The 72089-nt window shown below is 39.5% G+C and overlaps 3 protein-coding genes and 1 long non-coding RNA gene across 4 annotated transcripts in view; 2 read left to right on the top strand and 2 right to left on the bottom strand.

Moving 5' to 3' along the window:
* The first annotated feature begins 33409 nt into the window (after positions 1–33409).
* Positions 33410–47913, top strand: LOC102808038 (sialidase-3-like). Its single transcript, XM_085498090.1, has 9 exons — positions 33410–33584; positions 34456–34501; positions 39647–39820; positions 40423–40558; positions 41393–41483; positions 44402–44476; positions 44750–44889; positions 46414–46605; positions 46822–47913. The coding sequence occupies exons 1-9, from the start codon at positions 33440–33442 to the stop codon at positions 47161–47163; spliced, it is 1341 nt and encodes a 446-aa protein (XP_085354216.1). The 5' UTR covers positions 33410–33439; the 3' UTR covers positions 47164–47913.
* Positions 47914–48484: 571 nt separating this feature from the next.
* On the bottom strand, positions 48485–59514 carry LOC144345458 (monocarboxylate transporter 12-B-like). Its single transcript, XM_085498400.1, has 5 exons — positions 59352–59514; positions 59061–59252; positions 50890–51096; positions 49169–49942; positions 48485–48818 (listed from the first exon to the last, which is right to left on the bottom strand). Exons 1-5 carry the CDS (start codon positions 59512–59514, stop codon positions 48604–48606), a joined length of 1551 nt encoding a protein of 516 aa, XP_085354526.1. The 3' UTR covers positions 48485–48603.
* A 9278-nt stretch (positions 59515–68792) lies between these two features.
* LOC144356791 (uncharacterized) lies at positions 68793–69193 on the bottom strand. The gene is made up of 2 exons (XR_013421527.1): positions 68933–69193; positions 68793–68840 (listed from the first exon to the last, which is right to left on the bottom strand). It is a non-coding gene; the product is annotated as an uncharacterized LOC144356791 (long non-coding RNA).
* Positions 69194–69654: 461 nt separating this feature from the next.
* LOC102801909 (monocarboxylate transporter 13-like) overlaps positions 69655–72089 on the top strand; it is a 30113-nt gene continuing 27678 nt past the window's right edge. Inside the window, exon 1 of the mRNA XM_085498089.1 lies at positions 69655–69790. The gene's annotated coding sequence lies outside the window, so the exon portion shown is untranslated. The remainder of the gene's footprint in view (positions 69791–72089) is intronic.

Genomic DNA, 72089 nt, shown 5'->3' with positions numbered 1-72089 from the left:
TGCCATTGTGTGGCCCATTACTGTATTTTGAGGGTTTGTATCCTGGATTGGTGTTACTGTGTGGCCCATTACTGTATTTTGGGGGTTTGTATCTTGGATTGGTATCACGGTGTGGCCCATTGCTGCATTTGGAGTGTTTGTATCTTGGATTAGTACCACTGTGTCGCCCATTACTGTTTTTTGAGGGTTTATATCCTGGATTAGTATCACTGTGTGGCCCATTACTGTATTTTGAGGGTATGTACCTTGGATTAGTACCACTGTGTGGCGCATTACCATATTTTAAGGGTTTGTATCCTGGATTAGTGCCACTGTATGGCACATTACTGTATTTTGAGGGTTTGTATCCTGGATTGGTATCACTGTGTGGCCCATTACTTCATTTTGAAGGTTTGTATCTTGGATTAGTGCCACTGCATGGGTCGTTACTGCAATTGGATGGTGTGTTTCTTGGATTAGTGCCACTGTGTGGCCCATTACTGTATTTTGAGGGTTTGTATCCTGGATTGGTGTCACTGTGTGGCCCATTACTGTATTTGGATTGTTTGTATCTTGGATTAGTAGCACTGTGTGGCCCATTACTGTATTTTGAGGGTTTGTATCCTGGATTGGTATCACTGTGTGGCCCATTACTGCAATTGGAGGGTGTGTATCTTGGATTAGTGCCATTGTGTGGCCCATTGCTGTATTTTGAGGGTTTATATCCTGGATTGGTATCACTGTGTGGCCAATTACTGCAATTGGAGGGTGTGTATCTTGGATTAGTGCCATTGTGTGGCCCATTGATGTATTTTGAGGGTTTGTATCCTGGATTGGTGTCACTGTGTGGCCCATTACTGCATTTGGAGTGTTTGTATCTTGGATTAGCACCACTGTGTGGCCCATTACAGTTTTTTGAGTGTGTGTATCCTGGATTGGTACCACTGTGTGGCCCATTACTGTATTTTGAGGGTTTGTATCCTGGATTGGTGTCACTGTGTGGCATATTACTGTATTTTGAGGGTTTGTATCCTGGATTGATGTCACTGTGTGGCCCATTAATGTTTTTTGAGGGTTTGTATCCTGGATTGGTGTCACTGTATGGCCCATTACATCATTTGGAGGGTTTGTATCCTGGATTGGTGTCTCTGTGTGGCCCATTACTGTATTTTGAGGGTTTGTATCCTGGATTGGTGTCCCTGTGTGGCCCATTACTGCATTTTGAGGCTTTGTATCCTGGATTGGTGTCACTGTGTGGCCCATTACTGTATTTTGAGGGTTTGTATCCTGGATTGGTGTCACTGTGTGGCCCATTACTGCTTTTTGAGGGTTTTTATCCTGGATTGGTGTCACTGTGTGGCCCATTACTGTTTTTTGAGGGTTTGTATCCTTGATTGGTGTCACTGTGTGGCCCATTACTGTTTTTTGAGGGTTTGTAACCTGGATTGGTGTCACTGTGTGGCTCATTACGGTATTTTAAGGGTTTGTATCCTGGATCGGTGTCACTGTGTTGCCCATTACGGTATTTTAAGGGTTTGTGTCCTGGATTGGTGTCACTGTGTGGCCCATTACTGTATTTTAAGGGTTTGTATCCTGGATTGGTGTCACTGTGTGGCTCATTACTGCATTTTGAGGGTTTGTATCCTGGATTGGTGTCACTGTGTGGCCCATTACATCATTTGGAGTGTTTGTAACCTGGATTGGTATCACTGTGTGGCCCATTACTGTTTTTTGAGGGTTTGTATCCTGGATTGGTGTCACTGTGTGGCCCATTACTGTTTTTGAGGGTTTGTATCCTGGATTGGTGTCACTGTGTGGCCCATTACGGTATTTTAAGGGTTTGTATCCTGGATTGGTGTCACTGTGTGGCCCATTACTGTTTTTTGAGGGTTTGTATCTTGGATTGGTATCACGGTGTGGCCCTTTACGGTATTTTAATGGTTTGTATCCTGGATTGGTGTCACTGTGCGGCCCATTACGGTATTTTAAGGGTTTGTATCCTGGATTGGTGTCACTGTGAGGCCCATTACTGTTTTTTTGAGGGTTTGTATCCTGGATTGGTGTCACTGTGTGGCCCATTACTGTTTTTTGAGGGTTTGTATCCTGGATTGGTGTCACTGTGTGGCCCATTACATCATTTGGAGGGTTTGCATTCTGGATTGGTGTCACTGTATGGCCCATTACATCATTTGGAGGGTTTGTATCCTGGATTGGTGTCACTGTGTGGCCCATTACATCATTTGGAGGGTTTGTATCCTTGATTTGTGTCACTGTGTGGCCCATTACGGTATTTTAAGGGTTTGTATCCTGGATTGGTGTCACTGTGTGGCCCATTACTGTATTTTGAGGGTTTGTATCCTGGATTGGTGTCACGGTGTGGCCCATTACATCATTTGGAGGGTTTGTATCCTGGATTGATGTCACTGTGTGGCCCATTACGGAATTTTAACGGTTTGTATCCTGGATTGGTGTCACTGTGTGCCCCATTACTGTATTTTAAGGGTTTGTATCCTGGATTGGTATCACTGTGTGGCCCATTACTGTATTTGGATTGTTTGTATCTTAGATTAGTAGCACTGTGTGGCCCATTACTGTATTTTGAGGGTTTGTATCCTGGATTGGTGTCACTGTGTGGCCCATTACTGTATTTGGATTGTTTGTATCTTGGATTAGTAGCACTGTGTGGCCCATTACTGTATTTTGAGGGTTTGTATCCTGGATTGGTATCACTGTGTGGCCCATTACTGCAATTGGAGGGTGTGTATCTTGGATTAGTGCCACTGTGTAGCCCATTACTGTATTTTGGGGGTTTGTATATTGGATTGGTGTCACTGTGTGGCCCATTACTGTATTTGGAGTGTTTATATCTTGGATTAGTACCACTGTGTGGCCCATTACTGTATTTTGAGGGTTTATATCCTGGATTGGTATCACTGTGTGGCCCGTTACTGCATTTGGAGTGTTTGTATCTTGGATTAGCACCACTGTGTGGCCCATTACAGTTTTTTGTGGGTGTGTATCCTGGATTGGTACTACTGTGTGGCCCATTACTGTATTTTGAGGGTTTGTATCCTGGATTGGTATCACTGTGTGGCCCATTACTGCAATTGGAGGGTGTGTATCTTGGATTAGTGCCACTGTGTAGCCCATTACTGTATTTTGAGGGTTTGTATCCTGGATTGGTGTTACTGTGTGGCCCATTACTGTATTTTGAGGGTTTGTATCTTGGATTGGTATCACGGTGTGGGCCATTCCTGCATTTGGAGTGTTTGTATCTTGGATTATTACCACTGTGTGGCCCATTACTGTTTTTTGAGGGTTTATATCCTGGATTAGTATCACTGTGTGGCCCATTGCTGTATTTTGAGGGTATGTACCTTGGATTAGTACCACTGTGTGGCGCATTACCATATTTTAAGGGTTTGTATCCTGGATTAGTGCCACTGTATGGCACATAACTGTATTTTGAGGGTTTGTATCCTGGATTGGTATCATTGTGTGGCCCATTACTTCATTTTGAAGGTTTGTATCTTGGATTAGTGCCACTGCGTGGGTCGTTACTGCAATTGGAGGGTGTGTTTCTTGGATTAGTGCCACTGTGTGGCCCATTACTGTATTTTGAGGGTTTGTATCCTGGATTGGTGTCACTGTGTGGCCCATTACTGTATTTGGATTGTTTGTATCTTGGATTAGTAGCACTGTGTGGCCCATTACTGTATTTTGAGGGTTTGTATCCTGGATTGGTATCACTGTGTGGCCCATTACTGTATTTGGAGTGTTTATATCTTGGATTAGTACCACTGTGTGGCCCATTGCTGTATTTTGAGGGTTTATATTCTGGATTGGTATCACTGTGTGGCCAATTACTGCAATTGGAGGGTGTGTATCTTGGATTAGTGCCATTGTGTGGCCCATTACTGTATTTTGAGGGTTTGTATCCTGGATTGGTGTCATTGTGTGGCCCATTACTGTATTTTGAGGGTTTGTATCTTGGATTGGTATCACGGTGTGGCCCATTACTGCATTTGGAGTGTTTGTATCTTGGATTAGCACCACTGTGTGGCCCATTACAGTTTTTTGTGGGTGTGTATCCTGGATTGGTACTACTGTGTGGCCCATTACTGTATTTTGAGGGTTTGTATCCTGGATTGGTATCACTGTGTGGCCCATTACTGCAATTGGAGGGTGTGTATCTTGGATTAGTGCCACTGTGTAGCCCATTACTGTATTTTGAGGGTTTGTATCCTGGATTGGTGTCACTGTGTGGCCCATTACTGTATTTGGAGTGTTTATATCTTGGATTAGTACCACTGTGTGGCCCAATGCTGTATTTTGAGGGTTTATATCCTGGATTGGTATCACTGTGTGGCCAATTACTGCAATTGGAGGGTGTGTATCTTGGATTAGTGCCATTGTGTGGCCCATTACTGTATTTTGAGGGTTTGTATCCTGGATTGGTGTCACTGTGTGGCCCATTACTGTATTTTGAGGGTTTGTATCTTGGATTGGTATCACGGTGTGGCCCATTACTGCATTTGGAGTGTTTGTATCTTGGATTAGCACCACTGTGTGGCCCATTACAGTTTTTTGAGGGTGTGTATCCTGGATTGGTACCACTGTGTGGCCCATTACTGTATTTTGAGGGTTTGTATCCTGGATTGGTGTCACTGTGTGGCATATTACTGTATTTTGAGGGTTTGTATCCTGGATTGATGTCACTGTGTGGCCCATTAATGTTTTTTAAGGGTTTGTGTCCTGGATTGGTACCACTGTGTGGCCCATTACTGTATTTTAAGGGTTTGTATCCTGGATTGGTGTCACTGTGTGGCTCATTACTGCATTTTGAGGGTTTGTATCCTGGATTGGTGTCACTGTGTGGCCCATTACATCATTTGGAGTATTTGTAACCTGGATTGGTGTCACTGTGTGGCCCATTACTGTTTTTTGAGGGTTTGTGTCCTGCATTGGTGTCACTGTGTGGCCCATTACGGTATTTTAAGGGTTTGTATTCTGGATTGGTGTCACTGTGTGGCCCATTACTGTTTTTTGAGGGTTTGTATCTTGGATTGGTATCACGGTGTGGCCCTTTACGTTATTTTAAGGGTTTGTATCCTGGATTGGTGTCACTGTGTGGCCCATTACATCATTTGGAGTGTTTGTATCCTGGATTGGTGTCACTGTGTGGCCCATTACGGTATTTTAAGGGTTTGTATCCTGGATTGGTGTCACTGTGTAGCCCATTACTGTTTTTTGAGGGTTTGTATCCTGGATTGGTGTCACTGTGTGGCCCATTACTGTTTTTTGAGGGTTTGTATCCTGGATTGGTGTCACTGTGTGGCCCATTACTGTTTTTTGAGGGTTTGTCTTCTGGACTGGTGTCACTGTATGGCCCATTACATCATTTGGAGGGTTTGTATCCTGGATTGGTGTCACTGTGTGGCCCATTACATCATTTGGAGGGTTTGTATCCTGGATTGGTGTCACTGTGTGGCCCATTACGGTATTTTAAGGGTTTGTATCCTGGATTGGTGTCACTGTGTGGCCCATTACTGTATTTTGAGGGTTTGTATCCTGGATTGGTGTCACGGTGTGGCCCATTACATCATTTGGAAGGTTTGTATCCTGGATTGGTGTCACTGTGTGGCCCATTACGGTATTTTAAGGGTTTGTGTCCTGGATTGGTACCACTGTGTGGCCCATTACTGTATTTTAAGGGTTTGTATCCTGGATTGGTGTCACTGTGTGGCTCATTACTGCATTTTGAGGGTTTGTATCCTGGATTGGTGTCACTGTGTGGCCCATTACATCATTTGGAGTATTTGTAACCTGGATTGGTGTCACTGTGTGGCCCATTACTGTTTTTTGAGGGTTTGTGTCCTGCATTGGTGTCACTGTGTGGCCCATTACGGTATTTTAAGGGTTTGTATTCTGGATTGGTGTCACTGTGTGGCCCATTACTGTTTTTTGAGGGTTTGTATCTTGGATTGGTATCACGGTGTGGCCCTTTACGGTATTTTAAGGGTTTGTATCCTGGATTGGTGTCACTGTGTGGCCCATTACATCATTTGGAGTGTTTGTATCCTGGATTGGTGTCACTGTGTGGCCCATTACTGTATTTTAAGGGTTTGTATCCTAGATTAGTGCCACTGAATGGCACATTACTGTATTTTGAGAGTTTGTATCCTGGATTGGTATCACTGTGTGGCCCATTACTTCATTTTGAAGGTTTGTATATTGGATTAGTGCCACTGCGTGGGTCGTTACTGCAATTGGAGGGTGTGTTTCTTGGATTAGTCCCACTGTGTGGCCCATTACTGTATTTTGAGGGTTTGTATCCTGGATAGGTGTCACTGTGCGACCCATTACTGTATTTGGATTGTTTGTATCTTGGATTAGTAGCACTGTGTGGCCCATTACTGTGTTTTGAGGGTTTGTATCCTGGATTGGTATCACAGTGTGGCCCATTACTGCAATTGGAGGGTGTGTATCTTGGATTAGTGCCACTGTGTAGCCCATTACTGTATTTTGAGGGTTTGTATCCTGGATTGGTGTCACTGTGTGGCCCATTACTGTATTTGGAGTGTCTATATCTTGGATTAGTGCCATTGTGTGGCCCATTACTGTATTTTGAGGGTTTGTATCCTGGATTGGTGTTACTGTGTGGCCCATTACTGTATTTTGGGGGTTTGTATCTTGGATTGGTATCACGGTGTGGCCCATTGCTGCATTTGGAGTGTTTGTATCTTGGATTAGTACCACTGTGTCGCCCATTACTGTTTTTTGAGGGTTTATATCCTGGATTAGTATCACTGTGTGGCCCATTACTGTATTTTGAGGGTATGTACCTTGGATTAGTACCACTGTGTGGCGCATTACCATATTTTAAGGGTTTGTATCCTGGATTAGTGCCACTGTATGGCACATTACTGTATTTTGAGGGTTTGTATCCTGGATTGGTATCACTGTGTGGCCCATTACTTCATTTTGAAGGTTTGTATCTTGGATTAGTGCCACTGCATGGGTCGTTACTGCAATTGGATGGTGTGTTTCTTGGATTAGTGCCACTGTGTGGCCCATTACTGTATTTTGAGGGTTTGTATCCTGGATTGGTGTCACTGTGTGGCCCATTACTGTATTTGGATTGTTTGTATCTTGGATTAGTAGCACTGTGTGGCCCATTACTGTATTTTGAGGGTTTGTATCCTGGATTGGTATCACTGTGTGGCCCATTACTGCAATTGGAGGGTGTGTATCTTGGATTAGTGCCATTGTGTGGCCCATTGCTGTATTTTGAGGGTTTATATCCTGGATTGGAATCACTGTGTGGCCAATTACTGCAATTGGAGGGTGTGTATCTTGGATTAGTGCCATTGTGTGGCCCATTGATGTATTTTGAGGGTTTGTATCCTGGATTGGTGTCACTGTGTGGCCCATTACTGCATTTGGAGTGTTTGTATCTTGGATTAGCACCACTGTGTGGCCCATTACAGTTTTTTGAGTGTGTGTATCCTGGATTGGTACCACTGTGTGGCCCATTACTGTATTTTGAGGGTTTGTATCCTGGATTGGTGTCACTGTGTGGCATATTACTGTATTTTGAGGGTTTGTATCCTGGATTGATGTCACTGTGTGGCCCATTAATGTTTTTTGAGGGTTTGTATCCTGGATTGGTGTCACTGTATGGCCCATTACATCATTTGGAGGGTTTGTATCCTGGATTGGTGTCTCTGTGTGGCCCATTACTGTATTTTGAGGGTTTGTATTCTGGATTGGTGTCCCTGTGTGGCCCATTACTGCATTTTGAGGCTTTGTATCCTGGATTGGTGTCACTGTGTGGCCCATTACTGTATTTTGAGGGTTTGTATCCTGGATTGGTGTCACTGTGTGGCCCATTACTGCTTTTTGAGGGTTTTTATCCTGGATTGGTGTCACTGTGTGGCCCATTACTGTTTTTTGAGGGTTTGTATCCTTGATTGGTGTCACTGTGTGGCCCATTACTGTTTTTTGAGGGTTTGTAACCTGGATTGGTGTCACTGTGTGGCTCATTACGGTATTTTAAGGGTTTGTATCCTGGATCGGTGTCACTGTGTTGCCCATTACGGTATTTTAAGGGTTTGTGTCCTGGATTGGTGTCACTGTGTGGCCCATTACTGTATTTTAAGGGTTTGTATCCTGGATTGGTGTCACTGTGTGGCTCATTACTGCATTTTGAGGGTTTGTATCCTGGATTGGTGTCACTGTGTGGCCCATTACATCATTTGGAGTGTTTGTAACCTGGATTGGTATCACTGTGTGGCCCATTACTGTTTTTTGAGGGTTTGTATCCTGGATTGGTGTCACTGTGTGGCCCATTACTGTTTTTGAGGGTTTGTATCCTGGATTGGTGTCACTGTGTGGCCCATTACGGTATTTTAAGGGTTTGTATCCTGGATTGGTGTCACTGTGTGGCCCATTACTGTTTTTTGAGGGTTTGTATCTTGGATTGGTATCACGGTGTGGCCCTTTACGGTATTTTAATGGTTTGTATCCTGGATTGGTGTCACTGTGCGGCCCATTACGGTATTTTAAGGGTTTGTATCCTGGATTGGTGTCACTGTGAGGCCCATTACTGTTTTTTTGAGGGTTTGTATCCTGGATTGGTGTCACTGTGTGGCCCATTACTGTTTTTTGAGGGTTTGTATCCTGGATTGGTGTCACTGTGTGGCCCATTACATCATTTGGAGGGTTTGCATTCTGGATTGGTGTCACTGTATGGCCCATTACATCATTTGGAGGGTTTGTATCCTGGATTGGTGTCACTGTGTGGCCCATTACATCATTTGGAGGGTTTGTATCCTTGATTTGTGTCACTGTGTGGCCCATTACGGTATTTTAAGGGTTTGTATCCTGGATTGGTGTCACTGTGTGGCCCATTACTGTATTTTGAGGGTTTGTATCCTGGATTGGTGTCACGGTGTGGCCCATTACATCATTTGGAGGGTTTGTATCCTGGATTGATGTCACTGTGTGGCCCATTACGGAATTTTAACGGTTTGTATCCTGGATTGGTGTCACTGTGTGCCCCATTACTGTATTTTAAGGGTTTGTATCCTGGATTGGTATCACTGTGTGGCCCATTACTGTATTTGGATTGTTTGTATCTTGGATTAGTAGCACTGTGTGGCCCATTACTGTATTTTGAGGGTTTGTATCCTGGATTGGTGTCACTGTGTGGCCCATTACTGTATTTGGATTGTTTGTATCTTGGATTAGTAGCACTGTGTGGCCCATTACTGTATTTTGAGGGTTTGTATCCTGGATTGGTATCACTGTGTGGCCCATTACTGCAATTGGAGGGTGTGTATCTTGGATTAGTGCCACTGTGTAGCCCATTACTGTATTTTGGGGGTTTGTATATTGGATTGGTGTCACTGTGTGGCCCATTACTGTATTTGGAGTGTTTATATCTTGGATTAGTACCACTGTGTGGCCCATTACTGTATTTTGAGGGTTTATATCCTGGATTGGTATCACTGTGTGGCCCGTTACTGCATTTGGAGTGTTTGTATCTTGGATTAGCACCACTGTGTGGCCCATTACAGTTTTTTGTGGGTGTGTATCCTGGATTGGTACTACTGTGTGGCCCATTACTGTATTTTGAGGGTTTGTATCCTGGATTGGTATCACTGTGTGGCCCATTACTGCAATTGGAGGGTGTGTATCTTGGATTAGTGCCACTGTGTAGCCCATTACTGTATTTTGAGGGTTTGTATCCTGGATTGGTGTTACTGTGTGGCCCATTACTGTATTTTGAGGGTTTGTATCTTGGATTGGTATCACGGTGTGGGCCATTCCTGCATTTGGAGTGTTTGTATCTTGGATTATTACCACTGTGTGGCCCATTACTGTTTTTTGAGGGTTTATATCCTGGATTAGTATCACTGTGTGGCCCATTGCTGTATTTTGAGGGTATGTACCTTGGATTAGTACCACTGTGTGGCGCATTACCATATTTTAAGGGTTTGTATCCTGGATTAGTGCCACTGTATGGCACATTACTGTATTTTGAGGGTTTGTATCCTGGATTGGTATCATTGTGTGGCCCATTACTTCATTTTGAAGGTTTGTATCTTGGATTAGTGCCACTGCGTGGGTCGTTACTGCAATTGGAGGGTGTGTTTCTTGGATTAGTGCCACTGTGTGGCCCATTACTGTATTTTGAGGGTTTGTATCCTGGATTGGTGTCACTGTGTGGCCCATTACTGTATTTGGATTGTTTGTATCTTGGATTAGTAGCACTGTGTGGCCCATTACTGTATTTTGAGGGTTTGTATCCTGGATTGGTATCACTGTGTGGCCCATTACTGTATTTGGAGTGTTTATATCTTGGATTAGTACCACTGTGTGGCCCATTGCTGTATTTTGAGGGTTTATATTCTGGATTGGTATCACTGTGTGGCCAATTACTGCAATTGGAGGGTGTGTATCTTGGATTAGTGCCATTGTGTGGCCCATTACTGTATTTTGAGGGTTTGTATCCTGGATTGGTGTCATTGTGTGGCCCATTACTGTATTTTGAGGGTTTGTATCTTGGATTGGTATCACGGTGTGGCCCATTACTGCATTTGGAGTGTTTGTATCTTGGATTAGCACCACTGTGTGGCCCATTACAGTTTTTTGTGGGTGTGTATCCTGGATTGGTACTACTGTGTGGCCCATTACTGTATTTTGAGGGTTTGTATCCTGGATTGGTATCACTGTGTGGCCCATTACTGCAATTGGAGGGTGTGTATCTTGGATTAGTGCCACTGTGTAGCCCATTACTGTATTTTGAGGGTTTGTATCCTGGATTGGTGTCACTGTGTGGCCCATTACTGTATTTGGAGTGTTTATATCTTGGATTAGTACCACTGTGTTGCCCAATGCTGTATTTTGAGGGTTTATATCCTGGATTGGTGTCACTGTGTGGCCAATTACTGCAATTGGAGGGTGTGTATCTTGGATTAGTGCCATTGTGTGGCCCATTACTGTATTTTGAGGGTTTGTATCCTGGATTGGTGTCACTGTGTGGCCCATTACTGTATTTTGAGGGTTTGTATCTTGGATTGGTATCACGGTGTGGCCCATTACTGCATTTGGAGTGTTTGTATCTTGGATTAGCACCACTGTGTGGCCCATTACAGTTTTTTGAGGGTGTGTATCCTGGATTGGTACCACTGTGTGGCCCATTACTGTATTTTGAGGGTTTGTATCCTGGATTGGTGTCACTGTGTGGCATATTACTGTATTTTGAGGGTTTGTATCCTGGATTGATGTCACTGTGTGGCCCATTAATGTTTTTTGAGGGTTTGTATCCTGGATTGGTGTCACTGTATGGCCCATTACATCATTTGGAGGGTTTGTATCCTGGATTGGTGTCTCTGTGTGGCCCATTACTGTATTTTGAGGGTTTGTATCCTGGATTGGTGTCCCTGTGTGGCCCATTACTGCATTTTGAGGCTTTGTATCCTGGATTGGTGTCACTGTGTGGCCCATTACTGTATTTTGAGGGTTTGTATCCTGGATTGGTGTCACTGTGTGGCCCATTACTGTTTTTTGAGGGTTTTTATCCTGGATTGGTGTCACTGTGTGGCCCATTACTGTTTTTTGAGGGTTTATATCTTGGATTAGTACCACTGTGTGGCCCATTGCTGTATTTTGAGGGTTTATATTCTGGATTGGTATCACTGTGTGGCCAATTACTGCAATTGGAGGGTGTGTATCTTGGATTAGTGTCATTGTGTGGCCCATTACTGTATTTTGAGGGTTTGTATCCTGGATTGGTGTCATTGTGTGGCCCATTACTGTATTTTGAGGGTTTGTATCTTGGATTGGTATCACGGTGTGGCCCATTACTGCATTTGGAGTGTTTGTATCTTGGATTAGCACCACTGTGTGGCCCATTACAGTTTTTTGTGGGTGTGTATCCTGGATTGGTACTACTGTGTGGCCCATTACTGTATTTTGAGGGTTTGTATCCTGGATTGGTATCACTGTGTGGCCCATTACTGCAATTGGAGGGTGTGTATCTTGGATTAGTGCCACTGTGTAGCCCATTACTGTATTTTGAGGGTTTGTATCCTGGATTGGTGTCACTGTGTGGCCCATTACTGTATTTGGAGTGTTTATATCTTGGATTAGTACCACTGTGTGGCCCAATGCTGTATTTTGAGGGTTTATATCCTGGATTGGTATCACTGTGTGGCCAATTACTGCAATTGGAGGGTGTGTATCTTGGATTAGTGCCATTGTGTGGCCCATTACTGTATTTTGAGGGTTTGTATCCTGGATTGGTGTCACTGTGTGGCCCATTACTGTATTTTGAGGGTTTGTATCTTGGATTGGTATCACGGTGTGGCCCATTACTGCATTTGGAGTGTTTGTATCTTGGATTAGCACCACTGTGTGGCCCATTACAGTTTTTTGAGGGTGTGTATCCTGGATTGGTACCACTGTGTGGCCCATTACTGTATTTTGAGGGTTTGTATCCTGGATTGGTGTCACTGTGTGGCATATTACTGTATTTTGAGGGTTTGTATCCTGGATTGATGTCACTGTGTGGCCCATTAATGTTTTTTGAGGGTTTGTATCCTGGATTGGTGTCACTGTATGGCCCATTACATCATTTGGAGGGTTTGTATCCTGGATTGGTGTCTCTGTGTGGCCCATTACTGTATTTTGAGGGTTTGTATCCTGGATTGGTGTCCCTGTGTGGCCCATTACTGCATTTTGAGGCTTTGTATCCTGGATTGGTGTCACTGTGTGGCCCATTACTGTATTTTGAGGGTTTGTATCCTGGATTGGTGTCACTGTGTGGCCCATTACTGTTTTTTGAGGGTTTATATCCTGGATTGGTGTCACTGTGTGGCCCATTACTGTTTTTTGAGGGTTTGTATCCTTGATTGGTGTCACTGTGTGGCCCATTACTGTTTTTTGAGGGTTTGTAACCTGGATTGGTGTCACTGTGTGGCTCATTACGGTATTTTAAGGGTTTGTATCCTGGATTGGTGTCACTGTGTTGCCCATTACGGTATTTTAAGGGTTTGTGTCCTGGATTGGTGTCACTGTGTGGCCCATTACTGTATTTTAAGGGTTTGTATCCTGGATTGGTGTCACTGTGTGGCTCATTACTGCATTTTGAGGGTTTGTATCCTGGATTGGTGTCACTGTGTGGCCCATTACATCATTTGGAGTGTTTGTAACCTGGATTGGTATCACTGTGTGGCCCATTACTGTTTTTTGAGGGTTTGTATCCTGGATTGGTGTCACTGTGTGGCCAATTACTGTTTTTGAGGGTTTGTATCCTGGATTGGTGTCACTGTGTGTCCCATTACGGTATTTTAAGGGTTTGTATCCTGGATTGGTGTCACTGTGTGGCCCATTACTGTTTTTTGAGGGTTTGTATCTTGGATTGGTATCACGGTGTGGCCCTTTACGGTATTTTAATGGTTTGTATCCTGGATTGGTGTCACTGTGCGGCCCATTACGGTATTTTAAGGGTTTGTATCCTGGATTGGTGTCACTGTGTGGCCCATTACTGTTTTTTTGAGGGTATGTATCCTGGATTGGTGTCACTGTGTGGCCCATTACTGTTTTTTGAGGGTTTGTATCCTGGATTGGTGTCACTGTGTGGCCCATTACATCATTTGGAGGGTTTGCATTCTGGATTGGTGTCACTGTATGGCCCATTACATCATTTGGAGGGTTTGTATCCTGGATTGGTGTCACTGTGTGGCCCATTACATCATTTGGAGGGTTTGTATCCTTGATTTGTGTCACTGTGTGGCCCATTACGGTATTTTAAGGGTTTGTATCCTGGATTGGTGTCACTGTGTGGCCCATTACTGTATTTTGAGGGTTTGTATCCTGGATTGGTGTCACGGTGTGGCCCATTACATCATTTGGAGGGTTTGTATCCTGGATTGATGTCACTGTGTGGCCCATTACGGAATTTTAACGGTTTGTATCCTGGATTGGTGTCACTGTGTGCCCCATTACTGTATTTTAAGGGTTTGTATCCTGGATTGGTATCACTGTGTGGCCCATTACTGTATTTGGATTGTTTGTATCTTGGATTAGTAGCACTGTGTGGCCCATTACTGTATTTTGAGGGTTTGTATCCTGGATTGGTGTCACTGTGTGGCCCATTACTGTATTTGGATTGTTTGTATCTTGGATTAGTAGCACTGTGTGGCCCATTACTGTATTTTGAGGGTTTGTATCCTGGATTGGTATCACTGTGTGGCCCATTACTGCAATTGGAGGGTGTGTATCTTGGATTAGTGCCACTGTGTAGCCCATTACTGTATTTTGAGGGTTTGTATCCTGGATTGGTGTTACTGTGTGGCCCATTACTGTATTTTGAGGGTTTGTATCTTGGATTGGTATCACGGTGTGGGCCATTCCTGCATTTGGAGTGTTTGTATCTTGGATTAGTACCACTGTGTGGCCCATTACTGTTTTTTGAGGGTTTATATCCTGGATTAGTATCACTGTGTGGCCCATTGCTGTATTTTGAGGGTATGTACCTTGGATTAGTACCACTGTGTGGCGCATTACCATATTTTAAGGGTTTGTATCCTGGATTAGTGCCACTGTATGGCACATTACTGTATTTTGAGGGTTTGTATCCTGGATTGGTATCATTGTGTGGCCCATTACTTCATTTTGAAGGTTTGTATCTTGGATTAGTGCCACTGCGTGGGTCGTTACTGCAATTGGAGGGTGTGTTTCTTGGATTAGTGCCACTGTGTGGCCCATTACTGTATTTTGAGGGTTTGTATCCTGGATTGGTGTCACTGTGTGGCCCATTACTGTATTTGGATTGTTTGTATCTTGGATTAGTAGCACTGTGTGGCCCATTACTGTATTTTGAGGGTTTGTATCCTGGATTGGTATCACTGTGTGGCCCATTACTGTATTTGGAATGTTTATATCTTGGATTAGTACCACTGTGTGGCCCATTGCTGTATTTTGAGGGTTTATATCCTGGATTGGTATCACTGTGTGGCCAATTACTGCAATTGGAGGGTGTGTATCTTGGATTAGTGCCATTGTGTGGCCCATTACTGTATTTTGAGGGTTTGTATCCTGGATTGGTGTCATTGTGTGGCCCATTACTGTATTTTGAGGGTTTGTATCTTGGATTGGTATCACGGTGTGGCCCATTACTGCATTTGGAGTGTTTGTATCTTGGATTAGCACCACTGTGTGGCCCATTACACTTTTTTGTGGGTGTGTATCCTGGATTGGTACTACTGTGTGGCCCATTACTGTATTTTGAGGGTTTGTATCCTGGATTGGTATCACTGTGTGGCCCATTACTGCAATTAGAGGGTGTGTATCTTGGATTAGTGCCACTGTGTAGCCCATTACTGTATTTTGAGGGTTTGTATCCTGGATTGGTGTCACTGTTTGGCCCATTACTGTATTTGGAGTGTTTATATCTTGGATTAGTACCACTGTGTGGCCCAATGCTGTATTTTGAGGATTTATATCCTGGATTGGTATCACTGTGTGGCCAATTACTGCAATTGGAGGGTGTGTATCTTGGATTAGTGCCATTGTGTGGCCCATTACTGTATTTTGAGGGTTTGTATCCTGGATTGGTGTCACTGTGTGGCCCATTACTGTATTTTGGGGGTTTGTATCTTGGATTGGTATCACGGTGTGGCCCATTACTGCATTTGGAGTGTTTGTATTTTGGATTAGCACCACTGTGTGGCCCATTACAGTTTTTTGAGGGTGTGTATCCTGGATTGGTACCACTGTGTGGCCCATTACTGTATTTTGAGGGTTTGTATCCTGGATTGGTGTCACTGTGTGGCCCATTACTGCATTTTGAGGGTTTGTATCCTGGATTGGTGTCACTGTGTGGCCCATTACTGTATTTTGAGGGTTTGTATCCTGGATTGGTGTCACTGTGTGGCCCATTACTGCATTTTGAGGGTTTGTATCCTGGATTGGTGTCACTGTGTGGCCCATTACGGTATTTTAAGGGTTTGTATCCTGGATTGGTGTCACTGTGTGGCCCATTACTGTTTTTTGAGGGTTTGTATCCTGGATTGGTGTCACTGTGTGGCCCATTACTGTTTTTTGAGGGTTTGTATCCTGGATTGGTGTCACTGTGTGGCCCATTACATCATTTGGAGGGTTTGCATTCTGGATTGGTGTCACTGTATGGCCCATTACATCATTTGGAGGGTTTGTATCCTGGATTGGTGTCACTGTGTGGCCCATTACATCATTTGGAGGGTTTGTATCCTTGATTTGTGTCACTGTGTGGCCCATTACTGTATTTTAAGGGTTTGTATCCTGGATTGGTGTCACTGTGTGGCCCATTACTGTATTTTGAGGGTTTGATCCTGGATTGGTGTCACGGTGTGGCCCATTACATCATTTGGAGGGTTTGTATCCTGGATTGATGTCACTGTGTGGCCCATTACGGAATTTTAACGGTTTGTATCCTGGATTGGTGTCACTGTGTGCCCCATTACTGTATTTTAAGGGTTTGTATCCTGGATTGGTATCACTGTGTGGCCCATTACTGTATTTGGATTGTTTGTATCTTGGATTAGTAGCACTGTGTGGCCCATTACTGTATTTTGAGGGTTTGTATCCTGGATTGGTGTCACTGTGTGGCCCATTACTGTATTTTAAGGGTGTGTATCCTGGATTGGTACTACTGTGTGGCCCATTACTGTATTTTGAGGGTTTGTATCCTGGATTGGTATCACTGTGTGGCCCATTACTGCAATTAGAGGGTGTGTATCTTGGATTAGTGCCACTGTGTAGCCCATTACTGTATTTTGAGGGTTTGTATCCTGGATTGGTGTCACTGTGTGGCCCATTACTGTATTTGGAGTGTTTATATCTTGGATTAGTACCACTGTGTGGCCCAATGCTGTATTTTGAGGGTTTATATCCTGGATTGGTATCACTGTGTGGCCAATTACTGCAATTGGAGGGTGTGTATCTTGGATTAGTGCCATTGTGTGGCCCATTACTGTATTTTGAGGGTTTGTATCCTGGATTGGTGTCACTGTGTGGCCCATTACTGTATTTTGGGGGTTTGTATCTTGGATTGGTATCACGGTGTGGCCCATTACTGCATTTGGAGTGTTTGTATTTTGGATTAGCACCACTGTGTGGCCCATTACAGTTTTTTGAGGGTGTGTATCCTGGATTGGTACCACTGTGTGGCCCATTACTGTATTTTGAGGGTTTGTATCCTGGATTGGTGTCACTGTGTGGCCCATTACTGCATTTTGAGGGTTTGTATCCTGGATTGGTGTCACTGTGTGGCCCATTACTGTATTTTGAGGGTTTGTATCCTGGATTGGTGTCACTGTGTGGCCCATTACTGCATTTTGAGGGTTTGTATCCTGGATTGGTGTCACTGTGTGGCCCATTACGGTATTTTAAGGGTTTGTATCCTGGATTGGTGTCACTGTGTGGCCCATTACTGTTTTTTGAGGGTTTGTATCCTGGATTGGTGTCACTGTGTGGCCCATTACTGTTTTTTGAGGGTTTGTATCCTGGATTGGTGTCACTGTGTGGCCCATTACATCATTTGGAGGGTTTGCATTCTGGATTGGTGTCACTGTATGGCCCATTACATCATTTGGAGGGTTTGTATCCTGGATTGGTGTCACTGTGTGGCCCATTACATCATTTGGAGGGTTTGTATCCTTGATTTGTGTCACTGTGTGGCCCATTACTGTATTTTAAGGGTTTGTATCCTGGATTGGTGTCACTGTGTGGCCCATTACTGTATTTTGAGGGTTTGATCCTGGATTGGTGTCACGGTGTGGCCCATTACATCATTTGGAGGGTTTGTATCCTGGATTGATGTCACTGTGTGGCCCATTACGGAATTTTAACGGTTTGTATCCTGGATTGGTGTCACTGTGTGCCCCATTACTGTATTTTAAGGGTTTGTATCCTGGATTGGTATCACTGTGTGGCCCATTACTGTATTTGGATTGTTTGTATCTTGGATTAGTAGCACTGTGTGGCCCATTACTGTATTTTGAGGGTTTGTATCCTGGATTGGTGTCACTGTGTGGCCCATTACTGTATTTGGATTGTTTGTATCTTGGATTAGTAGCACTGTGTGGCCCATTACTGTATTTTGAGGGTTTGTATCCTGGATTGGTATCACTGTGTGGCCCATTACTGCAATTGGAGGGTGTGTATCTTGGATTAGTGCCACTGTGTAGCCCATTACTGTATTTTGGGGGTTTGTATATTGGATTGGTGTCACTGTGTGGCCCATTACTGTATTTGGAGTGTTTATATCTTGGATTAGTACCACTGTGTGGCCCATTACTGTATTTTGAGGGTTTATATCCTGGATTGGTATCACTGTGTGGCCCGTTACTGCATTTGGAGTGTTTGTATCTTGGATTAGCACCACTGTGTGGCCCATTACAGTTTTTTGTGGGTGTGTATCCTGGATTGGTACTACTGTGTGGCCCATTACTGTATTTTGAGGGTTTGTATCCTGGATTGGTATCACTGTGTGGCCCATTACTGCAATTGGAGGGTGTGTATCTTGGATTAGTGCCACTGTGTAGCCCATTACTGTATTTTGAGGGTTTGTATCCTGGATTGGTGTTACTGTGTGGCCCATTACTGTATTTTGAGGGTTTGTATCTTGGATTGGTATCACGGTGTGGGCCATTCCTGCATTTGGAGTGTTTGTATCTTGGATTAGTACCACTGTGTGGCCCATTACTGTTTTTTGAGGGTTTATATCCTGGATTAGTATCACTGTGTGGCCCATTGCTGTATTTTGAGGGTATGTACCTTGGATTAGTACCACTGTGTGGCCCATTACTGTATTTTGAGGGTTTGTATCCTGGATTGGTGTCACTGTGTGGCCCATTACTGTATTTTGGGGGTTTGTATCTTGGATTGGTATCACGGTGTGGCCCATTACTGCATTTGGAGTGTTTGTATTTTGGATTAGCACCACTGTGTGGCCCATTACAGTTTTTTGAGGGTGTGTATCCTGGATTGGTACCACTGTGTGGCCCATTACTGTATTTTGAGGGTTTGTATCCTGGATTGGTGTCACTGTGTGGCCCATTACTGCATTTTGAGGGTTTGTATCCTGGATTGGTGTCACTGTGTGGCCCATTACTGTATTTTGAGGGTTTGTATCCTGGATTGGTGTCACTGTGTGGCCCATTACTGCATTTTGAGGGTTTGTATCCTGGATTGGTGTCACTGTGTGGCCCATTACGGTATTTTAAGGGTTTGTATCCTGGATTGGTGTCACTGTGTGGCCCATTACTGTTTTTTGAGGGTTTGTATCCTGGATTGGTGTCACTGTGTGGCCCATTACTGTTTTTTGAGGGTTTGTATCCTGGATTGGTGTCACTGTGTGGCCCATTACATCATTTGGAGGGTTTGCATTCTGGATTGGTGTCACTGTATGGCCCATTACATCATTTGGAGGGTTTGTATCCTGGATTGGTGTCACTGTGTGGCCCATTACATCATTTGGAGGGTTTGTATCCTTGATTTGTGTCACTGTGTGGCCCATTACTGTATTTTAAGGGTTTGTATCCTGGATTGGTGTCACTGTGTGGCCCATTACTGTATTTTGAGGGTTTGATCCTGGATTGGTGTCACGGTGTGGCCCATTACATCATTTGGAGGGTTTGTATCCTGGATTGATGTCACTGTGTGGCCCATTACGGAATTTTAACGGTTTGTATCCTGGATTGGTGTCACTGTGTGCCCCATTACTGTATTTTAAGGGTTTGTATCCTGGATTGGTATCACTGTGTGGCCCATTACTGTATTTGGATTGTTTGTATCTTGGATTAGTAGCACTGTGTGGCCCATTACTGTATTTTGAGGGTTTGTATCCTGGATTGGTGTCACTGTGTGGCCCATTACTGTATTTGGATTGTTTGTATCTTGGATTAGTAGCACTGTGTGGCCCATTACTGTATTTTGAGGGTTTGTATCCTGGATTGGTATCACTGTGTGGCCCATTACTGCAATTGGAGGGTGTGTATCTTGGATTAGTGCCACTGTGTAGCCCATTACTGTATTTTGGGGGTTTCTATATTGGATTGGTGTCACTGTGTGGCCCATTACTGTATTTGGAGTGTTTATATCTTGGATTAGTACCACTGTGTGGCCCATTACTGTATTTTGAGGGTTTATATCCTGGATTGGTATCACTGTGTGGCCCGTTACTGCATTTGGAGTGTTTGTATCTTGGATTAGCACCACTGTGTGGCCCATTACAGTTTTTTGTGGGTGTGTATCCTGGATTGGTACTACTGTGTGGCCCATTACTGTATTTTGAGGGTTTGTATCCTGGATTGGTATTACTGTGTGGCCCATTACTGCAATTGGAGGGTGTGTATCTTGGATTAGTGCCACTGTGTAGCCCATTACTGTATTTTGAGGGTTTGTATCCTGGATTGGTGTTACTGTGTGGCCCATTACTGTATTTTGAGGGTTTGTATCTTGGATTGGTATCACGGTGTGGGCCATTCCTGCATTTGGAGTGTTTGTATCTTGGATTAGTACCACTGTGTGGCCCATTACTGTTTTTGAGGGTTTATATCCTGGATTAGTATCACTGTGTGGCCCATTGCTGTATTTTGAGGGTATGTACCTTGGATTAGTACCACTGTGTGGCGCATTACCATATTTTAAGGGTTTGTATCCTGGATTAGTGCCACTGTATGGCACATTACTGTATTTTGAGGGTTTGTATCCTGGATTGGTATCATTGTGTGGCCCATTACTTCATTTTGAAGGTTTGTATCTTGGATTAGTGCCACTGCGTGGGTCGTTACTGCAATTGAAGGGTGTGTTTCTTGGATTAGTGCCACTGTGTGGCCCATTACTGTATTTTGAGGGTTTGTATCCTGGATTGGTGTCACTGTGTGGCCCATTACTGTATTTGGATTGTTTGTATCTTGGATTAGTAGCACTGTGTGGCCCATTACTGTATTTTGAGGGTTTGTATCCTGGATTGGTATCACTGTGTGGCCCATTACTGTATTTGGAGTGTTTATATCTTGGATTAGTACCACTGTGTGGCCCATTGCTGTATTTTGAGGGTTTATATCCTGGATTGGTATCACTGTGTGGCCAATTACTGCAATTGGAGGGTGTGTATCTTGGATTAGTGCCATTGTGTGGCCCATTACTGTATTTTGAGGGTTTGTATCCTGGATTGGTGTCATTGTGTGGCCCATTACTGTATTTTGAGGGTTTGTATCTTGGATTGGTATCACGGTGTGGCCCATTACTGCATTTGGAGTGTTTGTATCTTGGATTAGCACCACTGTGTGGCCCATTACAGTTTTTTGTGGGTGTGTATCTTGGATTGGTACTACTGTGTGGCCCATTACTGTATTTTGAGGGTTTGTATCCTGGATTGGTATCACTGTGTGGCCCATTACTGCAATTGGAGGGTGTGTATCTTGGATTAGTGCCACTGTGTAGCCCATTACTGTATTTTGAGGGTTTGTATCCTGGATTGGTGTCACTGTGTGGCCCATTACTGTATTTGGAGTGTTTATATCTTGGATTAGAACCACTGTGTGGCCCAATGCTGTATTTTGAGGGTTTATATCCTGGATTGGTATCACTGTGTGGCCAATTACTGCAATTGGAGGGTGTGTATCTTGGATTAGTGCCATTGTGTGGCCCATTACTGTATTTTGAGGGTTTGTATCCTGGATTGGTGTCACTGTGTGGCCCATTACTGTATTTTGAGGGTTTGTATCTTGGATTGGTATCACGGTGTGGCCCATTACTGCATTTGGAGTGTTTGTATCTTGGATTAGCACCACTGTGTGGCCCATTACAGTTTTTTGAGGGTGTGTATCCTGGATTGGTACCACTGTGTGGCCCATTACTGTATTTTGAGGGTTTGTATCCTGGATTGGTGTCACTGTGTGGCCCATTACTGCATTTTGAGGGTTTGTATCCTGGATTGGTGTCACTGTGTGGCCCATTACTGTATTTTGAGGGTTTGTATCCTGGATTGGTGTCACTGTGTGGCCCATTACTGTTTTTGAGGGTTTGTATCCTGGATTGGTGTCACTGTGTGGCCCATTACTGTATTTGGAGGGTCTGTATCCTGGATTGGTGTCACTGTGTGGCCCATTACTGTATTTTGAGGGTTTGTAATCCTGGATTGGTGTCACGGTGTGGCCCATTACTGTTTTTTGAGGGTTTGTATCCAGGATTGGTGTCACTGTGTGGCCCATTACTGTTTTTTGAGGGTTTGTATCCTGGATTGGTGTCACTGTGTGGCCCATTACTGTTTTTTGAGGGTTTGTATCCTGGATTGGTGTCACTGTGTGGCCCATTACTGTTTTTTGAGGGTTTGTATCCTGGATTGGTGTCACTGTGTGGCTCATTACGGTATTTTAAGGGTTTGTATCCTGGATTGGTGTCACTGTGTGGCCCATTACGGTATTTTAAGGGTTTGTGTGCTGGATTGGTGTCACTGTGTGGCCCATTACTGTATTTTAAGGGTTTATATCCTGGATTGGTGTAACTGTGTGGCCCATTACGGTATTTTAAGGGTTTGTATCCTGGATTGGTGTCACTGTGTGGCTCATTACGGTATTTTAAGGATTTGTATCCTGGATTGGTGTCACTGTGTGGCCCATTACTGTTTTTGAGTGTTTGTATCCTGGATTGGTGTCACTGTGTGGCCTATTACTGTTTTTTGAGGGTTTGTATCCTGGATTTGTGTCACTGTGTGGCCTATTACATCATTTGGAGGGTTTGTATCCTGGATTGGTGTCACTGTGTGGCCCATTACTGTTTTTTGAGGGTTTGTATCCTGGATTGGTGTCACTGTGTGGCCCATTACATCATTTGGAGGGTTTGTATCCTGGATTGGTGTCACTGTGTGGCCCATTACTGTATTTTAAGGGTTTGTATCCAGGATTGGTGTCACTGTGTGGCTCATTACTGCATTTTGAGGGTTTGTATCCTGGATTGGTGTCACTGTGTGGCCCATTACATCATTTGGAGTGTTTGTATCCTGGATTGGTATCACTGTGTGGCCCATTACGGTATTTTAAGGGTTTGTATACTGGATTGGTGTCACTGTGTGGCCCATTACTGTTTTTTGAGGGTTTGTATCCTGGATTGGTGTCACTGTGTGGCCTATTACGGTATTTTAAGGGTTTGTATCCTGGATTAGTAACACTGTGTGGCCCATTACTGTATATTGTTGGATTGTATCCTGAATTAGTACCACTGTGTGGCCCATTACATCATTTGGAGTGTTTATATCTTGGATTAGTACCACTGTGTGGCCCAATGCTGTATTTTGAGGGTTTATATCCTGGATTGGTATCACTGTGTGGCCATTTACTGCAATTGGAGGGTGTGTATCTTGGATTAGTGCCATTGTGTGGCCCATTACTGTATTTTGAGGGTTTGTATCCTGGATTGGTGTCACTGTGTGGCCCATTACTGTATTTTGAGGGTTTGTATCTTGGATTGGTATCACGGTGTGGCCCATTACTGCATTTGGAGTGTCTGTATCTTGGATTAGCACCACTGTGTGGCCCATTACAGTTTTTTGAGGGTGTGTATCCTGGATTGGTACCACTGTGTGGCCCATTACTGTATTTTGAGGGTTTGTATCCTGGATTGGTGTCACTGTGTGGCCCATTACTGCATTTTGAGGGTTTGTATCCTGGATTGGTGTCACTGTGTGGCCCATTACTGTATTTTGAGGGTTTGTATCCTGGATTGGTATCACTGTGTGGCCCATTACTGTTTTTGAGGGTTTGTATCCTGGATTGGTGTCACTGTGTGGCCCATTACTGTATTTGGAGGGTCTGTATCCTGGATTGGTGTCACTGTGTGGCCCATTACTGTATTTTGAGGGTTTGTAATCCTGGATTGGTGTCACGGTGTGGCCCATTACTGTTTTTTGAGGGTTTGTATCCAGGATTGGTGTCACTGTGTGGCCCATTACTGTTTTTTGAGGGTTTGTATCCTGGATTGGTGTCACTGTGTGGCCCATTACTGTTTTTTGAGGGTTTGTATCCTGGATTGGTGTCACTGTGTGGCCCATTACTGTTTTTTTGAGGGTTTGTATCCTGGATTGGTGTCACTGTGTGGCTCATTACGGTATTTTAAGGGTTTGTATCCTGGATTGGTGTCACTGTGTGGCCCATTACGGTATTTTAAGGGTTTGTGTGCTGGATTGGTGTCACTGTGTGGCCCATTACTGTATTTTAAGGGTTTATATCCTGGATTGGTGTAACTGTGTGGCCCATTACGGTATTTTAAGGGTTTGTATCCTGGATTGGTGTCACTGTGTGGCTCATTACGGTATTTTAAGGATTTGTATCCTGGATTGGTGTCACTGTGTGGCCCATTACTGTTTTTGAGTGTTTGTATCCTGGATTGGTGTCACTGTGTGGCCTATTACTGTTTTTTGAGGGTTTGTATCCTGGATTTGTGTCACTGTGTGGCCTATTACATCATTTGGAGGGTTTGTATCCTGGATTGGTGTCACTGTGTGGCCCATTACTGTTTTTTGAGGGTTTGTATCCTGGATTGGTGTCACTGTGTGGCCCATTACATCATTTGGAGGGTTTGTATCCTGGATTGGTGTCACTGTGTGGCCCATTACTGTATTTTAAGGGTTTGTATCCAGGATTGGTGTCACTGTGTGGCTCATTACTGCATTTTGAGGGTTTGTATCCTGGATTGGTGTCACTGTGTGGCCCATTACATCATTTGGAGTGTTTGTATCCTGGATTGGTATCACTGTGTGGCCCATTACGGTATTTTAAGGGTTTGTATACTGGATTGGTGTCACTGTGTGGCCCATTACTGTTTTTTGAGGGTTTGTATCCTGGATTGGTGTCACTGTGTGGGCTATTACGGTATTTTAAGGGTTTGTATCCTGGATTAGTAACACTGTGTGGCCCATTACTGTATATTGTTGGATTGTATCCTGAATTAGTACCACTGTGTGGCCCATTACATCATTTGGAGGGTTTTTATCCTGGATTAGTGTAACTGTGTGACCCATTACATTATTTGGAGTGTTTGTACCTTGGATTGGTATCACTGTGTGGCCCATTACATCATTTGGAGGGTTTGTATCCTGGATTGGTGTCACTGTGTGGCCCATTACATCATTTGGAGGGTTTGTATCCTGGATTGGTGTCACTGTGTGGCCCATTACTGTTTTTTGAGGGTTTGTATCCTAGATTGGTGTCACTGTGTGGCTCATTACAATATTTTAAGGGTTTGTATCCTGGATTGGTGTCACTGTGTAGCCCATTACGGTATTTTAAGTGTTTGTGTCCTGGATTGGTGTCACTGTGTCGCCTATTACTGTATTTTAAGGGTTTGTATCGTGGATTGGTGCCACTGTGTGGCCCATTACGGTATTTTAAGGGTTTGTATCCTGGATTTGTGTCACTGTGTGGCTCATTACGGTATTTTAAGGATTTGTATCCTGGATTGGTGTCACTGTGTGGCCCACTACGGTATTTTAAGGGTTTGTATCCTGGATTGGTGTCACTGTGTGGCCCATTACTGTTTTTTGAGGGTTTGTATCCTGGATTGGTGTCACTGTGTGGCCTATTACTGTTTTTTGAGGGTTTGTATCCTGGATTGGTGTCACTGTGTGGCCCATTACTGTTTTTTGAGGGTTTGTATTCTGGATTGGTGTCACTGTGTGGCCCATTACATCATTTGGAGGGTTTGTATCCTGGATTGGTGTCACTGTGTGGCCCATTACATCATTTGGAGGGTTTGTATCCTGGATTGGTGTCACTGTGTGGCCCATTACTGTTTTTTGAGGGTTTGTATCCAGGATTGGTGTCACTGTGTGGCCCATTACTGTTTTTTGAGGGTTTGTATCCTGGATTGGTGTCACTGTGTGGCCCATTACTGTTTTTTGAGGGTTTGTATCCTGGATTGGTGTCACTGTGTGGCCCATTACTGTTTTTTTGAGGGTTTGTATCCTGGATTGGTGTCACTGTGTGGCTCATTACGGTATTTTAAGGGTTTGTATCCTGGATTGGTGTCACTGTGTGGCCCATTACGGTATTTTAAGGGTTTGTGTGCTGGATTGGTGTCACTGTGTGGCCCATTACTGTATTTTAAGGGTTTATATCCTGGATTGGTGTAACTGTGTGGCCCATTACGGTATTTTAAGGGTTTGTATCCTGGATTGGTGTCACTGTGTGGCTCATTACGGTATTTTAAGGATTTGTATCCTGGATTGGTGTCACTGTGTGGCCCATTACTGTTTTTGAGTGTTTGTATCCTGGATTGGTGTCACTGTGTGGCCTATTACTGTTTTTTGAGGGTTTGTATCCTGGATTTGTGTCACTGTGTGGCCTATTACATCATTTGGAGGGTTTGTATCCTGGATTGGTGTCACTGTGTGGCCCATTACTGTTTTTTGAGGGTTTGTATCCTGGATTGGTGTCACTGTGTGGCCCATTACATCATTTGGAGGGTTTGTATCCTGGATTGGTGTCACTGTGTGGCCCATTACTGTATTTTAAGGGTTTGTATCCAGGATTGGTGTCACTGTGTGGCTCATTACTGCATTTTGAGGGTTTGTATCCTGGATTGGTGTCACTGTGTGGCCCATTACATCATTTGGAGTGTTTGTATCCTGGATTGGTATCACTGTGTGGCCCATTACGGTATTTTAAGGGTTTGTATACTGGATTGGTGTCACTGTGTGGCCCATTACTGTTTTTTGAGGGTTTGTATCCTGGATTGGTGTCACTGTGTGGGCTATTACGGTATTTTAAGGGTTTGTATCCTGGATTAGTAACACTGTGTGGCCCATTACTGTATATTGTTGGATTGTATCCTGAATTAGTACCACTGTGTGGCCCATTACATCATTTGGAGGGTTTTTATCCTGGATTAGTGTAACTGTGTGACCCATTACATTATTTGGAGTGTTTGTACCTTGGATTGGTATCACTGTGTGGCCCATTACATCATTTGGAGGGTTTGTATCCTGGATTGGTGTCACTGTGTGGCCCATTACATCATTTGGAGGGTTTGTATCCTGGATTGGTGTCACTGTGTGGCCCATTACTGTTTTTTGAGGGTTTGTATCCTAGATTGGTGTCACTGTGTGGCTCATTACGGTATTTTAAGGGTTTGTATCCTGGATTGGTGTCACTGTGTAGCCCATTACGGTATTTTAAGTGTTTGTGTCCTGGATTGGTGTCACTGTGTCGCCTATTACTGTATTTTAAGGGTTTGTATCGTGGATTGGTGCCACTGTGTGGCCCATTACGGTATTTTAAGGGTTTGTATCCTGGATTTGTGTCACTGTGTGGCTCATTACGGTATTTTAAGGATTTGTATCCTGGATTGGTGTCACTGTGTGGCCCACTACGGTATTTTAAGGGTTTGTATCCTGGATTGGTGTCACTGTGTGGCCCATTACTGTTTTTTGAGGGTTTGTATCCTGGATTGGTGTCACTGTGTGGCCTATTACTGTTTTTTGAGGGTTTGTATCCTGGATTGGTGTCACTGTGTGGCCCATTACTGTTTTTTGAGGGTTTGTATTCTGGATTGGTGTCACTGTGTGGCCCATTACATCATTTGGAGGGTTTGTATCCTGGATTGGTGTCACTGTGTGGCCCATTACATCATTTGGAGGGTTTGTATCCTGGATTGGTGTCACTGTGTGGCCCATTACGGTATTTTAAGGGTTTGTATCCTGGATTGGTGTCACTGTGTGGCCCATTACTGTATTTTGAGGGTTTGTATCCTGGATTGGTGTCACGGTGTGGCCCATTACATCATTTGGATGGTTTGTATCCTAGATTGCTGTCACTGTGTGGCCCGTTACGGTATTTTAAGGGTTTGTATCCTGGATTGGTGTCACAGTGTGGCCCATTACTGTATTTTGAGGGTTTGTATCCTGAATTGGTGTCACGGTGTGGCCCATTACATCATTTGGAGGGTTTGTATCCTGGATTGGTATCACTGTGTGGCCCATTACTCCATTTTGACGGTTTGTACCTTGGATTGGTATCACTGTGTGGCCCCTTACTGTAATTTGAGATTTTGTATCTTGGTTAGTACCACTGTGTGGACCATTACATCATTTGGAAGGTTTGTATCCTGGATTGGTATCACTGTGTGGTCCATTACTGTAATTTGAGGTTTTTGTATCTTGGATTAGTACCACTGTGTGGCCCATTACATCATTTTGACGGTTTGTATCCTGGATTGGTATCACTGTGTGGCCCATTACTCCATTTTGACGGTTTGTACCTTGGATTGGTATCACTGTGTGGCCCCTTACTGTAATTTGAGGTTTTTGTATCTTGGATTAGTACCACTGTGTGGCCCATTACATCATTTGGAAGGTTTGTATCCTGGATTGGTATCACTGTGTGGTCCATTACTGTATTTTAAGGGTTTGTATCAGGGATTAGTATCACTGTGCGGCCTATTACTGTATTTTGAAAGTTTTTATCCTGGATTGGTGTCACTGTGTGGCCCATTACTGTTTTTTGAAGGTTTGTATCCTGGATTGGTGTCACTGTGTAGCCCATTACATCATTTTGACGGTTTGTATCCTGGATTGGTATCACTGTGTGGCTCATTACTCCATTTTGACGGTTTGTACCTTGGATTGGTGTCACTGTGTGGCCCATTACTGTATTTTGAGGGTTTGTATCCTGGATTGGTATCACGGTGTGGCCCATTACTGCATTTGGAGGGGGTTAGCATCTTGGATTAGTACCACTGTGTGGCCCATTACTGTATTTTAAGGGTTTCTATCCTGGATTGGTATCACGGTGTGGCCAATTACTGCATTTGGAGGGGGTTAGCATCTTGGATTAGTACCACTGTGTGGCCCATTACTGTATTTTAAGGGTTTGTTTCAGGGATTGGTATCACTGTGTGGCCCATTACTCCATTTTGTGGGTTTGTATCCTGAATTAGTACCACTGTGTGGCTCATTACTTCATTTCGAGGGTTTGTATCTTGGATTGGCATCACTGTGTGGACCATTACTGTATTTTGAGGGTTTGTATCCAGGATTGGTGTCACTGTGTGGCTCATTACTGCATTTTGAGGGTTTGTATCCTGGATTGGTGTCACTGTGTGGCCCATTACATCATTTGGAGGGTTTGTATCCTGGATTGGTGTCACTGTGTGGCCCATTACTATATTTTGAGGGTTTGTATTTTGGATTGGTATCATTATGTGGCCCATTACATCATTTGGAGGGTTTGTATCCTGGATTAGTACCACTGTGTGGCCCATTACTGTATTTTTAGGGTTTGTATCCTGGATTGGTGTCACTGTGTGGCCCATTACTATATTTTGAGGGTTTGTATTCTGGATTGGTATCACTGTGTGGCCCATTACATCATTTGGAGGGTTTGTATCCTGGATTGGTACCACTGTGTGGCCCATTACTGTATTTTGAGTGTTTGTATCTTGGATTGGTGTCACTGTGTGGCCCATTACTGTATTTTGTTGGTTTGTATCTTGGATTAGTACCACTGTGTGGCCCATTACATCATTTGGAGGGTTTGTATCCTGGATTGGTACCACTGTGTGGCCCATTACTGTATTTTTAGGGTTTGTATCCTGGATTGGTGTCACTGTGTGGCCCATTACTGTTTTTTGAAGGTTTGTATCCTGGATTGGTGTCACTGTGTAGCCCATTACATCATTTTGACGGTTTGTATCCTGGATTGGTATCACTGTGTGGCTCATTACTCCATTTTGACGGTTTGTACCTTGGATTGGTGTCACTGTGTGGCCCATTACTGTATTTTGAGGGTTTGTATCCTGGATTGGTATCACGGTGTGGCCCATTACTGCATTTGGAGGGGGTTAGCATCTTGGATTAGTACCACTGTGTGGCCCATTACTGTATTTTAAGGGTTTCTATCCTGGATTGGTATCACGGTGTGGCCAATTACTGCATTTGGAGGGGGTTAGCATCTTGGATTAGTACCACTGTGTGGCCCATTACTGTATTTTAAGGGTTTGTTTCAGGGATTGGTATCACTGTGTGGCCCATTACTCCATTTTGTGGGTTTGTATCCTGAATTAGTACCACTGTGTGGCTCATTACTTCATTTCGAGGGTTTGTATCTTGGATTGGCATCACTGTGTGGACCATTACTGTATTTTGAGGGTTTGTATCCAGGATTGGTGTCACTGTGTGGCTCATTACTGCATTTTGAGGGTTTGTATCCTGGATTGGTGTCACTGTGTGGCCCATTACATCATTTGGAGGGTTTGTATCCTGGATTGGTGTCACTGTGTGGCCCATTACTATATTTTGAGGGTTTGTATTTTGGATTGGTATCATTATGTGGCCCATTACATCATTTGGAGGGTTTGTATCCTGGATTAGTACCACTGTGTGGCCCATTACTGTATTTTTAGGGTTTGTATCCTGGATTGGTGTCACTGTGTGGCCCATTACTATATTTTGAGGGTTTGTATTCTGGATTGGTATCACTGTGTGGCCCATTACATCATTTGGAGGGTTTGTATCCTGGATTGGTACCACTGTGTGGCCCATTACTGTATTTTGAGTGTTTGTATCTTGGATTGGTGTCACTGTGTGGCCCATTACTGTATTTTGTTGGTTTGTATCTTGGATTAGTACCACTGTGTGGCCCATTACATCATTTGGAGGGTTTGTATCCTGGATTGGTATCACTGTGTGGCCCATTACTGTATTTTGAGGGTTTGTATTCTGGATTGGTACCACTGTGTGGCCCATTACATCATTTGGAGGGTTTGTATCCTGGATTGGTATCACGGTGTGGCCCATTACTGTATTTTGAGGGTTTGTATTCTGGATTGGTATCACGGTGTGGCTCATTACTGTATTTTGAGGGTTTGTATTCTGGATTGATATCACTGTGTGGCCCATTACTGTATTTTGAGGGTTTGTATTCTGGATTGGTATCACTGTGTGGCCCATTACTGTATTTTGAGGGTTTGTATTCTGGATTGGTATCACTGTGTGGCCCATTACTGTATTTTGAGGGTGTGTATTCTGGATTGGTATCACTGTGTGGCCCATTACTGTATTTTGAGGGTTTGTATTCTGGATTGGTATCACTGTGTGGTTCATGAAATGTTACCTCTCACGTGTTTACCATACGTGAAATATGAAATGACGCCCCTCATGTGTTAACCATACTCTGAATGTTTCAGTGTTGCTGTTTAGTTCACATGAGGGGCGTCATTTCATGGGTGAATTACGGTACACATATGGGAAGTATTATTCCATTGCTGATAGTATACTCATGGCGGCTATTATTTAATTTCACACACACGGGGGTATCATTTCATGGTTGTATGGTACATACATGATGGATACAATTTCATGGCTGTATGGTACATACATGATGGTTGTAATTTTATGGCTGCATTGTACATACATGATGGTTATTAATTTTATTGCTGTATTTTACATTAATGATGGGTATAATTTCATGGTTGTATGGTACATACATGATGGGTATAATTTCATGGTTGTATGGTACATACATGATGGGTATAATTTCATGGTTGTATGGTACATACATGATGGGTATAATGTTATGGTTGTATGGTACATACATGATTGGTATAATGTTATGGTTGTATGGTACATACATGATGGGTATAATTTTATGGTTGTATGGTACATACATGATGGGTATAATGTTATGGTTGTATGGTACATACATGATGGGTATAATTTCATGGTTGTATGGTACATACATGATGGGTATAATTTTATGGTTGTATGGTACATACATGATGGGTATAATTTCATGGTTGTATGGTACATACATGATGGGTATAATGTTATGGTTGTATGGTACATACATGATTGGTATAATGTTATGGTTGTATGGTACATACATGATGGGAATAATTTTATGGTTGTATGGTACATACATGATGGGTATAATGTTATGGTTGTATGGTACATACATGATGGGTATAATTTTATGGTTGTATGGTACATACATGATGGGTATAATTTCATGGTTGTATGGTACATTAATGATGGGTATAATTTCATGGCAGTATGGTACATACATGATGGGTATAATTTTATGGCTGTATGGTACATACATGATGGGTATAATTTTATGGCTGTATGGTACATACATGATGGGTATCATTTCATGGTGGTATGATACATACATGATGGGTATAATTGTATGGCTGTATGGTACATACATGGTGGGTATATATTTTATGGCTGTATGGTACATACATGATGGGTATAATTTCATGGTTGTATGGTACATACATGATGGGTATAATGTTATGGTTGTATGGTACATACATGATGGGTATAATGTTATGGTTGTATCGTACATACATGATGGGTATAATGTTATGGTTGTGTGGTACATACATGATGGGTATAATTTCATGGTTGTATGGTACATTAATGATGGGTATAATTTCATGGCAGTATGGTACATAAATGATGGGTATAATTTTATGGTTGTATGATACATACATGATGGGTATAAGTTTAATGGCTGTATGGTACATTAATGATGGGTACAATTTCATTGTTGTAAGGTACATACATGATGGGTATAATTTCATTGTTGTAAGGTACATACATGATGGGTATAATTTCATGGTTGTATGGTACATACATGATGGGTATAATTTCATGGTTGTATGGTACATACATGATGGGTATAATTTCATGGTTGTATGGTACATACATGATGGGTATAATTTCATTGTTGTAAGGTACATACATGATGGGTATAATTTCATGGTTGTATGGTACATTCATGATGGGTATAATTTCATTGTTGTAAGGTACATACATGATGGGTCTAATTTCATGGTTGTATGGTACATTCATGATGGTGTATAATTTCATTGTTGTAAGGTACATACATGATGGGTATAATTTCATTGTTGTAAGGTACATACATGATGGGTATAATTTCATGGTTGTAAGGTACATACTTGATGGGTATAATTTCATGGTTGTATGGTACATATATGATGGGTATAATTTCATTGTTGTATGGTACATACATGATGGGTATAATTTCATGGCTGCTCTGACAGTAGCATCTGATGAGTACAAATAGTTGCGCTCGTCTAATAGCACTTTACATTTACCCCTATAATTAAACAATTGTTTGGATCAGGGAAGTGGATAGAAGATGTATAATTTATATTTCTGTACAGCCATACCCTATTCCGGTTATGAAATTTGTTGTCCTTAGCATTATAGTAGTTGTTAATTTTGAACCCAGGTAAAACATATGTAGGCATTGATGCGTACAGTTCTATACAGTTGATAGTACTCGGCTCTCTGTTGGCGATTGTGTAGATTAGGCAGCACATCTGTGACTGCTGTAAATATCGCTTTTTTTACATTTAGCATAGAGTATATCGACGAAAGATGACCTCTATTCTCGACTCCCACTTAATCAGGTTGAAATTCCTCGGTACGATGTGTGTAGGAAGTTGTTTTATATACTGGGTACATGTTTGGGTGTTCAAAGCTGGATACATAATTAATGTAGGTGGCCGTAGTGGAAGCCAAGGTTAGTATCTAATATATACATACATATACAATTGTTATACTGAGGTCAACAAGGCAGACAGGAGGTGAACATTTTTGCGAGATCCCACATGGTGGGCCATGATACCAAAAATAATAGAATATACTACTGGATTTATGAGAGCCACATCTAGACTGGCTTATTGAACTGTCCACGTAAACCTCTTCTCCAAATTGCGGTTGGTGCATATTCTGATTTAGACAGATTATCTAAATTATTATACATGTATTTGTTATATTCACATATTTAGGTATTTTATTTTATAATTTGTTTACACCACAATTAAAATATGACCGATTATAGGAAACGTTTACTATGGAATGTCCTAAACAGGCGCTATATTCTTTCAATCATTGTTTTGTCTGTTCACAAACCAACAATGGACGATCGTGTTTCATGTTAGGCAGCTGTCTCGTATGTAATCCCTATGTATACGATAGAAATTCCGGCGGGAAATAAACAGAGGCAAAATAGAGGCGACAACTGTTCAACAGCTGCCTTCCTTTGTAAATTAATTTGGATTTAAGTTGGGCACAGTAAGTAGGAAAAATTATATTAAAATAAAAATACAAAGTATATTTTTTATTGACCCCCTCCTGTATTTTGCCACTGACCTTCGCCGCCTAATTACGAAATGGAATGCTCCGCTTATCAATAACCTTCATAAATGATATGAGGTTATTACAGGATACCGAAATATATACACGAAGACAGTACAGTGGGAGTATCGACTGATGCGCAGTGGAAATCGATGCGACCGCGTAATGTTTATTCGTACACAAAAATAGCAGAATAAAAATCTTCGGTTCCGTTAATTACATATTTCATAATAACTTGTTTTTTTCTCTTTCAGAAGTACTTATATTTTCTAAAGGGATGTTAGGATACAACACAGCTAGGTAAGTCGCTTTCTTTATTCACTTCTTGATTTACGGTCAGGAACATTAAACGATACTATTTCTTGTTTATATAGAACACTTACTCACAACCACTGCCACTATAGATATTTGCCTTTTGGGTAAGCGCCATAGAGGATGCTCCAATTAAGGTCGCCGTCTTTTATTGTGATTGGAGTGATGTAGCATCTTTAAAGACGTGTTTGATGTCGGGAGAAAGTGAGAGTAAAATGTGCCATATTGTACTCACTGTGAGTTGTAGTTGGGAAAATACTGTGACATGAATTTGTAAATTTCATCCTTCTCAAATTTGTAAAGGGGAATATTTGTCACCGTGTCTATAGCACAACTCAATATATTAGTACAGGAACCTAGTGTCGCCCCTACCAGAATAAATTCAGGAAAAGTTAATGGAAATTAATAATAATCCGTTTAGTTGGACAAGTACACGTGCAAGTATGAAGAATTTTGAACGCAATTAGTAAGTTGATTACTATTGTGCGCCCTATATATATATTTTTCGGTCGGCGCTTTTTTTTTAAAACATTGTATTTTTGGCTAATGCAGCAATGCATATAGTAATAGTGTGAGAATTTACGCGTTTGCAAACGAGCCGAAGGTGTGACATTAGTAGACGAAAGCCGTAAAATCAGAATACAAAAGTTGGGATGGACATTCTCTCTATACCGTCATACCACAGATTCGCCGAACAACTGTCCTCATTTATAAAAGTACAACAGGGATTTAAAGACAAGTGCCGAAAATTAAACCTGGCACAGTACTAACACTTTTAAAAAGCCAGATTCCGGACTAGGCCATGATTACCGCGTCAAACGTCAGGTAAGTGTTTCAAATGATTTATGAGTCTGTATAACGTGATGTAGAGACCATATAGTTATGTAAGAGATCGCAATGCCGTTACGGGAAAACCGAAGCGTAGGTCATAAAGGAAATTACGCAGGATTCTTACGTTGGTAATTGTTTATTGTCGCTGTCTAGAGATGCTGAATTGTTCGAGTTACGGACATCGAGTTACAAAAATGACCACACCCATATTTCTGAAATCACGCCCTTTTTTGCGAAACCACCCCGAAATTGTTACTCGATGTTCAATTATCAGTTAACCGAACTTCGAGTTACGAGCAACATAGTTTTTTTGTTTGTTTAACGTTGTGTGTTTCCTGTAATTCTTTCTCTGTTACTAAATATGTTTTCGTATCTCGATGTCCGTAACTCGAACGATCTGTAGAATAAAGACTTAATACTTCTGTCGTGATCTATCCTTGCAATTTGATCTGCGTAAGTGAACTGTCAGTTATTACAAGTATTTTTTAATGTGATGTCGTAATTATGACAATCGCGCTAATTTAAATTTTTTGCTATATTTCGCTGTCAATCAATTTTGATAAACTTGGAAAACATCGACATAGACATCATGATGGTGGAAAGTTCCATGGCAATAGATGTCGGCACTTCAACCAACTTTATCGACCACCATAGAAGTGACTGTAATTGTGCAGTACGCCGGCGACTATCTGCGCCAGAAGAAACATATTTCGTATCTCACTCAATCCTGTACGATAAACTTATATACATATATTAGTTATACCGTTTAAAAAAGCATCACACGTGTCATTTATTAGTTATATCGTTTATAAAGTGTCACACGTGATTTTATTAGTTTTATCGCTTACAAAGCGTCACACGTGTCATTTATAAGTTATATCATTTACAATAAATCACACATGTTATTTATATCATTTACAAAGCATCACACGTGTCATTTATCAGTTATATCATTTACAAAGCATCACACGTGTCATTTATTAGTTATATCATTTACAAAGCATCACACGTGTCATTTATATCATTTACAAAGCATCACACGTGTCATTTATATCATTTACAAAGCATCACACGTGTCATTTATCAGTTATATCGTTTACAAAGCATCACACGAGTCATTTATCAGTTATATCATTTACAAAGCATCACACGTGTCATTTATCAGTTATATCGTTTACAAAGCGTCACACGTGTCATTTATCAGTTATATCATTTACAAAGCATCGCACGTGTCATTTATATCATTTACAAAGCATCACACGTGTCATTTATCAGTTATATCGTTTACAAAGCATCACACGTGTCATTTATATCACTTACAAAGCATCACACGTGTCATTTATCAGTTATATCATTCACAAAGCATCACACGTGTCATTTATCAGTTATATCGTTTACAAAGCGTTACACGTGTCATTTATCAGTTATATCATTTACAAAGTGTCATACGCGTCATTTATCAGTTATATCATTTACAAAATGTCACACGCGTCATTTATCAGTTATATCATTTACAAAGTGTCACACATGCCTTTTATCAGTTATATCATTTACAAAGTGTCACACGTTACATTTATCAGTTATATCGTTTACAAAGTGTCACACGTTACATTTATAAGTTATATCGTTTACAGAGCGTCACACATGTCATTTATCAGTTATATCGTTTACAAAGTGTCACATGTGTCATTTATTAGTTATATTTTTTACAATAAATCACACGTGTCATTTATAAGTTATATCGTTTACAGAGCGTCACACATGTCATTTATCAGTTATATCGTTTACAAAGTGTCACACGTGTCATTTATTAGTTATATTTTTTACAATAAATCACACGTGTCATTTATAAGTTATATCGTTTACAAAGCATCACACGTGTCATTTATATCACTTACAAAGCATCACACGTGTCATTTATCAGTTATATCATTCACAAAGCATCACACGTCATTTATCAGTTATATCGTTTACAAAGCGTCACACGCGTCATATATCAGTTATATCATTTACAAAGTGTCACACATGTCATTTATCAGTTATATCGTTCACAAAGCGTTACACGTGTCATTTATTAGTTATATCATTTACAAAGCATCACACGTGCCTTTTATCAGTTATATCATTTACAAAGTGTCACACGTTACATTTATCAGTTATATCGTTTACAAAGTGTCACACGTTACATTTATAAGTTATATCGTTTACAGAGCGTCACACATGTCATTTATCAGTTATATCGTTTACAAAGTGTCACACGTGTCATTTATTAGTTATATTTTTTACAATAAATCACACGTGTCATTTATAAGTTATATCGTTTACAGAGCGTCACACATGTCATTTATAAGTTATATTGTTTACAGAGCGTCACACATGTCATTTATCAGTTATATCGTTTACAAAGTGTCACACGTGTCATTTATTAGTTATATCTTTTACAATAAATCACACATGTCATTTATAGGTTATATCGTTTACAGGGCATCACACATGTAATTTATCAGTTATATCGTTTACAAAGTGTCACACGTGTCATTTATTAGTTATATCTTTTACAATAAATCACACGTGTCATTTATAAGTTATATCGTTTACAGAGCGTCACACATGTCATTTATCAGTTATATCGTTTACAAAGTGTCACACGTGTCATTTATTAGTTATATCTTTTACAATAAATCACACATGTCATTTATAAGTTATATCGTTTACAAAGTGTCACACATGTCATTTATCAGTTATATCGTTTACAAAGTGTCACACGTGTCATTTATTAGTTATATCTTTTACAATTAATCAGACGTGTCATTTATAAGTTATATCGTTTACAGAGCGTCACACATGTCATTTATCAGTTATATCGTTTACAAAGTGTCACACGTGTCATTTATTAGTTATATCTTTTACAATTAATCACACGTGTCATTTATAAGTTATATCGTTTACAGAGCGTCATGCATGTCATTTATCAGTTATATCGTTTACAAAGTGTCACACGTGTCATTTATTAGTTTTATTTTTTACAATAAATCACACGTGTCATTTATAAGTTATATCGTTTACAGAGCGTCATGCATGTCATTTATCAGTTATATCGTTTACAAAGTGTCACACGTGTCATTTATTAGTTATATCTTTTACAATAAATCACACATGTCATTTATCAGTTATATCGTTTACAAAGTGTCACACGTGTCATTTATTAGTTATATCTTTTACAATAAATCACACATGTCATTTATAAGTTATATCGTTTACAGGGCATCACACATGTCATTTATCAGTTATATCGTTTACAAAGTGTCACACGTGTCATTTATTAGTTATATCTTTTACAATAAATCACACATGTCATTTATTAGTTATATCTTTTACAGAGCGTCACACATGTCATTTATCAGTTATATCGTTTACAAAGTGTCACACGTGTTATTTATTAGTTATATCTTTTACAATAAATCACACATGTCATTTATAGGTTATATCGTTTACAGAGCGTCACACATGTCATTTATCAGTTATATCGTTTACAAAGTGTCACACGTGTCATTTATTAGTTATATCTTTTACAATAAATCACACGTGTCATTTATCAGTTATATCATTTAAAAAGTATCACACGTGTCGTTTATAAGTTATATCATTTACAATAAATCACACGTGTCATTTATCAGTTATATCGTTTATAGAGCGTCACACATGTCATTAATAAATTATATCATTTACAAAGTATCACACGTGTCATTTATCAGTTATATCGTTTACAAAGTATCACACGTGTCATTTATCAGTTATATCATTTACAAAGTATCACACGTGTCATTTATTAGTTATATCTTTTACAATAAATCACACGTGTCATTTATATGTTATATCGTTTACAGAGCGTCACACATGTCATTAATAAATTATATCATTTACAAAGTATCACACGTGTCATTTATCAGTTATATCGTTTACAAAGTATCACACGTGTCATTTATCAGTTATATCATTTACAAAGTATCACACGTGTCATTTATTAGTTATATCTTTTACAATAAATCACACGTGTCATTTATCAGTTATATCATTTACAAAGTGTCACACGTGTCATTTATAAGTTATATCATTTACAGAGCGTCACACATGTCATTCAGCTTAAGATTGTGTAAAGTAAAAATAAAAATGAAGTCTTTGTACTATGAAATCATGTTATTGTGTTTTCGAATCTATGGCTCGCTCACGTTCTTGTATGAAATCTCGTCTCATCAAATATGGTTTTGGGAGTAAATATTAAATGTAAACATTTTTTTTCAGAATACCTGCGCTTATACATCACAATAAAATGTTCTTTGCATTTTGTGAAGCTCACAAAAATACCGTTACCTCGGCGGGCATTACAGACATCATATTAAAAAAAGGTCGGCATGTCTCGGTAAACACCATAGAGTGGGACGAACCCGAAGTTATTGTTCATATTCCTGGGAGGAGGTTTGTATTCCCTTCTCTTACCTATATCTTTTGGCCATAATTGTATATGTGGTGATTGGAATGTATGAAGTAGAATTCAATTTAAATTGCATCTTCTGTGACGTAAATGATGACATAGGATGTACATATTGTTCTGATCTGTAGTCACTAAACGTTTGAAATTTACTATATATTCAAAATAACGAAACTAAACACAGTTGTGTCTTTGAAAAAAAAAATACTTTCATCTACGCCACTATGACGTAACAGAAGTGCCATGTAAGACAATGCACATAACAATAAATAAGGGACAACAGACTGGCACCAGTTTTATACCAGTTTTATTTGTATGTAGGAAATATTCACATCAAGATGTTTGCATGAGTTTATGTTTTTGTGTGTGTATGAAATTGGGAAATTTCAAAGCATTGGTTTTATCGTTTATATTATGAGTGTCGGTATTTGGGTTATGGTGTTAATAATTAAATCACGAATTTTTCTATGGAATAGTATTTGGTTTTATCATTTTTTACTTTCTTGGACTGACAGTTCTCTAATATAAGACACGTAAAATTAAAACCTTTTGCGAATCCCTTCTTTGTTAGATTTTTTTTTCATTACAGTTGTACGAATCCGACGCCAATCGTAGACCACGAAAGAAACTGCATTATTTTGGTATTCCGAACAACTGATTCTCGTACAGATGAAGAGGGAATTCTAATTTCGGCAGTTTTTAATCAGACCGATATGATGATCGAGGTAAGACGTATTAATTTAGGAAGCCGGGTAATTGGATAGAAGTCATGTAGAATAAACTCTCAAGAAAAGCAATGTTTCAAAAATAACATCATTACACCATAATATAATATTAACATTGTTTGGTCTTCTATCGTTCCATCATGTCGTACAATGCCTTCAAAATTTCACTGGTTACAATTTGCAATAGTGCTTTATATAATACAGTTATGCATATTAATGAGACAGGTTAATTTCCATATAAGGAAATCTCTTGTCAAATGCTTCAATATCGTATTGGTTACGATTTCATATCTACAGCAGTCACTGGTTTATTACAGTTATGCATATTTAATGAGATCACATGATCATATAAGATCATCCGGTATGTTAGTCACATGTCTTGTCCAATTGTCTGTAACAGTGCTTGAGATATTACAGTTATGTATATTAATGAGTTACATGACCTTATATGGAAATGGCTTATCGCCTGCAATTTTGAAATTACATACTGTGTCGGTTAATTTTTTCAAAAATACCACCAGAAATTGAGACGTTCCGAAAGCTGTGCAATTGGTCATTGAATAGGCCAAGATTGTGGTCTGTTCATGTGAAGCAATAGCCTGAACTCTCATCCACCTTTATCATTAGGGCAAATATGAAGCTGATCGGTACAACAGCGTTGACAAAAAGCTTGACGAGAAAATGGCGGAAAAACAATAATAAGCGGAACAATTACAAAAGGGTTTCCATCAATTTGGGACTAAAACCCTAATAATAATTAGATATTGGTGTTCGCTACTGTCATGTTATTACTATTTTTTCGAACACTATTATTATTATTTTTTATCTACAAAGAGTTACGATGACGGGGTTACATGGAGTGAACCTGTCAGTATCACAGAGAGCATTTTGAAATCCGAGCCGCGGCCGGTGATGTTTGTACCAGGTAAGTGCGAACTCATTAGATGGGGCGAAAAGTTATCGTTAGATTACACTCTATGTATAAATTCTACGTAAATATACAAGCAATGAACAGTATATATATATATAACATGAGAAATTCACAGTTCACGAGAAACAGTTAAAATAAAATTAAGCTTTTACATGCTGAGGTGAATTATTGTCTAGGCTCATGGACCTTAGTTTATTAAATGTTTTTTACCTTGCCCGTACCATCAAAGATGGAAGGGTAAGGTATATTAAGGGAAAAATTTTGTCCGGCGTTGTCGTTGTTGTCGTTAATAATTGTTATTGTGTGCATAATAACTTTACTAATTCTATTCCAAACTTTATCAAACTTGGTCACTTTATTCATCAGTATAAAGTCTTCCCTGAGTTTGAACAACAGATGTCCTGTATGAAAATATCATGCAAAAATTGAGAAAATCTGATAAAATATTTTGACTGTTTCTACTTGACTGATCACTGGTGATACACATCAAAGGTCACTGATCTCAGTGGAAATATGCATTGTTGTATGTGTTCAATGAAGCAAATAATTTATCTTGTAATAATATCCTTGGTAATGTATCTCAGAATCCCATACTGGGTTTCAAAACCAACTCATGGAGAGATTGCACAGTCTGATACACATTTGCAAACCTACCAATAAAATCTTTACAGAAAACAAGATGTCAGAAAATCAATATAAGCACTCCTATGAACTGGGTGCCTAACTTTGATCAAGATCTGAAGCTAATAGAAAATCTGTTTAGTTCAAAGTTATCAAATCAAAAACAATACATAAAAAATACATTAAAAGCAAAACATTTCATCCATATTTTAAAAAGAAAATTATTCTAAAATATATGTATTCAGTATATGACAAACAGTTCATTCGACAAATGAAAACTCACAGGAATATGTTTCAGCTATTAGAACAGAATGATAGAGTTTTTGTAATACTAGTTTAAAAACTCACTTCAGAGATTGCAGTGTTTGAAGATGTAGATTCTCAGGAGGCAACAGTACTGTTGACTTCTCCCTCCACTGGACACCAACTATTTAAGTTGATTTGCATACAAAACAGAGTTTGCAACATGATAGCTATTCATAAAGGGTGTTTTTTTTTTTACTTTTCATATAATACAGTAGTCACACAATGAGGCAGTTCATATTTGTCTCAGTGAATCATTCATTTTTGACAGACACCTGTACAAAATACTTGGACTAAAGCCAGCTAAATTTTTCTGTTATCTTGCATGTTTTACGAATCTATTCACATCTAAATGCAGCACTTTTTTTTTGCAATGAGACATTTGTTTTTATTCTAAAATATCTCAATTACTTTCAATAAAGCTGGAAATTATGTTCCTTAAAATAATTAAACAAATAAGGCACCAATGTTTTTGTAAGATATTTACATCTTTTAAGGACATTCGGTAGATTGATCCCCACTGTTGGTTCAACCCCAGAACTTGTTTGTATTCAAAATTAATTATGACAATGCATATTTATATTGAAACAAACTATGATAAAGGGAATTATATTATATAACAAAGGGCAAGGTCACCAGAGTTCAATTATGTTTTAAATTAATTTCTTACTTTTAGAGGGAGTTGAAAAAGGTATTAATGCACCCAATCAAATGTTTTTTCGTTATTTATTAAGTTTAAACACATAGTAAAATTAACAATCCACAAGGTGTAAGTTGTCATACTATTATACAATTTACCTACAATTTACGTTGTATATAAAATTCGCGTGTTCATAGGCATGATCGATGACAATATAGTTTAGAAAATCATGTTTGTCATTTTCAGTAAAATACGAATTACTTTAAATGGCTGGTTACCTTAAATTATATCGTTATATAAATATATAAAGAAATTTCCTCACATTGTTTCCGATTATATTTGTGTTATTATTGTGCTATAATTTTGAAAACCATATTTAAAATAAATTATTTCGTTATAGTGAACGTTGTTAATGAGCAAAACGTGAATACAAATGAAGTTAAAATAACTGTAGACCGATTTTGATGATTTTCGTCGTAACTTGATTAATTACAGCAATATTCATCATTGAAGAATTTGGAATAATCACAAAAATGTTACTTTTCAAATTAAAATGAACATCATATTATACAACCTAAAATGGATCATTGAATTGCCGTGTGCTAGTACATATTAAACATATGACACTTTACCTTGAACTTGCATTCCCGCTATTCAAATGTGTTAATTATATATTCCATCAAATATTGAATAATGAGGAATTAACTATAGAATATGAATTTAAGCGAGCCTCCTTAATTGAGCTGACATTAAACACTCAATCAGGAGGCATAGTTGACCCAAATGTGCGAATCACACATTGGATCTGTGCGGGGTGTGACGTCAGCACATGGTTGTACCTGTAAACCAACACACATACTGACAGTGAATCATATTTTCATGTCTTGTTATAATTGTAAAAGAAACAGAAAGAAAATAACTAATTCAAATTAATGTCGAACCATGTACCAATGTTTCATGGTCTGAATTCGAATTCGAAATTCTCTGTGACACAGTGACAGGCGGACCTGTTGCGCCTTTGATGGGAATGAGGATAATCCTAGTGAGGTTAAATTATTTTAGTATGCCAATATAATATCAAACAGTTAAAAATCGTCGTTACCGGTCTGCTTGTATTAATTCTTGCCAACTTTAACAACCGTTTCCACTGAATTTCATTGGACTGTTGTGCGAACATTCATTCATTGTTATGGGTTGTTGAGGAATTAGTCGACTTAAAGTAGATCACAATATTTTGGTGAAAAGTTAACGTTGTATCCCATGGAAAATTAATTAGTGTTTTATTTTGCATTTGCTGTATAAAATCTTGTTGAACTTTTCAATGTCACATACACGGGTTTGTTACTAGGACCAGGCCATGGGATACAACTACATTCAGGTCGATTAATTGTTCCTGGTCATGTATTTGTGAAGACGGATGGAGGTAAGTGTACTGTTCTTTAAAGAGGTTTCTGTCATTTGTCGTAATCTCTACATATTAAGGCTTCCTGTCCAGCTACCGAATCGTCTAAGCTGAAGAGCCACATTTATATATCATTTAACGACATATATTATCGAATCATCATCGTATAGTTGAAATCAAAAGGGTGATAACTTCAAACGTTACCTCTCTACATGATATATATCATCAACTCGTCTTCTAATAGTCACGCCGTCTTTGAATGGCTGTCAATTAATATTGTTTCTAAATTTCAAGGCTCTAAACATTACCACAATTGTTCTGACCAGTCAACTGTATTACTTAGCAATGATGGAGGTAAAAACTGGAGTCTTGGCGGGAGAGTACCTTGTGTACAGGATAAACTAGAGCAGTACATAGCTACCAATGATGCTCAGGTATGTGTTGAATTTCTCTTTTTGACTTTAGTGTCTGCAGTTAGTGCATATGTATGTGTGTGGGTGTGTGTGTGTGTGTGGGGGTGTCTGTCTGTCCGTCCGTCCGTTCCACTGATATCTCAAAAACCACTCGTTGGATTTTGATGAAACTTGGTACATAGATGTTCTGGACTGGACTGGATTTGACTAGTTTCGTTAGCAATTCCATGCATAATAATAATTTTACACTAATAGCTAAATATCTAAGTTCTAATTATTCCATTTCAATGAAACTTGGCACAAATATACTCCAGGACAAAAATCTGTTCATATTATTGCTTATTTAGTTAATTATTATGCATCATAATTTGTTGGTTCTAATCACATGTCAATAAGACTTGCTACATGGATGGTCTGTCCATATATACATTTGGTTCTAATCACATGTCAATAAGACTTGCTACATGGATGGTCTGTCCATATATACATTTGGTTCTAATCACATGTCAATAAGACTTGCTACATAGATGGTCTGTCCATATATACATTTGGTTCTATTTACATCCATAATAATTAGTATGCATAATAATTTACTTTATATCTTTCTATTTTTTCAATATTACTCATCATATTATAATGAAACTATGTATATGAATGCCCTGTAACAATGCATAGACATATATCTATGCATAATAATTTCTTAATTCGAATAATTCATTTGATTCATTTGGGTAATAGAGACATGATTAGTTTAATACATATGAATTATCTAATTATTATTAGCACATTTCTTATTTATCAAAAATCAGATTTAAATGGAATTTGTCACCGAGGTGCTCTGGAATTAATTAGACTGAACACCACAGATGTAAAGTGTAGAACACATTGTTTTCATATTGTACATTTCAATAGCAGACAAACATTAGTTGATAAGCTTCTTGTTTGAAAATCTAATTTTGGATTAATTTTAATGCGTCTCCAATACTCTCAGCGCATGGGGGTTATTTCTAACCTTTCTTTGATTTGTTATTGGTAATCAGTAATATCAACTAGTTTTTCATTCCTGGATTCTCGTACAATTTACCTGAAAGACAGCAATAGCAAATGCACTTTTGTTCTGAATTTTTGTATGCACTTTAAATTCAAGTTTGATGTTTGAGACCATATTCTATTTACAATTCGGTAATTCTAAAAACAGCTCCTCATTCTGTGCATGCTCTTCTGCAATACATATTGTTTGATTTTGAGAAACACAGTTGCTTTGATTTCTCAATTCATGGTCTTACCAATGTCACAAATAACTTGGTGTTGACTTGTAGAGAGGGCATTGACCTATTGCATATCATTACTGAGTTGTTAACGATTTCTAATGTCATACAAGGCAATTTACGGCCAGCTACAATCTTTCTGACATTGTTGGAGTGCATTATCGCTTTCAATATTCACTTACCCGCTATAGAAATACCAACGAAATATCTAGTTTTTCATTCCTGGATATATTACCATTTGACCTTAATATTAAGCTTTGTTATACGACCATGACAGGCGCTAGAATTGACAGAAGACAAAGTGTGCCTAAATAGTCGTACATTAAGTGCATACCAATCACGTGCTATATCTTGTAGTGATGACGGAGGTCTTACATTCGATAAACCTTCACTAAAAGAAGCATTGATTGAACCTGGATTATACATGCGATCTGGGATTCTAAGGCAAGCGCATTTTGCTGGTTGTCAGGTGAGTCGATATTTTGAAATTAAAAAGCAAACTGTTTATATCGCACACTGGTATAAACAAGCTCATTAAAAACTATGACTATTTTGAATGTGAACATTTGGGTACCATAAATGTACCAATTTTAATGATTAATCAAATTTTCTCAACACCTTTGAAGAGTTAATTTGTTCAATGACAAACATACTGTTCTTGTATGTTTCTATTTACCAAATACAGGGAAGTATAGTAGGATTCCCAGCACCCCGAGAAGCCAGTCAAAGTAAATATAATCATGACACGTGGGCACTCTTCTCCAACCCAGCCAGTTTGCACGAGAGAAAATACATGTCAATACGTCTCAGTAGAAACGGTTTGTGGACATGGAGTGGGTCATGGATCATACATAAAGGACCCAGTGGATATTCGGACATGGCATATTTTGAGACGAAAGGGATTCCTGGAGCTAGCACAATTAAAACATTTGCGATTTTGTATGAAAAGGGTCGACGTAATCCATATGAGACTATTGTGTTCAAGACATTCACATTGGATGATGTATTGCATAATATAGCTCTGTAGACTATTTATGCACATAATGGCAATATTTATGCACATAGTGGCAATATTTATGCACATAGTGGCAATATTTATGCATAGTGGCAATATTTAGGCACATAGTGGCAATATTTATGCACATAATGGCAATATTTATACACATAGTGGCAATATTTATACACATAGTGGCAATATTTATACACATAGTGGCAATATTTATACACATAGTGGCAATATTTATGCACATAGTGGCAATATTTATGCACATAGTGGCAATATTTATGCACATAGTGGCAATATTTATGCACATAGTGGCAATATTTATACACATAGTGGCAATATTTATACACATAATGGCAATATTTATACACATAATGGCAATATTTATACACATAATGGCAATATTTATACACATAATGGCAACCTTGTGTGTATAGATTATTTCCTATATTGTTCAATGACAATCATGAGCCCATATGTTGGGATATATTCAAATGAACTGATACATGTGTGCATATATGGTACTCGCACTTGATTAAACCTACCCTGACCTAGTTTAAGGCAGTGAGTATGAAGCTCCCAAAAATCCCCAAATTGTCTGTACAACTGACATGCCTTGCAATCTCTGCACTGATCCAATCTTTGAGTGTCTGAGATGCACGATAGTCCTATCTATATGACAAATGAGCGCTTGAGATGCGAGACAACCCAATCTATAATGACTTGTGCTATCTTCAATAAACATGAATCTATAAGCTCTCCTCCAATATATAATGGATATGAGTGTTTTAGATTCGTGGCAGTTTTATCTGTATACTTCCAGTCAATCTTCAAGTGATATGACCGGAACGCACGACTAGGTTAGACTGTACAATACACAGGGCAGTAACAACAAAGTATTAAAGCAGGGTTTAGATGAGATGCTGATATGTATTCAGTGTACAACGGACGCCACACATCTGCAACACAGAAACACGGTCTACAACACAGAAACACGGTCTACAACACAGAAACACGGTCTACAACACAGAAACACGGTCGACAACACAACACAGAAACACGGTCTACAAAACAGAAACGCGCTCTACAAAACAGAAACACGGTCTACAGCACAGAAACACGGACTACAACACAGAAACACGGTCTACAACACAGAAACACGCTCTACAAAACAGAAACACGGTCTACAAAACAGAAACATGGTCTACAACACAGAAACATGGTCTGCAACACAGCAACACGGTCTACAACACAGCAACACGGTCTACAACACAGCAACACGGTCTACAACACAGCAACACGGTCTACAACACAGAAATACGGTCTACAAAACAGAAACACGGTCTACAACAAAGACACACGGTCTACAACAAAGACACACGCTCTACAACACAGAAACACGCTCTACAAAACAGAAACATGGTCTACAACACAGAAACACGGACTACAACACAGAAACACGCTCTACAACACAGAAACACGCTCTACAATACACAGACGTTCTTCATGAAACTGTCCACTGTCATATTTCCCAATGTACTTGTCAAACGTTTTCTTCTTGTTCACACAGTATTCCTGACACGCATGCGTGACAAGGAGACTAATGGTACCCATAATTGCAAACACTCCAGCAATATAGAACACAGCTCCTGACGAACTAGACATCTCGTACAATTTACCTGAAAGACAGCAATAGGAAATGCACTTTTGTTCTGAATTTTTGTATCAAGTTTGATGTTTACTTTGAGACCGTATTCTATTTACAATTATGAAAATAGCTCCTCATTCTGTGCATGCTCTTCTGCAATACATATTGTTTGATTTTGAGAAACACAGTTGCTATGATTTCTCAATTCATGGTCTTACCAATGTCACAAATAACTTGGTGTTGACTTGTAGAGAGGGCATTGACCTATTGTATATCATTACTGAGTTGTTAATGGTTTTTAATGTCATACAAGGCAATTTACGGCCAGCTACAATCTTTCGGACATTGTTGGAGTGCATTATCGCATCAATATTCACTTACCCGCTATAGAAATACCAACGAAATATCCAAGACCCATACATGACAGATCAAGTCCAATGGCGCTGGGGTAGTGTTCGGCAGAAACGATATCTTTGACCGCAATATAATGAAGCGAGTTGTACATACCACTTGCACATCCAAACAGTAAACAGTAAAAAAATAACCATGTATAGCCAACAATTAGAGGGAAAGTGAGATTTAAGAGTCCACATAGAAGAGTGCTTCCTGCCAGCATTACAATTGGTGATATAAATCTACGATCGACAATCCAGCCATGTCCAATACGTACTACAAGAGAACTGCCACCTAACACAGTCATGAGGTATGAAGCATTCATATATCCAACACCGAGGTCCACGCCATGTTGCATTAAAAATGTGATTAGAATGCCATTTGCGCCACCAATACACATCACGCCTAGATACAGTCCTGCAATATGAGGACGTATACGTAACACATGGCAACCAAATAACCGGAAAGCAGATAAACATACATTTGTCTTGACAACTTGTCTTTCAGCTTTGGGAATGCCAATATAATGTCTTGATACAGGACGTAGTAGACTTGCTGCTATACAGAGGTGAGCACTTAAGCCGCTCAGAATCACCAGTGTAGCTCTCCAACCATAAATTGTGATCAACCACTGGCAAAAAGGTGGCAGTCCCATCGTTCCAGCTCCAAATCCAGCAGTAGCCAGGCCATTCGCAAGTGCGTGTTTCTTCTCGAAATACTGACCCAGTAATGCGAATGCTGGTAGAAAAGAGAGCGATAATCCTAGAACTGAGAAACGATCACTGAATTATTTTTTTTAATTTGTGGAAACTTTCTTAAGATTCATACTGATGACTGCTGGTCATAGTGAAATGAAGCGATAACAAAATCATTGTCTTTTAAAGTGACGACTGTGTTTGGCTATGTAGTTGTTTGTCATTTAGAATATAGTAAATCTCTCAAAACATAACAATATCAACGATGTGAATGGTTTTCCTTCTGCAGAAGTGGTTTGTCGCTAAGGGGCGCGCCTTGGAAAACGTGTTAGCAAATACGTTGAAGGTTCAGTTATCACATGACAGTGTGTGTTAAATATGACAAGTTGACTTACACGTCATTAATCCATAGGTGAGACAGAGCATTGTGACGTCATTTATAAAGGCACTGATAAAAACACTGATTGTACAAAGTATAGAACCAATTACAGCAATTACTCGAAAACCAAACTTTGCACTTAATGCTGACGAAATTGTGGCTGAAATAAATAAATAAACAAAGCTATAGTAATATCCTCGCTATGAAACTCTATTTATTCGTTGCATAGAAAATAGTTTCCTCATTAGAATCTTTGTACTTATTTGTTTCCTATTTGCAATCCATCTTAGCATATATTTTAATGTTAACGGGCGAATAATTTTGTCGAATTATCATTTATATTAACAGCCAAAACACCAATGCAGTCAATATAATAATATATTATAAATAATAATAAAGTTGGCAATGTATTACGCTCGCCATTTTCTATATGTACTATCAATGATGACGCATAAGCATATAGTATGACTACTCGTATAGGGGCGTCAACAACGTTAAATCTAGGGTCTCAGCATTCAGCCTCAAGTATTCTGTATATGGAATTTCGCAAACTGAGAAATCGAAAATTACATTTCATTTATATTTTGGCATCATATTAACTACGCACAATTAAGAACATTTAGAAATGCACTTACTGGAAAAGTGGAATGTAATTTGACCTATCGATGCAATCATTGATATTTTACTAGCTCCTACGCCAAAATAGTCCTTCCATGTGATCAGTAGTACGGCCACTGATGCTGACAGTGCATCATACATTATCTCATTGATGTGAGCACTCAACACGATAAACCACCCCCATCCACCGTCAGGGGCCATTATTCCATTAACTGTATACAAGTCTACAAAAAAAAATGGAAAAACCTTGCCTGTATAGGACAACGAGATTATTCATTCCAAAAATGCAGTTTTATGTTTCTACAAGAGTTATATTGTATTTATTTTCTGTTTTTTATTCAGAATGTGCAAAAACATGTCTGGGTTAAGATACATGTATTCTCGTACCATTTAATTTTTGGACATACTTGCAACTTATATTTTGAACTACTCAGTACAGTCGATCTTGAAAATAAACACGAAATTATTTGATTTGCACGTACTGTTGGTTGGCGATAAGTTTGAATTATATTGTTACAACGACCAACATCACAGTGAGGCTGGTAAAAACCAGAATTTACCGTGAAATTGAATTGTTAGTCATTCAGACGAAGCCCTTAAAGGGGATTACTAAATTTTCATCTACCTTTCAAGATATCTGTCCAATGTTCTTCGAATATCAAAATGTGCATCTTCAAGGATTTCTAAAAAATTCTCGAGCAGATCTCAATTACACGATGATGAAAAGTAATGTGGTGAAGTGATTTTCTTCAGAGCAGAGTATCAGATTTTCACTGTTAATCGTCCCGAAAACCAATTAAGAAACAACTATACGTGCGCAATTCAGTACACTTCCTAATGTGCATAGTTGTGACCATTTGGCAAAGCAGCTCAGTTGGATATAGATGTGTTTTGTTCCCATTTAAATGACAAACATGCAGATACGATACAGTTTGAAAATCCATATTGTCCAAAATTTATTTGATCATTTTTCGCACGTTAATTAAAAAAACGTAGCTTTTCTTTGAAATGTCAATTATATAATAAGTAAATCATATCTCTTTTGCAATACAATTATTATAGCACAGATATCGTGCATCTAGCTTCAAGACTGCTTGAAATATTACAGTTATAAATATTGACGAGGTTATAACTTATATAATTAATATGCATGTTTTCATTTTGGACGAATTACTTAAGTAATTACTCGGTACAAAATGCAACGCCAAGCTAAATATACAGAGCACATGTGTACCAAGTTTCCGTGACATGTAATGAGTGTTTGAGATATCAGTGGAAAAGTTGAAAATTAACTATTTCCACCCAAATCTAATCAGGGATGAACTTCTATCTACCATGTTTCATTGAAGTGTTAGTTCTTGAGATGTCAGTAAAAATTAATATGCACGGCATTCAATTCAAGCCTGGCCAATCCATTATTTATTCACATTTATTTGTTTACTAAGAATGGCGGGCAGGCTACAATGATGTCAATTTTTAGCAGGAAAAATGATTTATACAACACTCGCTCTGAGTAACATATCTCAAAGAGTCACATAGTAGTACCATATGTTCCAAAGTTAAACCAATGCAGGTTTTGAAGACACATATCACCAATATACATATTTGCTAGATATTAAAATGCACAAGATGTGCGTTCAAAAATGATTTGAGCAAAATTACTTAGGTTAACCTGGACATGGAGGTAGAATGGGTTCTTAAATCTATATATTGTAAGCGACACAAACATAAGCGTTACAATCACTGCCTTTCTGTTGCACCGGCTTACAGTGCTGTGTGTAAAATATAGGTGAGGTCTAAAATGATGATCTAAACTTTTGCCTGTAAATAATTTATTTTCGACGATGATTTTATTTCATTCACTCATTATAGTAACATAATAGTACGTATTTGTATGATATAATCGTGTGTGTATAGTGGTAACAGTCTCAGTAGCTGTGTATAGTGGTAACAGTCTCAGTAGCTGTGTATAGTGGTAACAGTCTCAGTAGCTGTGTATAGTGATAACAGTCTCAGTAGCTGTGTATAGTGGTAACAGTCTCAGTAGCTGTGTATAGAGGTAACAGTCTCAGTAGCTGTGTATAGTGGTAACAGTCTCAGTAGCTGTGTATAGTGGCAACAGTCTGAGTAGCTGTGTATAGTGGTAACAGTCTCAGTAGCTGTGTATAGTGGTAACAGTCTCAGTAGCTGTGTATAGTGGTAACAGTCTCAGTAGCTGTGTATAGTGGTAACAGTCTCAGTAGAAGTGTATAGTGGTAACAGTCTCAGTAGCTGTGTATAGTGGTAACAGTCTCAGTAGCTGTGTATAGTGATAACAGTCTCAGTAGCTGGGTATAGTGGTAACAGTCTCAGTAGCTGTGTATAGTGGTAACAGTCTCAGTAGCTGTGTATAGTGGTAACAGTCTCAGTAGCTGTGTATAGTGGTAACAGTCTCAGTAGCTGTGTATAGTGGTAACAGTCTCAGTAGCTGTGTATAGTGGTAACAGTCTCAGTAGCTGTGTATAGTGGTAACAGTCTCAGTAGCTGTGTATAGTGGTAACAGTCTCAGTAGCTGTGTATAGTGGTAACAGTCTCAGTAGATGTGTATAGTGATAACAGTCTCAATAGATGTGTATAGTGATAACAGTCTCAGTAGATGTGTATAGTGATAACAGTCTCAGTAGCTGTGTATAGTGGTAACAGTCTCAGTAGCTGTGTATAGTGGTAACAGTCTCAGTAGCTGTGTATAGTGGTAACAGTCTCAGTAGCTGTGTATAGTGGTAACAGTCTCAGTAGATGTGTATAGTGATAACAGTCTCAGTATCTGTGTATAGTGATAACAGTCTCAGTAGCTGTGTATAGTGGTAACAGTCTCAGTATCTGTGTATAGTGGTAACAGTCTCAGTATCTGTGTATAGTGGTAACAGTCTCAGTAGCTGTGTATAGTGGTAACAGTCTCAGTAGCTGTGTATAGTGGTAACAGTCTCAGTAGCTGTGTATAGTGGTAACAGTCTCAGTAGCTGTGTATAGTGGTAACAGTCTCAGTAGCTGTGTATAGAGGTAACAGTCTCAGTAGCTGTGTATAGTGGTAACAGTCTCAGTAGCTGTGTATAGTGGTAACAGTCTCAGTAGCTGTGTATAGTGGTAACAGTCTCAGTAGCTGTGTATAGTGGTAACAGTCTCAGTAGCTGTGTATAGTGGTAACAGTCTCAGTAGTTGTGTATAGTGGTAACAGTCTCAGTAGCTGTGTATAGTGGTAACAGTCTCAGTAGCTGTGTATAGTGGTAACAGTCTCAGTAGCTGTGTATAGTGGTAACAGTCTCAGTAGCTGTGTATAGTGGTAACAGTCTCAGTAGCTGTGTATAGTGGTAACAGTCTCAGTAGCTGTGTATAGTGGTAACAGTCTCAGTAGATGTGTATAGTGGTAACAGTCTCAGTAGCTGTGTATAGTGGTAACAGTCTCAGTAGCTGTGTATAGTGATAACAGTCTCAGTAGCTGTGTATAGTGGTAACAGTCTCAGTAGATGTGTATAGTGGTAACAGTCTCAGTAGCTGTGTATAGTGGTAACAGTCTCAGTAGCTGTGTATAGTGGTAACAGTCTCAGTAGCTGTGTATAGTGGTAACAGTCTCAGTAGCTGTGTATAGTGGTAACAGTCTCAGTAGCTGTGTATAGTGATAACAGTCTCAGTAGATGTGTATAGAGGTAACAGTCTCAGTAGATGTGTATAGAGGTAACAGTCTCAGTATCTGTGTATAGTGGTAACAGTCTCAGTAGCTGTGTATAGTGGTAACAGTCTCAGTAGCTGTGTATAGTGGTAACAGTCTCAGTAGCTGTGTATAGTGGTAACAGTCTCAGTAGCTGTGTATAGTGGTAACAGTCTCAGTAGATGTGTATAGTGGTAACAGCCTCAGTAGCTGTGTATAGTGGTAACAGTCTCAGTAGCTGTGTATAGTGGTAACAGTCTCAGTAGCTGTGTATAGTGGTAACAGTCTCAGTAGCTGTGTATAGTGGTAACAGTCTCAGTAGCTGTGTATAGAGGTAACAGTCTCAGTAGCTGTGTATAGTGGCAACAGTCTCAGTAGCTGTGTATAGTGGTAACAGTCTCAGTAGATGTGTATAGTGGTAACAGTCTCAGTAGCTGTGTATAGTGGTAACAGTCTCAGTATCTGTGTATAGTGGTAACAGTCTCAGTAGCTGTGTATAGTGATAACAGTCTCAGTAGCTGTGTATAGTGGTAACAGTCTCAGTAGCTGTGTATAGTGGTAACAGTCTCAGTATCTGTGTATAGTGGTAACAGTCTCAGTAGCTGTGTATAGTGGTAACAGTCTCAGTAGCTGTGTATAGTGATAACAGTCTCAGTAGCTGTGTATAGTGGTAACAGTCTCAGTATCTGTGTATAGTGATAACAGTCTCAGTATCTGTGTATAGTGATAACAGTCTCAGTATCTGTGTATAGTGGTAACAGTCTCAGTAGCTGTGTATAGTGGTAACAGTCTCAGTAGCTGTGTATAGTGGTAACAGTCTCAGTAGCTGTGTATAGTGGTAATAATCTCAGTAGCTGTGTATAGTGGTAACAGTCTCAGTAGCTGTGTATAGTGGTAACAGTCTCAGTGAATGACCACGGTGACCCCAGCTTTCAATGTTGACGTGACCTATACGCATAAAAAAGACACCCGTTGTGAACTAAAAAAGGAGTGTTGTCTCGCTGAAACTGTTTCAATCTCTCCATAGTATTTTCATCTCAATAATATTTCTTCCCACAGTAATTTCGTTCCGATACTGTTTCTCCTCAGCTTTGTTTTGTCTCGATGCGTTGTGTGTCCCCAGTTACATTGTGTATGGAGTGGTAGGGTCGGGTGTCATATATTTTTTTCATTTCCAACTCTTATGAAGTCACATAGAATTTCACTTAATTTATTTTCGCTGAAACGTTTTCAAGCATTACATGTGAATCGAATTTTCACTGTGCTGTGTCAAGTCTCAATAGAGTATGAGGATTTGTTTTAATATATTCGCACCAAATGTATCTCATCCTATATTTCTATGATTAAAAAGCACTGACATAGCTCATTCTACTCAGCTTGAGTATGAGCATAAATTTACTGTTTTTTTATGTCTATTTTCATTACAGAGAAAATTAACCTGAAAGTTCGGGTAACTTTTCACCAGCAACGGCTTTTAACTCCTCTGTGATTTTTTTTTGCTTGGCCAATTACAATCACTTGACAGGCAGGTCGTAGTACCTTCACTAATTGAAAAAAAACTTGGCCCACCTCTGCCATGGCAACAGCCAAAAACGGATTTTTGAATTTTTTCGCCCCAAATTTATTACCTCCTACCAGTCTTGGTACACCGGTATGAGATCACGCGACGACATTGTTACACTGTATCAACGTAATCCCAACGGAACTTTGAATGAACTGTAAATGCTGCCTTCAATCTCAGACTAGTAATACAATTGTATTACTAGTCTGAGCTTCAATCTAGAAAATACTATCACAAAACGGTTGGACATAATACCTTTAATTGCAGAATATGTCCTAGCAATAAAATAAAGTGACTTCTAAAGCCTGAATGTTATTTTACGAACTTCGTATATGGTGCCTGGTTTTAGTTATAAACCGACGACGTTAGCTTCACGTTTATGTCCTACCATGGCAACAGCCGAAAACAAATTGGTTGTTTTTTGAGCGAACGGATCGCCAACCAGCCTACCGGCTTGTTTTCATTTGCAACCGAACTATTTTTATTTTGTAAACAAATTTCGTCTGGTATTTTTATGCAGTTCAAATCGTTCAGCAACAATGTCGGCACATTAGGTGTACATCACATGGAATACTACGATTGAGAGAACTTGATGTATGTTGACTGAGTTTTATAAACTCTGAAGGGCTCTTGGAAGATCCACCCACAGTAAAATTAGCGATTTCCGTGTACCAGGAGATTTCTTCTGGCGACGCTGCGACCTTACCCAGTTCCAAATAAAGATTACCAATGCCAAATGAGCAACATTTTAACCGGTAATCAAGATTCATTCAATCCACGGCTAACAAGCAACATCACAAGCGAAGTAACGTGCAGCTCAGCGACGACCGCTGTTGACTAAAGTCATCCCATCAGTGGAGTACGGCAGTTGCACGGTATGTTTGCCAATGTATTCTGTGGAAGAACTTTTAACTTCAACATAAATTTAAACTACTACGTATGACTGATTCGGAACGTTCCATCAAGATCGGACGGCTACCTATCGTGCCAATAATCTTCACCATTGTATTCAAACGAATCACGTGGTGTGCTTTTACATTCTCCTTCAAACCCGGGATTCAACCATTCGGGGCGTTTCAGTAAAAAAAAACAACGCAAATCGTGCAAATTCAACATTTTCATATAAGTATACTAAAACAAAAATGCTCAGCGATGCAAAAGAAGGATATATATTACTTTTCAGTATGCACGTCTCTGTTGATACTATCCCTCACATATTCTACTCCCAATTAAAATGGAATAGCCTCTTTCCATGTTGACATTTTGAGTAAAATCACGTGATAGGCTGTCAAAATTGGCTGTTACATACTCTTTCGCCGGTCTGGAAAATGTGTTTAATTAGCTCTCATTCAAGCAACAATGCTGATTTCCCAGTGGGAGTGAAACTAGTTCGACTCTGCCCTTAAAATATAGGGGCGTTTTCAGCAAAACCCGAATAACCCTGGAGTGCACACAACACACTGAATTTCGGAACAAATCTTGCAGTAGTTACAGCAGCAGAATACCACAGAAATATATTTATATACAATGTAAATATAAACACTATATATTGTATTTCGGCCTGAACTCTCTATATTGCAATTCAAGGAATTACCCCCATATGTGCATCCATTTTTCACCTTGGTATCATCCACTCCTGAAGCGTTTGGTAATAATTTAGAACACGCTACAAACATCCACACTTAATGAGTTTGATAATACAAGACCGAAGCGGGCTGCCGATGAAATGGCTCCTCAAAGAATGGTCTAAATTGTTGTAACGATAATATATTATTATTATCTTTTATTTCATGACAAGCCCATATAACATTTAAAAAAAAATATATATATAAATATTAATAAATTACACAGTATGCATTAAATAAAATCAACCACGCCACATTTGCCATATACGTGATTTAAAAAAAAATATCACTAGATAATAAATTGATTAAAACAGAGTTCTTACTCAACAAAATACGTTGCGAAAAACTGCACATTTTTCTATCACAATAAAATGAAAGCAAATCGTCACGATGACTAGCAACATGGCAATTAGCATTTTTACAGCTAATAGACTCAATGGGTATAGTCACTTATTTTAGTAATCTGTCCGACTTTTCACAATAGTTATTAAGTTGACTGGAGGATATCTTATCTCAATTCACAGATACATTGTCAGAATTGCAAGCTACACCACACAGTCAACGAGTTTCCATTGTAGGAAGTTTGTCAATGATCAGACGAACAGTCAAAGGGAAGTGATCAGATGAGATGACGTCATGAGAAATATTTATTTACGAAATACCGTCGTGTGCATTTATAATATTGTGGATACGCAATGATCCAACCACGAAGTAGTACCATGGGATTCACTGTAATATGTAAATGGTTCTCCATTTGTATACAAATGAATATATTCGGACAACACAAGGTTATTTTCGTTGCAGAAATTAATTAACTCACGCCGGAATGGAGAAGTTACATTGGCATTCCAATCACCTATTATTAATGAATTACACGTGTTTGAATTATGTACAATTGATTTAACTTTTTCAAGGTAGTTGAGATATTCTATGAAGTTGTCTGGATTGTCTGTGGGCATGTAAATACAAATAATTAAAATAGACGTATTATTATACTCAATAGAGATGCCAATAACCCGAGGATCATCGAAACGCTTTATAGACACCAGGATGTTGGCTGCACTCTCAGACTAGTAATATTACTAGTCTGAGCTGCACTATAGATGACACCGTCATTGTCACGTGAAATCATAATCACAAAAGAAGCATAGGTATCAAATTTACTTCTAACTTTCTCACATTTAGTGTCAATATTCACAGTATTTTTAATATGCTTCACAATAGAAGATTATGTGGTATCCGGTGCAATTCTCGTAACAAATATCTTAGCAGGAAGCTGAGATCGAACAAGGGCGTGTAGATCAGAATTACAATTACCTTCACATATTGTAAACACCGGGGGTTTCTTTTTATGTCTCCCAGTAACAGTGGTAAATCCATATTCATCCAGTAAACCAGGAGATTTGATTGGCTGTCGAGTAGGACCACCAGGTTGCGACTCCAAGATCGTCCAATGAGAAATTGCATTTAGTGATTTACGACGAAATTGAGCCTGCTTAACATTTTCACCTGTTGGAGGTGTTATAACTTCATTTGCATACGACTGCGCGTTTTCCCAATCAGTACATTGTCAATCAAACCATGGAACTAATAGTTCCATGATCAAACCATCAGCAATGCCCGGGTCACCTGCCATCTCTGTTTCAGGCGAAACTTTGTGAGATACACATCCATTATCTTCAAACAATGACATATCATGTGATTTAGATACAGTGCTGAAACATGTGTCATAACGAGAAAGACTCATCGCATTGAAATGTGTGTCCGTCATGTTGAATGATGTAACGTTTATCTCCTTTTTTTCATTACATTTATATTATATATTTTGTACCATTATTTTATTCTAATAGTGTGTATTTCATTTAGACAACTTGTGTTGCCATGCACACGCAGGTACAAGAATTGAAATGTACATGACAGATTAACATTCTTCAAGTAGACCGGTCACTGATGGCATAGTGGTTGTCGCATCAGACTTATGATCGGTAGACCCAAGTGAAAATCCTATTTTAGGCTGACCATGGAGAGTAGACACCGTGGCGGATAACTATTTGTACAGTCTGATTGGTGGCGGTCGTTCAAAGGGGCGGTGAGGATGAGAAGTATAAATACCTGGCGAGGTGTCAACCGGGGTATTGTAAATGGAGATAGAAAAAAAAAACACAAAACTAAACGTAACTATACAAATAGGGGATCGGTTTTATGGGGCGGGACAGCTGTTGAGCAGCGGTGTTTTTGGACGCACGTCTAGTAATTGGCAGGAGTAAATAAAACGAAAAACCGCGAGGATGTTGTTGAAAAGTTATATAATCGAAAGGGGGCCGTCGGAAACGCGGATAAGGGGAGAAAAAAGTCGAAAATGAAAACGAAAGACTGGTTCGGGAGCGGGCGCGAACCGTCCAACAATGAATGATAAAGTGGCATAGGACGATTGGGACGAGCCGCTTGGGAGGGCTGGAAATGACTGGAGTTGAAAAGTATAAGTACGGGATTTTTTTAGAGGGAGGGAGGGAGATAATTTGGCGGGAGTTTTGTAGCGCGGGGAGCGCTGATTTTGGTTGTAGCGTAAGTTCGAAATTGAAAAAGGTTTGAATTAATAAGGGGACAATTTATTTACGTGAGTCGAAAAGTGTAACTACGGGAATTTTTTAGAGGGCGGGAGGTAATTTAGCGGGAGTTTATTAGCGCGGGGAGCGCTGATTTTGGTTGTAGTGTAAGTTCGAAATTTAGAAAAAGGTTGGAATTAAATCTCTTTTTACCTCCATGGGCTGACCATCAAAGGGTCGACCCCTACCCTGGGTGAGTGTGCCACAGACTCAATGGGAAAACCAATTCCAATGGCCGAGAATCATTCACTAACGAATGCGACTTTGGGGGAACCTTGACTGGGTATGTAATTGCGTCCGCATCGTTGCCAACTCTAAATTATTGCGTTTTCTGTTGACACTGGCTAACAAATCTTATAGTTACAATTTAATTATTTTCTCCGACAGAATGAAAATGTTGACCGCCCTGCTACGTCTGTGACTGTGGGACAGAATGCAAGAGCGCCGAGGAGGAGGTCGGGTAAACGAAACCTGACTTCGAAGACGTATATTTGGCGTGCGAATATTTGGAACAGATTGATGCAGCAAATGTTTTAGACAAAACAAGTAAAACATAAACGATGTAAAGATAATTTTAAATAAAAAATACATGTACAGTTAATATAACAGAGTAGTCCATTGTTTTATTGTGTCAGCCATTTTGCGGAAGCAATGGCAACAATTACCATGTTGTTTTGATCTGTTCAAGTTAGAAGTGGTGAATGAAAGTTTCGGTCATCATTTACCACCCCGACTTTTCGGCAACGGATTTTTGCCAAAAGTTTACTTATAACTATTTAATCATGATCCGCACGTTGCATGTTCGATGTATCTATATTGATTTACTCATAACTTTGCCTATTTAGATTTTTAATAATAACTGGCTTGTTGCAACTACGTACTCATTATATTTATAAATAAACCCACGGCAACATAGCACAGTACGTTGTATGAATACGTCGCACTCGTAACGTACGTGTGAATGAATAAATACATTGTACAAGTAACCTGTAGAATACTGTGTGGGTAATATTTTTTATATTGATTTTTGTTGCATTTGCAGCAAATAGTTACCAAACAATGAGAAATCTATAGGATTGAATATACCCCACAGCTGGCTTCACATGCATTGTTCATAGTTCATATGGTGCTTACACCAGGATTTAATTACAGCACCTAGGCGGTATGTGGTTACAGCTTAATGTTCGAGTAATCGCAAGAAATTGACATGACAATAGAAATTCATTAAAGACTGCCACTCCCATGCAATTAACAGCGAGTGAAATTCCTGGGATTGAAACATATATTTTGAAGTCACTGATGTAGACAACGAATAACTGCAAGTTGACATAAAGACGAGGTAGTTTATTTAATCAGTGGTAAACTAGAGGCTGAAATTATAATTAATTTGTTTATTTCAATTTCTCCTGACGTCAAATAGAATACACTGGTGAAACACGGTAGTAACTGTGGGTGAAAGGATGTTTTGGGGTGTAGTTTACATTGTATATGGAGTGGTAGGGTCGGGTGTAATGTGTTCATTTCCAACTATTATGAAGTCACGTAGAATTTCACTTAATTTATTTTTGCTGACATGTTTTCAAGCATTACATGTGAATCTAATTTTCACTGCGCTGTGTCTCAATATAGTATGAGGGAAATGGCATATTCACTGGAATTTATTTCAGGGGAAAAACGTTTTCAGTGATAATGAAGTATTATGACAGATACCCTCCCCGTGGCTTTCATTGCGTATGGAAGTTATTTTCACGAGTGATGCGGTGTATCCTGCTGCCGTACTTTCACGAGCGAAGCCACGGGGAGGGTGTGGGGTTCTGTTATTATACACATGTCCCATATTTGATTATTTCATATTAAAAAAAGAACGTGCAACAAACCGGGATAGAAATTTAGATCGGGGAACCCAATTGCCCATTAATATGCTCCAAGACAGTGCTGCGACCTAGCAACGCTTGTCAGTGTAGAACGCGTGTCGCTGTACGTGTGAAAATAAAATAATCAGACGTCTAATTTAAGTCATTGTCCGAATAAATAACTCGTGGATGTTTAAGCGCGGTGGTCGTAGCACAACGCGTGTTCGAATTTCATGTAAATAAACAATGCATTTTACACGCGTTGTATACGTCGCTGTGAGTCCCATATCGAACAGGACGCGACACGACGACTGTCGCCCTTTAGTTGGGACCACGACAGAACCAGAACTTAAACTGGGCGACTACGATACACGGTTGATGTTGAAGTTAAAAGTTCCTCCACAGATCTGTGCATTGGCAAACATGCCGTGCAACTGCGGTACTCCACTGACGGAATGACTTTCGTTGAAATCGGTCGTCGCTGACTCGTGAGCTGCACACTACAACCTCGTTTGTGATGTTGCTTGCTTGTCGTGGATAAACAAGAGTCTTGGTTACCGGTTAAATTTTGCTAATTTGGCGTTGGTAATCTTTATTTGGAACTGAGTAACGCCGCAACGTCGCCAGCAGAAACCTCATGGTATATCGATGTTGATGGTTGCGGCTCCATATTAATCGGAGATTTTACTGCGGGTCCAGGCAGCGGGTGGATCTTCCGAGAGCCCTTCAAGATTTATAAAACTCAGATTCCAGGTGGTCAACAAACATTAAGTTCTCCCAATCCTAGTATTCTATGTGATGTACATCTAACATGCCAAAAATGCTGGTGAACGATTTGAACCTGACAAAAATACTTGAAATAGATACCAGGAAGGGGAGGGGGTAAAAGAAAAGTTATATAACATTTTATTATTCAATAACTTATTAAAATACACAAGTTTGTCCAACTCCCTGTGATACAACACCTCAGACATAGCTCATTGTACTCGGCTGGAGTGTGGGCAAAAAGTTACTATTTGAATTTTTGATATCTTTTTTCATTAATGAGAAAGTTGACCCCGAAGTTAGAGTAACTGTTCAGCAGGAATGGCTTTTTAACTCTTCTGTGATTTTTTTTTGGCTTGGCTGATTTTGTCAGGGTTCATACTTGACAGGCAGGTCATACCATCACTAATTGGAAAAACAATCCTGACCCACCGCTACCATGGCAACAGCCAAAGTCTTGTAATATCAGTGCCCAAATGATCATGCCTTTTATTTTGGCTACGTTGCGCACTGGTAAGAGATCACCGGCGCCGACATTGTTACCACTGTCAACGGAATCCCAACGCAGCTTTGAACTGTGAATAAAATGTAAATGCTGCTTCCAATCTAGAAAATACTATCGCAAAACGATTGGAAATTATACATTTAACGGCTGAATACGTCCTAACAATAAAATAAAGTGACTTCTAATGACTGCCATGTTATTTTGCAAACCTCGTATAAGGTGCCCGGTTTTAGTTATAAACAGACGTTAGCTTCACGTTCATGTCCCTTCCATGATAACAGCCGAAAACATATTGCTTGTTTTTTACCGGTTTTCATTGGCAACCGAAGTATTTTTATTTTGTAAACAAATTTTCGTCTGCTATTTTTATTCAGTTCAAATCGTTCAGCAACATTTTTGGCATATTAGGTGTACATCACATGGAATACTACGATTGAGAGAACTTGATGTATGTTGACTGATTTTTATCATAGTACGAAGTACCAGGAAGTTACTCAGTTCCAAATAAAGATTACCAACGTCAAATGAGCAACATTTGACTGGTAATCAAGATTCATGTAATCCATGGCTAACAAGCAACATCACAAGCGAAGTTGTAGCATGCAGTAAGTCATCCCGTCAGTGGAGTACCGCAGTAACACGGCATGTTTGCCATCAGCATTGTATTCAAACGAATCACGTGGTGTGCCGTTCTCGTTCAAACCCGGGATTCGATCAATAGGGGAGTCCCATTAAAAAAACACATTGCAAATCATGCAAGTTCAACATTTTCAAACCAATATACTAAAACAGAAATGCTCAGAGATGTAAATGAAGGATAGATATTACTTTTCACTATACACATCTCTGTTGATACTATTCCTCACATATTCTACTCCCAATTACTCCTGCGTAAAATGGACTAGCCTCTTCATGTTGACATTCAGACTAAAATCACGTGACAGGCTGTTAAAATTGGCTGTTGCATACTCTTTCGCCTGTCTGGAAAATGTGTTTAATTAACTCACATTCAAGCAACAATGCAGATTTCCCAGTGGGAGTGAGACTATTCAAACTCTGCCACTAAAAAAAATAGGGGTGTTTTCAGCAAAAAACGAATAACCCTGGAATACACACAATATACTGAATTTCGGAACAAATCGTGCATTACTTACAGCAGCAGAATACCACAGAAATATCAGACGAAACATGAAAACACCATATATTGTATTTCAGCCTGAACCCTCTATATTGCAATTCAAGGAATTAACCCCATATGTGCATCCATTTCCCACCTTGGTATCACCCACCCCTGAAAACAAACTCTTAATACCACGCTGAAGCGTTTGGTAATAAAAAGGTCGCACTTGTAACATATTAGTACAATAGCAAGAAAGCAAAGGCATGAGCTCAATTCAGAGAGAACCTTACAATGCCATAACGCGATTTACAGAAATTGTGCTTTACAGTCGACCACGAGCGAAACAAACACAGAAAACGGCTTTCAAAAGAGTGCGTAGGCCCAGAGAACGTCGAACAACGGGATTCAGCAAGTCCTTTCAAATCAGATAAGAGCGTAATGCATGATGTTAGCTTGCGGAATTAACGCCTTCAGTTGAAATGATAACAGCTGAGTACCAAGTAAACAACTGGGCGGACCATGCAAATTACATTTCCCATGATGCACTGGTGCAATTCCTGGGATTGCGGAGCCGCGCTTTAAGGTCCACATGTGTTTGTGTTCGACCGAGCCTGGTTGACGCCAGGATAGCGCATTAAAATTGTCATTTGGTAGGGAGAACATTTTTCACGTATCGTTTGCACACCTGGTTGCGCTAATCCTTTTTTTTAATTTAAAGAAAACAAGTTTAATGCGTTGAGGGGATTAATTAAGTAGTTTATTCTTTGCCAGATTTCCCGTTGTTTATTTACACATCACATATGTGCTAGTTATTATGTGCTTTATTTATCTTTGTAAGGAGTTTGTTGTTTCCTTTGATTCATTCTAACATGTGATTTTTAGAGATCAAGATGGCTTACATCGATGTGGGCGGGAGGATGTTCGGAGTCACGGGAACCAACTTATAGCCCCACCCATATAGTAATCCAATTTGTTACACTGAATCTCATTGGCTATTCCTTCTTAGTTCCTATTGGTGCACGGCAACTGTCAGTGCTAATACATGTCATATCTATATATTGTACTGAAAATAAAGTTATCGATGATATGAACTTCTTTGTAGCGTGTATCATTTCCAGACCATTCCTTCATATCTTGTCAGAAACTAAATCAATTCTAAAGTGTGTACAGCACAGAATTGGACTAATAACAAAGCCTTTTCTTTTCACGGAATATGCTAAAAAAGAGGCATTTACAACACTGCCACAACTGCTGAACATTTATGTATTTAGAAACTAAATAGAGTTTTGAAGCCCTGAAAAGTATGTGTTTTGATCACAGAATAAACCGTGTTATTCAATTATTTTCGCTCCTTTATTTGGTCACTTGCTTTCTTACTTACTAACACGACCGCCCATGTTTACATCGATTATTGTTACATGTCTGTCCTTATCACAATGTTAAAAGTAATAAATAAATAATCAGAAAATCGAAAAAAAAAACAGAAACGACTGTTGAAAATACAGATCACTAACAAATAACGTTCATCACAAATCAGACCCGATGGTCATACAGACCCTGCAATGATACTTCTGTCATGAATTTGTTTTTGCGTATCTGTTAACCGACTTAATTAGTTGATTATTAGCTGAATTGTTGTGTTATGTCTGTCATCGTTCAGGTCTATTTGAAGTTTTGGACGGAACTTGGCTCAGTGATTTGGAACTAATTACGAGATATCCGTCGCGATTCTGACAGTTTATATCAATAGATATGACGTATTCAGTACTTAGTGTGATTGGCTTTATGATTGAAGGTTACGCCTTAGAGTCTTTTTACTGCTTTGTAATTGGTTAGAGTTTTGAAAATGAATAAAGAGAGTTTGAGTTGGTCTTGAAGAGTACTCCACGATAGACGCAGAAGTAGAGAGAGTGCAGTCCTGGGCAGTCCGAGAGAGTCCAGGGGCGAGCCTTGAGGCAGTCCAGTCTTGGGCGAGTCTTGGTTCAGCCTTGTGAGAGTCTTGGGGACTTTTCCCCAGGGCGCTGTGTCTGGTAGAGTGCTCGATTGATCGACTAAGACGAGAGCTGAAACGTATTTCGTTGTGTGTGCCTTATTTGACTGTAAAGTTAAAGTGACTTTCCCGATCCCGTACCTCAAGGGGACGAGATAGAGAGACGAGACGAGTTTCTCCCCTGGCAAGTGTGGAGAACCCCCGAGGAGAAGAATTTCCCCCTTGATACTTCATCAAAGGCGGCGGCTCGAAATGTTACATGGGGCGAGATCTATTCACCACACCTTTAAAAGTAATTATAAGTTAGATAACTATTTTGGATGAAATTAAAAACAAGAAAAATAGAATAGCTTTAACTAAATACCGTATTTCAGCACACTTTCTACGTATTGAGACAAGCCGTTACCAGGGTACTGATATAGATAATAGAGTATGTAATTTATGTAACAACGATGACTTGGGGAATGAAATACATTATATAATGCACTGCAAACATAATGATATTACTGGGCACAGGGATAAGTTTCTTAAATCATTGTATATTTATGCACCCAATCTACAAAATTTGTGTAAGAAAGATTTGTTTGTGCAGATTTTCTCTAGTAATGATAAATTTATCTCTACCAACTTAGCTAATTTTGTTTTTCAGATTATGAAATTATTTTAGTTTAGTTATTTAGTTAGTTGTATTGTTATTTCTTTTTGTTTTGTTTTTTTAGGACTTTACTCAAGCTCTGTATTGTGTACGTTCCAAATAATATATCTTGTATCCTTGCTCCCCATGGGCGCAATTGGTCTCGCATTTTTTCGGGGGGAGGGGGGGCGACCGCCCCTCCCGATGGCGCTACCACTCTACATATGTATCTCACCATCCTATGAAATAACCAATTTTTGGCCAGAGAGCCCTGCTGTGGTACGATTGTGGATTTGTCGGGCTACGTTGTGGTTGTGGTAAGTTCTGCAGTAAGTCTTACCTGCCGTGTTTTAAATGGTGGACCGTCACGGTACACCAACCTGGAGGAAGAAACTTTTACACTCGAAGCAGCATCTCTATTTTATTTTATTTATTTTCCATGACTTGTTTTAATAAAGAATTACATTATCGGCACGTCATTTTATTGTGGCCCACTGGTGGTAGATGTTTCAATCACACAGATGTTGCTGCATGTACTATTAGTCCTATATGACATGCAAGTAATTATCATAATCGTTATACTTGCTATTAAATATCGATTTATAGCAAGTTACAAGTGATGGCAATATACACTGCGTTATACGAATCCACACAACCGAGCTACGACTGCTTTTCCGAACACAGTTCAGAACAAAGATTATTCTTATGTAAATTATGTTAGGGATTGTTTTACAGTGGAAATTACGTTCACAAAAAACTACGTTCGAATAAATGATTGGAAAAGGGAGTTCAGAATTTGTCTCATTCACCAGAAATACACCCTAGGAAAATAACTAAGCATTGTATCGTGATTGATTGACCTAGTATATATAGCTTGATGGCCGTGAATATGTAAATGTACAGATATAGGTCACACAACTTGCGTCAACCATACACAAACGATACAATACGAAGGCATCTTATTTTTCAGAAGTGAACTTGAAATACAGAAGAGAAGAAATATACGTTCTATTCTGAAACTTTGTCATTAAAACTCCTATTTCATACACAGTAATAGAGCAGTCACATTCGTGTTTTCAGTGGCTGATAAGCAAGCGATCGTTCTATGTTCAGACAGCGATCGAGCAGAAAGCGAGCGGAAAAGGAAAGTGGGTCGGTCGGTTTCCAGTCAGAAAATTAGCAATGAAAGCAGGGAGAATACAGCCCCTCAGAACCTTCGAAGTCAAACAACGTATTTACAGTGTTACAGTAGGCGAAACGCGTACTACATTTGTGCGAATCGATATCACTCCATGACAAAACGACTCATTTTGCAGTGATAAGGCCCGCTATGCTTTGAACACATTAGCTGCAGTTCTGTAGCTCACTTGGTTTCGCTGTCGGTTATTTTGTTCGTCGTGGTGTTAACGCGAAACTATGGTTATGGTTATTATATGGTTATTTTGTTCGTCGTGGTGTTGACGCGAAACTATGGTTATGGTTATTATATGTGTGGCGATGAAACCCACGCGAAGGCGCAACCATCACCGTCCTTCAAATTTTGTTTTTTCTGAGTCTCAACGTAGATCTGTATACATTTTTCTTCTGTTTTGATTCCCTATTCATCAGATGGTCCGCATCTTATCTGTAAAGTGAAGTGAATCCAAAGGAACGCGTGTGTAATAGACATTACAATGCCAGTGACTTGTCATGATGTAAGTTTGACCGTTCTCTTACCTGTCATCCCCGCGACGAAATGGTAGCTCCGACCATTACCTTCATGCTCTGACTGTCTTGCCCTAAATCATTAAATCTGTCGCACGTGCAACACGTGGTGACTTCAAACACTAGCATGTATAGCGGTAAGCTGTGGATAACAATGATTCGACCTGGTGCATTGCAATGTTAGTTACATCATGGAGGTTTAAAGGGCGGCAGTCGTCGTCCTGTTTGAAATGGGACTCATAGCGACGTATGCGCCCAGAGTCATTTCGTGACATGCTTTAACCCAGCTCGTTCAAACATAACTTAAATATAATATATTTTGACTTATATATGCAATTTTTATGATAATTTGCTCTGCTTCATTGTCAGTCTTAATCTGTATGAGAATATTTGTGGTCTACTTCGTGTCACTTACTCATAATGTGATGATTATGTCCTATATGTTCTCACAAAAGTGCAAAAGTACATGGCTGATACTATGGCATTTAAATCTTGTAATTTTAATCCAGAAAGCAGATTTGTCGTGAGATTAGGTTTAAATGGAGATACCCCTTTAAATCTGTAATTAATAATGTTCCAAATGAAAAGTACCTTTAACCATGGAGGTAAAAGATACCTCCTATTCCTATTCTAAGTACGCTTTTATTGCAAATGTTTGAGAATATTGATATATTGATATAGATATAGGTTTGACCTCCCCGCGATGAAATAGTATCTCCCGATGTCTTTTTATAAATTATTAAACCTGTCGCGTGTGCTACACGTGATGAATGGAAAATAGGACGCTGCACAATGATCCGACCTGACGTATTGCATTGTTTGTTACAAAGATGTTGCGGTTCACTGCACTGAGGACGGGTGAATAACAAGGTACGTTAGTGATATATATGAGTATGCGTTTTTTTGTACGTTGTAGGGGGCTACAGTTGGAGCGATTTATGTTCTCAGAATGTATTACTTTATTGTACTTTTCATCAAAACCTCAAATATGGGGTACGATTTTATTCTATGTGGAGCGATATCGTACATGGAACCTTTTATTTGATACAAAGAACCGATGTTAATTTTTAATACAGTCTTGATGTTATACTGTTCATATTACTGGTCATTCCAGAGACTAATAGCATCGATATCACGCTAGCGACAACAAAAATGGCGACAGCAGCAATATTCACCGAACGTAAACAATATGCATCACATCGCTTTTAGCCGTTGGGTAGACTTCCCGGGAACATGGAAACCACATTTTTGTTTAAATAAGCTTGTGAATAAAGTCATTATCACAGGGAGCCCAGGAACTATAATTAACCACAGTCCCTCAACACTGAGGGACTGTGAATCAACTGTACGCACTCCCACACGGGCGCTTGCAACAGGATTTATGGTTAAGGGAGATATATGGAAAGCCACAGATATCTTAAGGTAGCGAGACTATTATTTGTGTTGAAAATTACGATTTTCACATTTATTTATTAATTGATGAAATGCACTATAAACTTTCATATGATAAAGTCAACATAACATAGAATGTCATGTAAGTTGGTTAAAATGTATATTTTCTGAAGGGAAGCAAGGCAGCCTCAATAGTGTTTTCCAAAATCAACAATACAGGTTTAATCTGTGTGCCTATAAGTTTCAAAGATAAACTCAAGACAAAGCAATGTTAGGATGTGTTATCAGTAGCTATCTGACACACAATGAGTGTTTCCAAACATTCGAGTGGTTTGTCTCCGCCCCTGTTTGTTTCACAGATTAGCATTTGCATATGAATGTGTCAGGCACAAGGTCACACAGCCACTGAAAAAAATCATTGATTTTGGTGTTTTCATATGCCGAATTTATCCAATTATAGCTATCCCATTCCTCTATTTTTTTGGTTTCTAATAGCCTTACACATTTGGATGCCCCTACACATGGTAAAACAGACCTTGATGGGAAAACAAATTGATTGTGCCGATACACAAGCTTGAAAATCTTTGCTGTTACTTCATGGACGTTTTCTAGGAGTTTATGTTTTTCAAAATACAAGGTCTTTAACAAAAAATAACGTATACTTATTGTCGTCGGATTAACACCAACTTTTCACAGCTTTAAGGTGACAATGAGAGGAACTTGAATGTGTCCAGACAAACTATTTCATCGATTATTTACCAACGAGTTGTGGTTTGAGTTGGGGGCAATGTGACTAAAACAGTAATTGAAATTCAGCACACTATTTTTTTAAAACGCGTTGCTTGAATAAAACTGACCAGACACATTCAATTTACCAGACTATTGAACAACAAGGAAAAGTGAAAAAAATACTTCTTATCGCCAGCGTAAATGCGTAATTATTTTTTTTACAGAAAAAGTAATTTTTCACCTTTGATTGAGTAACGCGTCGTAGAATGCAGATACGGGCATGCAAAATACACTTGTGAAAAGCTTGAAGTCTGGCGATTCTAAAAATATATACTTTCCCGGGTCTATTTGTAGTCATTTAGTCACAATTAGAAGATGAAAACAAGTATGCAAATAATAGTCTCGCTACCTTAAGTTGTGAAATATTATGTCATGTAGTGCATTTACCATGTTGTGTAGTGCATTTACCATGTTGTGTGGTGCATTTACCATGTTGTGTGGTGCATTTACCATGTTGTGTGGTGCATTTACCATGTTGTGTGGTGCATTTACCATGTTGTGTGGTGCATTTACCATGTTGTGTGGTGCATTTACCATGTTGTGTGGTGCATTTACCATGTTGTGTAGTGCATTTACCATGTTGTGTAGTGCATTAACCATGTTGTGTAGTGCATTTACCTTGTTGTGTAGTGCATTTACGATGTTGTGTAGTGCATTTACGATGTTGTGTAGTGCATTTACCTTGTTGTGTAGTGCATTTACCATGTTGTGTAGTGCATTTACCTTGTTGTGTAGTGCATTTACGATGTTGTGTAGTGCATTTACCTTGTTGTGTAGTGCATTTACCATGTTGTGTAGTGCATTTACCATGTTATGTAGTGCATTTACCTTGTTGTGTAGTGCATTTACCTTGTTGTGTAGTGCATTTATCATGCTGTGTAGTGCATTTACCTTGTTGTGTAGTGCATTTACCTTGTTGTGTAGTGCATTCACCATGTTGTGCAGTGCATTTACCTTGTTGTGTAGTGCATTTACCATGTTGTGTAGT

This window comes from Saccoglossus kowalevskii, chromosome 4 (assembly GCF_978046115.1).
Source record: "Saccoglossus kowalevskii chromosome 4, keSacKowa6.1, whole genome shotgun sequence".
Lineage (NCBI taxonomy): Eukaryota > Metazoa > Hemichordata > Enteropneusta > Harrimaniidae > Saccoglossus > Saccoglossus kowalevskii.
The sequence above is the reverse complement of the archived record's forward strand: the minus strand, read 5'-3'. Positions and strand labels throughout refer to the sequence as shown.

Bases quoted from the DNA above. Each gene is read 5' to 3' on its own strand.
- LOC102808038 (XM_085498090.1), top strand. From the start codon at position 33,440: ATGACCTCTATTCTCGACTCCCACTTAATCAGGTTGAAATTCCTCGGT. The intron at 40,559-41,392 runs GTAAGACGTATT...TTATCTACAAAG, and splicing joins AGACCGATATGATGATCGAG to AGTTACGATGACGGGGTTAC. The intron at 46,606-46,821 runs GTGAGTCGATAT...TACCAAATACAG, and splicing joins CGCATTTTGCTGGTTGTCAG to GGAAGTATAGTAGGATTCCC.
- LOC144345458 (XM_085498400.1), bottom strand. From the start codon at position 59,514: ATGACGGACACACATTTCAATGCGATGAGTCTTTCTCGTTATGACACA. The intron at 59,253-59,351 runs GTTTGATCATGG...CACCTCCAACAG, and splicing joins TGACCCGGGCATTGCTGATG to GTGAAAATGTTAAGCAGGCT. The intron at 51,097-59,060 runs GTAATTGTAATT...TTTTTTTTGTAG, and splicing joins GGTGTTTACAATATGTGAAG to ACTTGTATACAGTTAATGGA.